The following is a 72,089-nucleotide window of genomic DNA, read 5'->3' as shown; positions in this document are numbered from 1 at the left end:
AGCCTGCTTAGGAGGTCTTAATCTAATTTTTAGAAGAAGACGGACGAGGACAAGGGGGAAGACAAAGAAGGGGGGGAGGAGAAACCGAAGACAGAGGAATCTGTCAAGCGGTCCAAACAGAAGAGGCGGAGGGAGCAGAGTGGTGAAGAGAAGAGTGCAGCGGCTCAGGGGATGAGGAGAGATTGTTTTCCACCGAAATAAAATCAACTCTAAGAAACCTCATGGTTTAATGGAAGGAAGGGAGTCTGCTCTGAGTATTAAGCCGAGTTTTGGGTAGAGAAGCCAGATTCCATATCTAAGCAGCCTATTATTTGAACTGTCTTTCCTTTCAAAATGAAAATCACATAAACATTCTTCAAAACTCATGGCAAGTTATCACATAACTAATTGCAAATTTAAAGTAAAATATAAGTTGTGATACAGATGTTGCCATATTTAGTCATATCACAGCCCTTTTATTTGGTCTGCACATTTTTAACAAGCCTATAACATTGTAGGTAAATTCCTTTGGGACTCTAGTTTGAAGGGAGTTAAACACTGAAGAAATGACAGAACGTTTCATGCTTTAAAAAAAATCTGATCCTCCCCCCTCAAAAAAATTGACTGCAATCAAGATGAACTGAATTTAATCATTTTTTTCACTTACAATAAAATAAACAGAGATCCTTGTAAGTTTCAACCTTGTGTATTTTTCTCTCCATTAACATGTATGGACTGAAAAAAAACAAAGATAGCCTGGCAGAATCGATTCAGATAAAAGAAGTGAATCTGAGTTCAGCTTCATGAAACAAAATCGTTCTACCCATTTTAGTCCCAAACTGGAAACGATCCAAAGTCCATCAGCAATAGAAAAGATAAATAATTGCTTTTTATACAAAGGAATAGTAGAGCAATGAGAATAAATGATTTCAACTGCACACAAATTGGGAGAATCTCACAACATATTATTGGAGTGATGCCAGACATAAAGGCATACATAGCTCATGATTTTATTTATATATAGTTCAAACCAGGCAAAACAAAGCTTTGGTGTTAGAAATCAGAAAGGTGATTGTTGAAAGCAGAGAAAGGCCATGAGGGGGGCTGTTGGAGATGCTGGGAATGGTTCTGTTTCTCATTCTGGGTGCTGTCTACATAGGTGTGTTTACTTTGTGGAAATTTCTTGAGCCGTAAATTATGGTTTATGTACTTTTCCACATTAATATTGTGTTATATGTCAAAAAATCACTTAAGAAACAAAGACTCTCAAGCTATTTTAAGCAAAAGGGGGATTAATAAGAACACAGAAGCTTACAAAATTTTTGGCACAGAGGGATGAAGGGAGGTGCCAGCTCTAATTCACCCCTGCAGAAATTCCCAAAACAACCCTGAAGTAATAGTCTCCCAGAGAGGTTGCCATTGTCTACAATGAAGAAAATAGGAAATCAAAATGCTGCTGCTGAAATCGTTGATTTCAGGGGTCTATTGCCTGAACTGTAGTGCAGATATCTGTAGGCTTCTGCAACAGCAGTGTTCTCTCTAGGAAAGTTGCTCTCAAAATTTAGTATGAAAGCTATCTATCATGACAGAAAGCAAGTCAGCCAGGTCTTAATTTACAAAGGTGAGTGAGAGAAGACAGGGAGAGGCCAATGCCACCAAAGAGAGGTTTGATGTTACTCACAGTTTCCCTAGAAACAGTTCCTCTAGAAACTACTCAGGGCCCCAGGGGGAAGTACCTGGTGTTGGTCAGGAGGCAGAAAAGAGCAAGAGGAAGGCACAAGTTACAGACTTTATTGGGATTTCCATAGGAAAGGCAAGGCAAGTCAGAGTAAACAGTTTAGGATTAGATCATTTTAATAATCCGGGGAGTTTGGGGGCATAGGGCCTGTCCCTAGTTATCTGGTACCTGGCCCTGGGCTTATTTAGGGCAGGAGAAATATTGGCTTGACGTGTGAGAGCTAGATAAATGAGGTGGTAGCAGGAAATGTAAACAACTCTGGTGGTTAATTTGGACCTGTGGTTAATGGGTGACAAATAGACAAATAAACACAGAACAGTCAGAAAGCAACTTACATTTCTAGGCAAGGTGCCAAATGTTGCTGCTGGTGTTGGTGTGGGGACCACACTTTGAGAATTCCATGTTCTGGAGTGTGCCATGCTCCTAGATGTGAATTAGCAAAACAACTGACACCCCTCACCTGTGTTCCTCTGCAGGAAATCCCAATTTTTCCATAACAATGCTTGTTAGCACAAAACAACTGAATTAGAAGGTGCCTTATTTCCACCTTAGAAAACTCCCAGAAAAAGCTTAAATCACACCTAGCTGCAAGGGAGCTAGGAAAATGTAGTGTTAACCTTCTAGCCTCTGTAGTACAGGAAGGTTCTCTTGGGAGAGATGGAAATAGATGATTACGGGCCATCTACTATACCCTGTACAGACACTGAAGCGGAAATGTTCTGTCAAAAATGGAGGTTCTTCCCAGAGAATTAAAAATAATGTGTCAGTATTGTGCTGAGAGGGAGCTGATTGACACTGTCCTTGAAAGAGGACCCCTTCAGTGACCAGCTTATCAGCCATCATTAGAAGAGATACTACCCAGATTCCCACCATCTGATTTATTACCTATTGTCTTTTTTCTTACTGATTTTAAGGAGTTCTGTATACAGTCTAGACATAAATCTTTTGTCAGATGTACTTATTAAAAACATCTCCCACTCTGTGCCTTTTCACATTGTTAATGGTGTCTTTGGATGTACTGAAATTCTTAAGTTTAAAAAAGTATAATTTACCTATCTTTTATGGTTATTGCTTTTTGTGCTTATTATACAGGGAATCCTTGGCAACCCAAAGTTCATGAAGATAGTCTCCTGTTTTCCTCTGTAAATTTTATTACTTTACCTTGCACATTTAGGGTTTTAATTCATCTTGAATTAATTTAGGGAATAGTTTACAGAAGAGGCCAATGTCCACATTGTTTTCCTTTGTATATCCAGTTGACCCAGCACCATCTTTTGAAAAATCTATCATTTTCCCCTTTGAGTTTCAGTGACACTTTGTTATATGTATGTGGTTTTGTATCAGCATATCTATTTTGTTCCAATGATCTCTTTCCTTATCTTTACATCAATAGTATATTTTATTAATCACCATAGCTTTAGAATAAGTCTTGTTATGTGGTAGTAAAATTCCTCCAGATTTGTTCTTCCTTTGCAAGATTTCCTTTACTATTCTAGGTCCTTTCCACCTGCACATATATTTTAGAGAGAGTTTGTCAATTCTATCAGAAGTACTCTTTGAGCATTTTATTTCAAATACATTGAATCTGAGCCTTTCAATCAATGAATATGATGTATCTTTTCATTTATTTAGATATTACTAAAAATTCTCTGCACAGTGATTTGGAGTTTTTAATATAGCACTCTTGCACATTTTTATTACATTTATTATTGTATTTATTATTAGGATATTGGTAGTTTTCTTGCTATTGTAAATGACAAAACAGTTGTCTATTTTTGCCAGTATATATGAATACAATATATATTTGAATATGGGGTTTTGTATCTAGCAAATTTGCTATTTTTACTTATTAATTCTAATAGTTTGTATATCTGGGGGGATTTTCCAAGCACTTAATGATATCATCTGCAAATGATGACAGTCCTATTTCTTCATTTCCAATCTTAATATCTTTTAATTCTTTGTCTTATTTTATTTCATGGCCTAAGACCCCCAATACAATGTTGAATAGCAGTGGCGATAGTGGTCCTGATTGTCGTGGTCCCAGTAACTGGGAGAAAGTGTCAAATATTTACCATAATTAGGATGATAGATGTAGGATTTTGTATATATGCATCACGGGATTAAGAAATCTCCTTTCTATTCGTAGACTGCTGGAAATTTTTAATGATTGGCATTGAATTTTTTCAAATGTTTTTCCTGTATCTACTAATATGATCTTTTGTTTCTTCTCTTACATTTTGTAATAAATTTAAAGTGATTGATTTTTATATACAAAACAAATTTCATATTACTAAAACGAGCATTACCTTTTCACTTTGACTCTTCTCTCTCTATATTACCGGATCTGATGGCTATTATTTTGTTTAATGGTTTTGCATCTAGAATGCTTAACACAAAGTTTGACCTGCACTTTCCTCTCTAGTAACATCCTTGTCAGATTTTAGTATGAAGATTTTGCCGGCCTCATAAAAAGAGTTGGGAATTAAGTTAATTTAAGTTAAAATGAGGCTGTTAAAATGGGCACTAATTTAACCTGGCTAGTATCCTTATAAGAAGAGGAAATTTGGGCACACAAAGAGATGCCAGGGATAAGCAAGCACAGAGGAAAGACCAGGTGAGGATACAGAGAGAAGGTCACTATCTGCAAGCCAAGGGAAGAGGCCTCAGGAGAAACCAAACCTGTGGACACCTTGATCTTGGACTTCCAGCCTCCAGAACTGTGAGAAAATTAATTTCTGTTGCTTAAGCCACTTGATCTGTGGTATTCTGTCATGGCAACCATAGTAAACTAATATAGAAGGTAATTATGATTTTTAAGTTATTTAATGAACTTCAGACTATTTAAACTTTTCATTTCTTCTTGTGTCTGCTTTGGTAAGTTGTGTTTATATAGAAACCTGTAATTTATCTTCTATTGTCAAAGTTATTCCCCAAAACTATTCATTTTATCCTCTGACTCTAATTTGATATCAGTAAGATCTTTAATGTTGCCCTCTTTTTATCCTTGTTATTTTTTCTTTGTTTCTTTAAAAAAAATCAATTTGGGGTAGCAATTTTACTAACAAGCGAATTTTTGCTTTGTTGATTTTGTCTATTTTTCCTTTCTTTTTCAGTGATTACAGCTCTTATTATTTCTTTCCTTCTAACTTTTAGAGTTTAATTTTTTTAAACTCTAAAACCTAGCTATATATTTGAGCTAGGTTCTTGAGATGAAAGCTTAGATCATTAAATTTCAATTTTCCCTCTTTTTAATATATGAATCTGGAGCTAAAAATTCGACTTTAAGCACTGTTTTGGCTTCATGTCACAAGTTGTGATATGTCTTATTTTCATTATCATTCAGTTAAAAATATTTTATAGTTTTAAAAAACTTATTTGACCCATGGGTTTATTTAGCACTGTATTACTTAATATTGCAACATTTAGGAATTTTCTATTTATCTATGCTATTGATATTGATTTTTATTTAGTTGTACTGTGCTGAGAGAACATATTCTGTGTGATCTCAATCTTCTGAAATTTGTTGACACCTGCATTATGCTTACCATTTGGTGATTTTGTTAAATGTTTCATGTATACCTCAAAAACAGAGATATTCTTCAGTTGGGTATAGTATTAATCCTATTGCTTAACATTTTCTGACTAAACTTTTGTCTGTTTGTTGCAGTAGTTATTTCTATAGAAGTGTTAAAATATTCAACTATGATTATGGATTTTTGTATTTCTCCATTTAGCTCTGCCAATCCTTTGTTTTCTATACTTTGAAGCAGTTATTATGTGCATTAAAATTGTTATATCCTTTTACTAAATTGACCCTGGAGGTTGTGAAATAGCCTCATTATTTCTAGTAATGGTACTTTCTCGAGAGTCTACAAATACCACATTATTATCACTAAAATGGTTCTGGTCTGCCTTTTTTGGTTACTTGTTCTGATATGTCTTGTACATTCTTTTACTTTAATCCTTTTTTCAAAAAAACAAATATATTAAACTGTATGCCATATAAAGAACATGTAGTTCGGGGTAAATTTTTTCCAGTATGACAATCTTTGTTTTTTAATTGAAATAGTTAGTCTACTTACATTCAAGATAATATTTATTTAGTTAAATTTAAGTCTACCATCTTGCTCTTCTTTTAATTTTGCCAGTATGTTCTTGTTCTCTAATTTCTGCTTTCTTAACCCTTTTTAGATTGAAAGTATTTATATTATTTTACTTCTTCTCTTTGGATTGATTTTTACTTATATTTTTATTTTATTAAATTTACTTTTATTAGGTTTACTCTTAAACAGTTGTTGTTTTTGATGCTATTGAAATGGAAACTTTAAATTTCCAATTGTTTGTTGTTGGTACGTATTAACACACTTGATATGTCGTATACTGACCATGAAACCAGCTACTATGTTAATTCACCTATTAATTCCAATTTTCAAATCTTTTATTTTTCTTTAACCCAAGAATACCTTTTATTATGTCTTGTAATGCACAGCTGCAAGTGAGGAATTCTCCTTACTTTTGTTTGAGTTAAACCATCTTTACTTTGCTTTAATTTTTCTCATTTTCTAAATTTAGGTGTAATTTGCATACTGAAGACACCATAAATCTTAATTATACAGTTTGATGAATTTTTACTTATGCATATACTTGTGTAATAATCACCATGATCAAGATATAGAATATTTTCTATTCTCTGAAAGCGTTTCTGTAAGATTGATATTATTTATCTCTTATTTGTATAGAAGAATTCACAAGAGATTCTACCTAGGCCTGGAGGTTTATAGGAGTGACTTTTTAAATTATGGATTTAATTTTTTAATAGGCGTAAGACAATTCAGATTTCCTATTGCTTTCTGTGCCCCTTGTGATATACTGTATTTTTCAAAGAATGCATCCATTTTATTAACTGCTTCATGTATATTGACATAAAGATGTTTATGATACCATTCTTGTTTTAAAAATATATCTAAAAAAGTAAACAAATAAAATATATCTAGGATATATATGAATATCAGCTATTTCCTTCCTGTTGTGGTATTTTGTGTTTTAACTTACTCTTTTTTTTATTAGTTATTCTTGTTTGGGATTTATCTATTTCATCAATTTTTTCAAAGAACCAACCTTTTACTTCGTTGATTTTCTCTGATGTATGTCTGCTTTCCATTTACTGATTTCTGCACTTATTTTAATAGTTCCTTCTACTTTCTGCATTTAAGTTCCCAGTTTTTTATAGCTTCTTGAGTTAGATCACTGATTCCCAACCTTTTCCTTGTTCTAATACTTGCAACTAAAGACAAAAATTTCCTTCTAAAAATAGCTTTAGCTACATTAGACAAATTATGATGTGTCATATTTTCATTATCATTCAGCTCAAAGTATTTTAAAACTTCTATTGTGTTTTCTTCATTGATCCATGGATTATATAGACATGTATTGCTTTCTTTCCAAACATTCAGAGTTTTCTGGTAGTCTTTCTGCAATATACAAAGATTGAGCCTTTGTTATGGTCGGTCTATTTAGTTTTTCTTTACTCTGAAGACATAGCCCTTGTTCTTCTTGTTTGGTCCTTACAGCTGGGTTTGTCACTTACTACTTAAGAGGTATGCTTCTGAAGTCTCAAATGACAGCTGATAGTGTTTATCGGGTTCCCTCCAACTGGGAGAGGTATGAACTTAGTTCTCCAGAACTAAGCAGCTGCTGAATCTCTACAGATCATTAGCCTTCCAGCTGCTCTTTCCTACAGAGTTTTGGAACATCTTCCTGTGTGTGTGCAATTTAGGAATTAGCCGATGCTGTAAGGAGAATTTATACATGGAAATTTGAGCTCCTTCTCTGTGGTTCCCTCATCATCTGAATTTTGACCCTAAGGTCCTATGGATTTTGGTAGCCAAACACTCACGAGTGTCTCCTCAGTCCAGGGCAACTGCTTCTTTCCACTTGGAGTCTATTCTAAAATGCTGCAAAATAGAACATGTCCCTCGAGGGCAAGCTTTTGTGCAACTCATATCATGTGTTTCCCTTCTCTCAAGGATGTGGCCCTTCAAGCACTGCCTGTGTTGATTGCTCATCCATGCCCTTATAGTTCTTATCTATGATCAATCATTTTTTCCTCTGTAAAAAATAAAAAAGAATATTTTGTCTATGATGAAAAGAATTAATAGTTAGAGACAAATGAGATTCAATGTTAGTTGAAAAGGAATGGACTTTGATCACTCAACTGTGCAATAGAATTACTGAAGAAATAATCTAGTGTCTGGCAGTGCTGCATAAAAATATTAACTTTTAAATTCGACTAAATTTGATAAAATGTTAAAAATTAATTCTAAATTAAAATTTCAAATTTATTCTTATATTTTGGAAGGATGTTCCTTCATTAAAAAGAAAAGCTGTTTGGCTTTGAACATGGCCCACAAAAATACTGATTTTAAGACTCATCCATTCAGCAATTGGTCCAAAGTATGTATCATGTTTTGCATGAACATCTAATTCTGAACTTATTCATTATTATAAAGGAGCATAGAATAATTTGGATTATGGCCACACCTTCCCATCATACATGTTACTGCTGTTTTGAATTATAGTACCATCTTATTTTCATATCCCCAAATATAGTCATTATTGAACAATACTGTTTTAGGCACGCACTCTCTATTTAGCTCTTCTTATGGTTATGAATTTTCTTGCTCACTGTAGCAGTTTGCATCCCATTCCTTCATCAATTCTAAACTCTTATTCATTAATTTACTTCTTATCTCTTTTATATCTACGGTTCAAATTGCATATCTGTGCTTTTAAATGTCAATGAATATATTTTTCATTTATAGTTTTATTAGTCTTTTTTTCTTTTAACTTTTTATTTTAAAATAATTTAATTTTGAAATAATTTCAGAGTGACAGAAAAGTTACAAGAATACAGAGAATTCCTGGCTATCCCAGTCCCCAAATGTTAGCATATTTAGCATATTACTGCATTTTCTTTTCCTTTTCTCTCTGTCATATACATGAGAGAAAAGTACACACACACATATATATGCTTTTAAAATATATACTTTTAAATGTGTATATATGCATGTATTTTAAAGTACATATGTACACATAATAGTATATATTTACATCACATCAAGATGTAATCTTTACTTGTCACCAAACCGGCTGTATCACTTGGTATTTGTGGAGAGGCCATCCTCTCTTCACGTTACTTCCTGAACCCCAGTCCTTGGTGGTTAACTAGAAGAGAGACAATGGCCAACGTGTAGCGTAATTGAACTATGGTCTCCAGCATGACAGGTAGAGATATACACTACTGCACGAATGTGGAAAACACAGCATGCTACTCTGGAGGAATCTCCATACAGTTGCTCACTGTTGTCTTTATTACGTCACTGTGCAGGCTACGCTTCCTGCTATCAAGTATACATTATGCGATTCAGCGTCCGAGCCGAATCTGTCCAAGTCTAGCCTTGAGTCCACTCCAGTCCGTCCCTCACTTCCCAGAACAGGCAGCACAGAGGGGCGGCCGGCGATGGCGCTATGTGACAACCTTACGGTAAAAGACAAAAAGGAACCAGTGCACCGGTTCCTATCTATACTCACAGCCATGATCTGAATCTACTGAACACGGAGGTAGTTGCTAAACCCTACCAGGGGCATCCGTTGACTCCAGAAATACTTTCAAGTTTCCAAGGAAGGAAGTGCACAGAGGCAAAGGAAAAAGAGGTTGCTTGTAAACCTATATAGTCAGGTAGTAAGCTTCGTATTTCGCTCGCTAAAGCTAACGTAGTCGGCAGGATTCGAACCTGCGCGGGGAAACCCCAATGGATTTCTAGTCCATCGCCTTAACCACTCGGCCACGACTACACGAGTAACAGCGCCTGCTGTTAAATACTTAAATAGAAATTTCACTGGCTGATGTAAGGTAAGGGCAAAAAGGGAAGAAAGGATAAAAATGAGCTGGAGTGCAAGAAAACGCACTCTGCAAATTGGATAGAAACCCTCAGGTGAAGTGCAAGTTTGGCGTGGAGGTCAACCTCGCTGGGCAACTGCGGGAGTCGAGAGCCTTAAAACGGGGTGTCCTCACCGCATCAGCAATAGGTTTTCCAGACAACTTGAGGCCTCTGTAATGTCCTCACCTGGAACCAAACTAACCTCCCAACGAAGTGGAATCAGACTGTCATCCTAGTTTTAGGCCTGATACGTGTAGCTTTTGTTTGAAACTTTCAGGCACTGAAGCTCCTTGAACAGCTAGTGGCTAGTGGCTTTCAGAGAGGAACTTAGTTCGATGACTTGCGTCCTGAGTAAAGGGCGAGGGAAATGATGCAGAAAAGCCTCCTTGCATCCCCTTGCTCTGGTGTCCCCAAGTGCCGAGCCCACATCAATCCTAAGGGAACATCAATCCCATTGTGTTTGCACCGTGCTTTGCATTTCACAGTGTGTTTCCACGCTCTCGTCACGTTAAGAACAAAATTTATAGATGGTTCGTGAGTTCCTGTCGCCCCTGGAACCTGGCTACCTTCTAAAAGGAAGATCCTAGTTTGATTTTTGGCCAAGACAGGAGTTCATGTTCTCGAAATCTAACCAACGCAAATATGTTTCCTTTCCCCCTTCTTACTTTTCCATCTGAGTCAAAACTGCGGGTCACGTGTTTTCCTGAGCCTGTCCAGTGCAAACATTACTGTAATTGGCTTTTGTCTACTTCTTGGTATTATTTACTAATGATTTAAGAAAAGAGGAAGACGATCACAAACAGAGAAACCACGTTGCCTAAACAGAGAAGTGAGGAAGAGGGACGAGAGGGAGAGGGAGAAGGAGAGGTAGAGAAGAGAGTGAGACAAAAACAGACGTACGATGTCCAGTGGTTTTATGGCAGACGACCTGCTCTGACAGGAGAGGCATGAAGCAGTTTTGATAGAAATTATGCTATAAAAGATTGCTGTCCATAATTTATACATATCACTTTATTCGATGTATAGATTTTTATCAAGCATATATATATATATTTTTTCCTGAAGTCATTTGGAACGCTAGTTTTGCCTGAAGTTACATACCAGAGAAAACCTTGTGCTTAAAAAAAAATATATATGCAGGGGCTTCCCTGGTGGTGCAGTGGTTGGGAATCTGCCTGCTAGTGCAGGGGACACGGGTTCGAGCCCTGTTCCGGGCAGATCCCACATGCCGCGGAGGAACTGGGACCATGCGCCACAACTACTGGGCCTGCGCTCTGGAGCCTGTGAGCCACAACTACTGAGCCTGAGTGCCACAACCATTGAAGCCCACGCAGCCTGGAGCCCATGCTCTTCTGCAGCAAGAGAGGCCACCCAATGAGAAGCCCGAGAACCGCAACGAAGAGTGGCCCCTGCTCACCGCAACTAGAGAAAAGCCCGCGCACAGAAACAAAGACTCAAGGCAGCCAAAAATAAAAATAAATAAATAAAATTAAATATATATATATATGCAAAACAGAAAGCAATTAGTGATGCATTTGAACCAAAATTATTTATCAACAGGAGTTTGTTTTAGGGTAACAGGGAACAAGGACTGGACACAGCTGCAACTTTTACTGCACTGAAAAAAAATTTAAACATATCAGAATAGATCTCAGTAAAGGAAGAGCCAGGGTTGAGTTGTAAGAAACACAAAGTAGTCTAGTTATTATTTTAGGCCGAAACTCGAAACAACACAAATGTCCACCTACAGTAGAAAAGACATATTGAGAGGTTTTCCCAATGTAATACCACACCACGAGAGTGAATGAATTACAAGTACACACAACCACATGGATTAAATCTCACTAACTAATATTGAGTGGAAAAAGCCAGACAAAAAACACATATTATAGTGCATTCCAACTTTTGAAAGTTCAAAAACAGGTGAAATTAATGTTCCTTGTACAGTAGAAATCAGGGTAATGATTACCCTTGGTAGGTAGTGACTGGGAGGTCCCACTACCCTTGGAAGGAGTTTCTGGGATTCTGATAATGATTTTGGTTCTCAGATTGGGTGCTGGGTACATGGGTGTGTTTGCTTTGTGTAAATGCATTGAGTGGTTCGCTTTCATATGTTTTTTGTGTGTATCTGTTAAGCTATGGTAAATATTTTTCTTTTAAAAAATTATTCAATATGATGCAATACTTTTGCTGCCATTAAAAGGCATTCAATGCATGAATATTTATTGATGACATACTAAGATATTCATTATGTATTTTTTGAGTAAAAAAATCTGGTTATTACCAAAATTATGGCCATTGTGCAAAAAGATACATTATTAAGGTAGGGTTGTATCTTAAATTATTAACCTATGCGTTTTCTGTGAATTTCCATCCTTTTCTGTTCTCTATTTGGTAACCGGAGTTAATTAAATGAGTTGGTTCAAGTAAAGTACCTAGAGCTAGGAGCCAAGTAAAAACTCAAGAAACTTTGACTTTTATTCACTAGATTATACCTTATATGCAGAGAGTGTTTCTTATTAGTGTTCAGCACATAGTAGGTACTCAATATTTTGCATATAGATACACTCAGGGAGTATCTATATGCTGCTTGCTATGGTTGCTTACTTTTTTTATGTGTACACCCAGTTGCTAAAACTACAAAGAGAAGTCACTGAGGACAGAAAATTTACATATATATATGTTTTTTCAATACATATGTATTTCAATTTGTATCGAAAGTCTCGTTTGTATAAGGTGTAGCTGAAAATTTTCCAAACGATAAAAAAATGGCTCCTTTTGCCTAACAGTTCCTTTCTCAATTTGTCTCTCTCCTCACATATTTTGCTATAAATAGCAAACAGAAACCAGGATGCACTTTCCACTCTTTGCTTGGAAATCTCCTCAGCTAAATATTCAAGTTCATTGCTTACCAGTTGTTTTTCACCCAACTGTAGAACACAATTCAGCCAAGTTCTGCCACTTTACAACAAGAATCAGTTTTCTTCCAGTTTCTAACTACACATCCCTCATTTCCTGCTGAGACCTTAAGAGAAGCACCTTTAACATTTACATATTTTTAAAATTAATAGACTTTTTTAAAAGTTTTAGGTTTACAGAAAAACTCCATATGCTCTCACCACTGCCCCTCCCCCTAGTTTTCCCTATTAACATTCTTGCATTAGTACGGTGCATTTGTTACAACTGATGAGCAAATATTGATAAATTATTATTGACTAAAGACCATAGTTTATATTAGGGGTTCACTCTGTGTGTCTGACATTCTATGGGGTTTGACAAATGTATAATGACATACAGCCACCATTACAATATCATACAAAATAATTTCACTGCCCTAAAAATCCCCTGTGCTACAACCATTCATCCCTCCTTCCCTTCCCCAAACCCCTAGCAACCACTGATCTTTGCTGTCTCCATAGTTTTGACTTTTCCAGAATGTTATATCGTTCGAATTGTACAGTATGTAGCCTTTTCACATTAGCTTCTTTCACTCAGCAATTTGCATTTAATGTTCCTTTGTGGAGTTTTTTGGTAGCTTGATTGTTCATTTCTTTTCATTGCTGAATAATATTACATTGTATGGATGTACCGCAGTTTAGCCATTCGCCTATTGAAGAACATCTTGGTTGCTTCCAAGTTTCGGCAATTAGGTTTTCGTGTGCGCATAAGTTTTCAACTCATTTAGGTAAATACCAAGGAGTACAATTGCTGGACCATATTGTAGGAGTGTGCTTAGTTTCGAAACTAAGGACTGTCCTGCCAAACTGTCCTCTAAACTAGGACATCTTGCACTCCCACTAGCAGTGAATGAGAGATGCATTCTTTCTTAAACTTAGGAAATTGTTCATCTCTTTACTAGGGATTCTAGTGTTAAAGATTAAAAGTGGGAGCTTGGGACCAAAGTACTACATTCAAGTCTTAGCTTCCCCATTTATTGGTTATGTCACCTTGGGCAGGTTACTCAACTCATCTGTGCCTTAGTTTCCTTTGTAGTAAAGAAAGAATAATAATGAACAACTTCATTAGATTGTTTTAAGAATTAAATAAGTCAGGTGTAAAGCACTTAGAACACTGTCTGGCACATAGAAAGTGTTAAATGATAGCTGATGTCATGTGGTCTCTCCTTCCTGATGGGCAATCATCCACATGTTGGCTTTCCATCCTCTGTCCTTTATATCTATCACTTTCTTCTATTTCATTCACCTTTTTCTTTTGAACCATGCAGCTTTAAAAGAATATCCTATACATAACTGATTCACTTTTCCATAGCATCAATTCAGTTCTTCTCCAGTACGATTCTAGTTATGTTCCTGCATTTTAAATATGCTTGCACGTGTTTTAATCCCTTTTCATATAGTGTTTTTATTTCAGACTGTTCTCTCACAGCTTTCATTCCTGTTTCACTCAGGCCATGTCTTCCTGATTTCCAAGTTTAGTGTTTTGTCAGTCAACAGGCTGAGTGACTTGACCTTAGCCCCACTATACAAATATGGAGATGCACTGAAGCACAGTAAAGTGCTTGGGCCACACATTTAAAAATACAGAAACCTACCTACTTCTGTTGGATTCTTTTCTCCCAAGAACACACCGACAGACTGGCGTTGGGCTCCATTTGAGAGTCGTGGTTGAGCGTCAATATAATGGGTCACGGCTAGAATTTTTTAAACAAAGGGATAGAACACTAAATACAATGCAGGACAGGTAATAAAGGCAAGTTATGCATTGTGAAATGTTTGTTTGCGTTTTTAAATTATATATGTGTGTAAATGTGTATTCTTAAAATCAGTCCGGAGACACACGCTTGAGAGTCACTGCTCTAACGCATACTTTTACCTGAGACGTGTACGAACAAACGACTAGTGGGTACAACACTCGTCCCCGCTCCACTGGATTTCATACGTTGGCTTTCTTCTGGGAAATGGAGTTTAGCGTCGTGGAGCACTCTGGGAATCGTAGTCCTATGTGTCCGCGGGGCGCGGTTTAACGCTAGCGAGCGGGTGGGGGGTGGGTGTTCTCTTCTCCCACCAGCGGAAGTGGCCGTTGAAGCCGGCTGTAGGCGTGAAAAGAGCTTGGCGAGGGGGAAAGTCCAGCTGCTTCGGCTCACTTCACTAGGTTTGGTGATTGTCCCAGAGCTTCTGGACCCGGGATCAGAGTGCGAAAATCGCTCTAGCGGGAGGGAAGCCCAGGTATCACTATGGCAACCGCCAGCCCCTCTGGCCGCGTGACGTCACCCCTCTCTCTCTCCGCTTGAAGCGGCCTCTGCGAGAGGGAGCTGGGGAGTCCTCGAAGGGGGCTCCCCTCTCCTCCTTTAGTGTGGAACTATTCCGCCCCGATCCCTGGGAGGGCTTTGTTCTTTTGTTCCGGCCTAGGAGGAAGGACGCGAGCCGAGCCCCGCCCTGTTTGTCCACCTTCCAGCTTTTCCGCTCCGCAACAGGTGTGTCTTCTTGAGCCCGCGGGGGTGTGAACCCACAAGTGTGCACCGAGGTAACCGTCCGAGTAGGTGGGCGCCTCTGCCCAGATTCTAGGGTAGGCGCCAGGGGTCTTTTGGAATCTGGGGCCGAACCTGCGTACTCGATCTCCATTCTGTTTTTGTTCAGCGGGAGTGCCACATGCCTCTTTACTGTTCTCTCCGGGCACTTCTCTTTTCCAAGGACCTCTTGGCCACTGTGCAAAACTCTTGAGGTGTGATTTTGTGACGGTTGCCGCTGACCCCATCTTGTGTCTTTTAGGGCAGCCAGCTTCACTGTGTGTAAGGGCACAGACTCGTGCCGGACATCTGGGCTCCAGAGAGAGGACCCCACTGGAGGGACGCTGCTTGGGAAACCCTGGTGTCCAGATTTCAAGAGGAACGGGATGAGCACCTGAGATGGAAGGTAGTGGGGACGACTTGGGAGAGAGTGGGATAAAGGGGGCAAAAGAACAGCCATGACATGAAGATTGAATACTTGACAGAGCTGGAAGAAGTGGAAGGAGGGAACCTTATATGACGATCGAGAAAAGAAACAATTACATCATAGGGAGAGATTCTTATTTACATTATAGGGAGAGACTTGGAGGAAGAGTTAATTCTGCTTGGCTTTGGGATTGGGGAATGAAAAGGAGTAATGATTCAGAATGTCTGTGACCCTCACATGATTTCTATTTATTAAAAATTAGAATGATAATCTTACAGTCAGAAAAAATCTTGGTAATCATCTCTTCAATGTAAGAATCAGTTCTGAAATATCCTTGGCGGATGACCATCTGTTAAGCCTATGCCTGAACAATTGTGGCATTAAGCTCCATTTTGGGTGCAGACTATTCCCTTGTTGGTGTTTTCTTTTTTTAGTTCCTTATATGAGGCAGAAGTGCCTTTCCCTGTAACTTCTGTGTTGATCTTAGTTCTTAGTCCCCAAAAGCAAGAGACTGCTCTCTCTTTAACATTGCTGCCCTTCAGATATGTGAATTCAGTGTTACAACTCCTACTCACAGATTCTTTTTCTCAAAGCAAAATAGCCTCAGTTCCTTTGATGGGTCTCCATGCGATATATCTAGACCTCTTCTCTAAAAACTCTACTGCATGATAGCATGCTTCTTAAAATGCATTGCCTAAAACTAAACAGTCATTTAGATGTACTTTGAAAAATACCTTAAAGTGTGACATACTATTTCTTTTGATTTGGATATTTCTGCTGTTTAGTATCAGATTGTATTTGCTTTTTAAAAAATCAGCGATATTATGCTGTTAGTCCTAGATCTTTTTTACATAAACTGCTGTGAACTAGATTTATGTCATCCTTGTATAATAGACTTGTTTTTTATCCTTAATGTCAGGACTTCACATTTATTATGATTGTTCACATTTTTTGGCCAAGTGTTCCAGCTTGTCAGAATAATTAATAATTAATATTAACTTGGTTATTCAGTGTTTTAACTGTTCTTTCCAATTTTATGTCACTAGCATATTTAATGAATATTCCTTCTCTTTCTTCCTATATGTCATTCAACAGGTCAGGGTAAGGACAGAGCCCTGTGATATGTCACTGTAGACTTCTTTCTGCATTGTCATTGTCTTTACATTCTGTAGGTATGGCTATGCAGTCAGGTTTGGTTTAACCTAGCTGCTATCATACAGTCCTTTTTCTCGGATTTGTTTAATATCATTAGAAATCTTAACATTATTTAGGTTTGAGCTATACCTTATATTTGTTCTCAGCTCTTTTTTTCTAAAGATACAAAGAATCTCTGTTTTATTTCTCACAACTGCATGTGTATCTACAATTATCTCAAAACAAAAAGTTTGATGAAAAAATCAACTGTTTCATTCTATCACCAATGAGCAATTGGAAATTGTAATAAAAATAATAATTCCATTTATAATAGCATCCAAAATATGAAACAAGAATATAAACCAACAAAAATATGCAAGATCTCTACACTGAAAGCTACAAAATTTTGCTGAGAAGTTTTTTCCAGCTTTATTGAGATATAATTGACCCTGACATTGTGTAAGTTTAAGTTGTCCAGTGTTATGATTTGACCCACCTATATATTGCAAAATGATTACCACAATAAGGTTAGTTAACCACATTGGTCACCACACATATTTGGTGGGGTGTGTGTGTGATGAGAATGTTTAAGATTTATTCTCTTAGCAACTTGCAAGTGTATAATACTGTATTGTTAACAATAATTACCATACTGTACGTTAGATCTCCAGAACTTATTTGTAACTTAAAGTTTGTACCCTTTATCCAAAATCTCCCCATTTCCCTCACCCTCCAGCCCCTGAAAACCCTCATTCTGCTCTTTGTTTCTGTGTTCGGACCTTTTAGATTCCACATATGAGATCATGCAGTATTTGTCTTCCTCTTATTTCACTTAGCATAATGCCTTCAGAGTCCATCCATGTTATCCCAAATGACAGGATTTCCTTCCGTTTTATGACTGAATAATATTGCATTATATATGTGTATGTGTATGTACATTCCCACTGTTTGTGGGAATGTAAATTGGTTTACCCACTATAAAAAACAATATGGAGATTCCTTAAGAAATCAAAACTAGAACTACCATATGATTCAGCAATCCCACTTCTGGGTATGTATCCAAAGGAAATGAAATCACTATCTCAGATATCTGCACCTCCATGTTCATTGCAGCATTATTTGTAAGAGCCAAGACATGAAAGCAACCTAAGTGTCCATCAGTGGATGAATGGATAAAGAAAATGTGGTATATATTTATATTTCCATAGTGGCTATATCAATTTACATTCCCACCAACAGTGGACAAAGTTTCCTTTTTCTCCACATGCTCACCAACACTTATCTCTTGTCTTTTTGATAATATTCATTCTAACAGGTCTGAGGTGATATCTCATTGTGGTTTTGATTTGCATGTCCCTGATGATTAGTGATATCAAGGACCTTTTCATATACACTGGCCATTTGTATGTCTTCCTTGGAAAAATATCTATTCAGGTTCTCTGCCCACTTTTAAACTGGATTATTTGTTTTTATGCCGTTGAGTTGTATGAGTTCCTTATACACTTTGGATATTAACCTCTTATCAGATATATGATTTGCAAATATTTTCTCCCATTCCATAGCTTATCTTTTCATTCTGTTGATGCTTTCTTTAGCTGTGAAGAAGGTTTTTCGTTTGATGTAGTCCCATTTGTTGCTTTTTCCTTTTGTTGCTTGTGTTTTTTTGGTGTCATATTGAAAAGATCATTGCCAAGACTGATGTCAAGTAGCTTTTTCCTCCTGTTTTCTAGGAGTTTTACAGTTTTAGGTCTTGTTTAAATCTTTAATCCATTTCAAGTTAATTTTCATGATTGGTGTAAGATAGGGATTCTGTTTCCTTCTTTTGTATGTGATTATCCAGTTTTCCCACCACCATTTGTTGAAGAGACTGTCCTTTCCCCATTAAGTATTTTTGGTCCCTTGTCAAATATTAGTTGATCATATATAGGAGACTTTATTTCTGGGCTCTCAATTCTGTTCCATTGGTATCTGTGTCTATTTTATGACAGTACCATATTGTTTTGATTGCTGTAGCTTTATAATATAGTTTGATGCCTCCAGCTTTGTTTTTCTTTGTCAGGATTGCTTTGGCTTTTAGGGGTCTTTTTTGATTCCATATAAATTTTAGAATTTTTTTTCTATTTCTGTGAAAAATGCCATTGGAATTTTGATAGGGATTACATTTAATCTACAGATGACTTTGAGTAGTATGGACAGTTTAACAATAGAAATTCTTCTCATCCATGAACACAGGATGTCTTTCCATTTATTTGTGCCTTCTTCAAATTCTTTCATCGATGACTTATAGTTTTCATTCCACAGATTTTTCATCTCCTTGGTGAAAGTTATTTCTAAGTCTTTTATTGTTTTTGATGCTGTTCTAAATGGGATTATTTTCTTTATTTCTTTTGCAGATATTTCCTTTTTAGTGTATAGAAACACCACTGATGAAATCACCTCCTCCTGTCTTTACTGATTGGCTTTGGGAGAGAAATATCCTCCATCAGCAATTCTGTTAGGGATTCTGAGGCTTTCTCAGATCTTCTATGCATATATCTGCTCCATGCTTTTTGTTCCCTCTTGAGGGGGATTCTTAAGATTGTATGCCATCTCTTAATCCTGCAAAGCCAGGCTGGGTGCTAACAGCTTCACCTTTGCTTTTCCTTGGTGGTGCTAATGCTCAGGTGCTTTTGGTAGCTTTCTCCAAATCATGCAGAGTCAGGCTGGCTTTCTGTGTGTGTTCATAGCTATATAAAAGCTCCTCTTGCCACCATTAGGGTGTGCACAGAGAGCTGGCCATAGGTTGTGGGGAGGGTGTATAGGAGAGGTGCATGGAGCATTGCAGTTGGGAGGATCCACAAGTGAAGCATCCCCAGTGGCTCTTTGTCAGGCTTCCTGATTGAGTCTGTGAAGTGGTTAGTAGGATCCATGTTCCTTTGATATACCCTCCAAGTGCCACGGCTGCTGTTCTCCCAGCTGCTCTCTTCCCCTCATTCTCTTAGGACACCTCAGTATTCTGGATGAGGTGAGAAAGAAGTGGATATCTTTGGTGGTGTCCCATACTGCTGGGGAACCTGGGCACTCACATGCTTTCACTTTTTTCCGTGAGAGAAATCACAGGCCAAGAAGGCCGCCTTGGCACTGAGCTGTACCTCCTTGAGGGTGATGCTGGTAAAATGAAACTGTTCCTCTTACCCTCTTCAATGCATCCATGTTGGATTTTTTGTTGTTGTTGTTCCAGTGGTGTGCTGGAACTTCTGTGCTAGACTCCTGGACTTCCACAAAGACACTCTCAACCATGGATGATTGTCTAAATCAGTGTTTTTTGTGGGGAAGGTGGTAGAAAATTCTTATTCCACCATGTTGATGACATCCCTTCTCCCCTTCTCAGCTCTTTGCCTCTTATATCTTTCATAAATATTCTTTTTAATTCTAACTTCCTCAGAATTAAATCAGCCCAAATGGTTTCATTTTAAGGCTTTGCCTTTTTTTTCTTTTTGGGATTTTTCACGATTGTATAGTTAGGATTAACTTTCATGAGCCTCTGTCCCTTATAGTCATGGTAATATTTGTAACACTTACTGAGCATTTACTATTGCCAGGCACTTAGTTGGTTTCTATAGCTGTTACTGTTGTTGGTTTTGTTGGTTTCTGTTACTTGGAATCAAAATCATCTTACCTAAGACATTTCTCTTTATTCTATTTTCCTAAAGTCTTGGGTACATATCTGCCTATGTACAACATTTCCTCAACTTTCCTCCAACTAACATCTTCATTTTCTTCTCAAGATTTCTTTTACAAGATAGTTTTCCATTACTGGTCAAATTAAGTCTGGAATAATAGTTCCTTTTATTACTTCCTCTACTTTCTGAGAATCGGACTTTCCCGTCAACCATTACTCTGAATAGACTTCCCCAAGAGCAAAGTTTGTTTCTGTTTTGTTTATTGATGTGTAAGTTACTACATTAAGTGCACAGATCTTAAGCGTACCAGTTGATTAATTTTTATATATTATATGCCAGTGTAACCACTACCCACACTAAGATATGAAATGTTTCTAATGCCCCAGAGGTCTCTCTTGTGTGCCTGCTCAGTCAGTAACCCTCCAGAGGTAACCACTAGTCTAAGTTTTTGTACTTAATATACAGGCACACCTCAGAGATATTGTGGGTTCAGTTCCAACCACTGCAGTAAATCAGATATTGAAATAAACTGAATCTCATGAATTTCTTGGTTTCCCAGCGCATATAAAAGTTATGTTTACACTATACTGTAGTCTATTAATTGTGCAATAGTACTATGTGTAAAAAAAAAGTATATACCTTAATCTAAAACTATATGTTATTGCTAAAAAATGCTAAACATCTTCTGAGCCTTCAGCAATTTATAGTAGTAGCATCAAAAATTACTGATCATAGATCACCATTACAAATATAGTAATAATAAAACGTTTGAAATATTGCGAGAATTACTGAAATGTGACACAGAGACATGAAGTGAGCAAATGCTGTTGGAAAAATGGTGCTGATAGCCTTGCTCGACATAGGGTTGCCACAAGCCTTCAATTTGTAAAAACAAACATGGTATCTGTGAAGTGCAAATAAAGTGAAGCACAATAAAACGAGGTATGCCTGTAAATGTCCTCATACGGTATGCATTCTTTTCTTAAAAATTTTATTTATTTATTTATTTTTGGCTCGTTGGGTCTTCATCACTGTTGCATGGGCTTTCTTTAGTTGTGGCGAGCAGAGGCTACTCTTCGTTGAGGTGCGCGGGCTTCTCATTGCGGTGGCTTCTCTTGTTGCGGCGCATGGGCATCAGTAGTTGTGGCGTGTGGGCTCTAGAACACAGGCTCAGTAGTTGTAGCCCACGGGCTTAGTTGCTCGGCGGCATGTAGGATCTTCCAGGACCAGGGCTCGAACCCGTCTCCCCTGCATTGGCAGGCGGATTCTTAACCACTGCGCCACCAGGGAAGTCCCAGTATGCATTCTTTTGTGTTTGGCTTATTTTGCTCAGTATTGTTTATGAGATACATCCGTGTTGTTAGGTAAAGCAAGAGCTCATTCTTTTACACTGTGGGATAATATTGTATTGTATGACTATATCACAGTTTATCCATTCTGCTGAAAGACATTTGGATTGTTTCTAATCTGGGCATATTATAAATAAACCTGCTGTGAACAGTCTTGTACAAGTCTTTTGGTGGACATAACCCCTCATTTCTCTGGATATATGCGCAGGAGTGGGATTGCTGAGTCATAGGGCAGGTGTACGTATAGCTTTGGTATATACTGCCAAACAGTTTTTCTAAATGATTGGTAAATGTTTACTTCCACAGCAATGTACAAAAGTTCTAATCTCTCTGTATTCTTGCCAGTAGTTAGTATTGACCATGTGTATTTAAGTTTAGACACTGTGGTAGGTAGGTAATATAGATAAGTATATGTCGGTGTGATATGTAGTTTATACTAATAGCAACGTTTCAAAGGGCATGGGAAGACTTTTGGAAAGTAATCTGATTATTAATTCATATTTTATATGTAGCAGAGAAGGCAGCAGAAATATTTTGCCTCACTTAATGAGGAATGTAGATTGAGTTGTATGATCCATGTGACTGTAAGTATCTAGGGGCAAAATTGTGAATCTTAAAGTAATGCTTTAATTCCTAAGCCTACCCATGAGAGTACGAGGGTCCTAGTCAGCAGTTACGTTTTTTTTTTTTTTTTTGGATTTTGAGAAGGAAATGGCTTCTCAAATGGCAGAAATAGTTCCTGCTGTTTTCATATAGAAAAATAAGTGGATTTTGTGGATTGCTGGGAACAGCTAACTTGGACAGGATTCATTGTGGTTTCTTTTTCCTCCCCTAGATCTGTCTTCTCCAGAGTCTGCCCTTCTCCAAGGGGGACATACTTCACTCCCATCAGCTAGTTTTCAGGTAAGTTGGGATTTCCTCAAATGTCATTTCAGTCGTTAGAGTGGGATTGTGTATTCTTTTGCTGTGGGTTATGTTTAGCTGAAAACCAATGTTGGCAGTTCATTCTGGGCTCCCATCTGCCAACCACTTTTTTCTTAGCTCTGCCTCTCCAGCTTAACTAATATATTCACCACTTAACTTCTTGCTTACGTTTTGCCATGTGCCACTGATGAGAGAGCAGAAGAAGTACAAAACTTGATACTTTACCTGAATAGACCAAATAACTGCTAAATATTAAAAAGGTGAAATGAGTACCATGGAAAACAGAGACTCAACAAAAATGTATGTGGTCTGGAGGAGTTAGGAGAGTTTCTGCAGTTCTTGCTTTTTTCCTCTGTAGCTCTCTTCCCTACAGTACTCTGTGTGAACTCTAGTCGCCTTGACTTCCCCAAACTCTCAGCATTACCTCTTCAGTTCAAGGAGTCTGCTGGTTCGCTCCTGGGTTCCCCTTCCCTGCACCCCTGCCTGGACACTCTCAAGGTAGTAAGCTGGAGCAGTTGTAGGGCTCACTTCATTTGTTTACTGATTCTTGGGGATCACTATTCTTTGTTATCTGAGATTCAGTGCCTTGGAAACTGTTGTTTCATATGTTTTGTATGGAATTTGTTGGTTATTTTAATGAAGGAGGGTAAATTCAGTCCTGTTAATCCCATCTTGGCCACAGCTTGATCCTTTTGAGGTTTGGTTTTGAACTGTAAGCTTTGTTAGGGCTGACCTAGTGTAGCCTTATTCTAGGACTGTGTTTCATGGGGTCTGTGACTACACTTTAGTTCAGTGATATGCTAGGATGACCCACCCAACCCAGCAGCATAACTCAGGGATAGGGATCATTACAACAAAGGATACAAAACGCATCAGAAGGACAAAGATATTTATAAGAATCCAAAGAAATCAGGTGCAGGCTTCCAAGTCCTCCTTGTGTGATGATCACACAGATGTACTTTCTCTAGAGCTGTTGTCCATAGAGACAGAGAAATGTCTCTACCCAGGGAAGTCTTCTTGAGTCTCACAGTCCAGAGTTCTTAAAGGGAGCTGATCACATACATCAGCGTGTACTTGCTGTTGACCAGCCATGGTGCAGACCTCAAACTAGGCACCACATGTGCATCGTAAATCTTCATGTATACTTTAAACAATGCTGACAGTCTGGTACATCCTGTCCCAGTGCTCCAGGCACACAATAACATCGTCAATCGGTGACTATATAAACATTAGTTTTCAGAGCTTGTTTAAGGTTCAGAAACATGGATCCAAGTGTCCCTGGAGATTAGCAAGGATTGGGCAAGCCGGACTTGCTGCTTTAACTCTTTCCTCACAGGCTAAACTTGTGCTGCTCCTAAAGCGCGCTGGAACTGTTTGTGGGAACTGATTGTGCGTATGTCTTCTTAACTCTGGGTTCAGTTATGTCACATTGGTAACTTGATATGGCCTGTGGAGATAGTATTTACACCAGAGTTTTGGAGCTCCTCCTCTTTGTATCTCCCTTCTCTCTAGTATCTACCCTGCAAATTCCCTGCCTCTGTAGTCCTGAGCTGCCACCTTTGTTTCCTTAGTTCAGTGAGACCACTGTGTCTTGCTCAGTTTCTGCCTCCAGGCAGGAAACTGAAGGGTCTGTGGGGCTCATGTGATTGTCTCCCTTCTCTCAGGGATCACAGTTCTGTTCTGTCTGCTGTTCAAAAATACGAAAGCACTTGTTTCAGTTTGAGTTTTACAGTTGTTTACTCTTGGAGAGCTAGTCCAGTAGCTCTGTCGTGGTTAGAAGTAGAAGTCCCAATAATTTATTTATCTATTTTGAAACAAAATTAACTCACTTGCCCAGTTTCAAATATATAATAAATAAAGAAAAAGTAGGAAGTTCCCCTGCATTGCCTCAAGAGTCCCACTAAACAGTCGCACTGATAATATTCGGTAGTGTATTCTTTTAGCTTTTTCTCTGCATTTACATACAAACTTTCCTATTCATAAAAATAAAAATGGGATAATACCATGTATGCTATTTTTAATATGATATATATTTCCTAATCAGTACATATAGAGACACTTTATTTTTAAAATGTCTACATAAGCTGCTTTAGTATGGATGTACCATGAATTCTTTAACCACTATCCTATTAATAGACATTTAAGTTTGCTTTTTTTTTCCCCTCACAATGTTGCAAGGAAATTTTTACATATGTCTTTGCACCCTGAGGTGTTTCTAAAGAATAAATTCCTACAAGCTATAAATCTGGATTGAATGATATATGTATTTAAAGTTTTGATAGATCCTGGCAGAGTGCCCCCTGATAGATTGCATTAGGGCCCTGTTCCCACCGTAATACACATGAGCACTTTAAGCAGTGTTCACTAATCTGGTATCTCATTGTTTTATTATGTTTTTCTTGGAGTGGAGCATCTTTTCATGGTTTGTTAACAATGGTTTGGGTGAATTGCCTGTTTGGGTTGTCGGCCTTTGTTGGTTATTGTTGTAGGTTGTTCATTTTTTCTGCTAATTAGTTGTAGCAACTCAGAATATTGCATTTTATTTATGGTTTTCTACAGAAGTTTTACATTTTTATGTGGTTTTATGTGTCAGTCTCTCTGTCTTATAATTTTTGCCTTCCACATATCAAGCTTATAAAACTATTTTTCTGTCTTTTATTCTATTTTATTTTTGCTTTTTCTTTAAAATTCAGTCTCTAATCCAGCAGATATTTTTGTGTATGCTGTGAAGTAGGGAACTCACCTTAGTTTCTTTTCTCAAATAGACAGCATTTGTTATGACACCATTTAGTGAATAATCCAGCTTTTTAAAACTAATTTGAAAGTTGCTTAATCCCATTTAGTTCTTATAAACATGGCTATATTTTGGGTTTCTCTGTTTTTCATTGAGTTTTATTCCATACTAGACCACTCTGTTCTAATTTATCTTTTCTTTCGGTATATTTTGGTATGTTACTTAGTATATTTTGAAATGTGGTAGGGTAAGTCTCCTCCTCAAATTCTTTCAAAAACGTTTTTGTTTTTGCACTTACAGGTAGTAAAACATATTATTGATGTTAATAGGTATATTCTTAATACTTGATATATCTTGGAACACAGAGATCATGATGATGATGATTATGAAGATCAATAACAACAATAACAGTGGCCAACATTGACTGAGCACTTGTTATATTCTAGACCTTAAATTAAGCATTTAATATTGAACATTGCTTATTTAATTCTTGAAATAGTCCTATGAGTCAGGTTTTGTTTTTATATTCATTTTACGAAGGAGAAAATATCAAAATCATTTTTCAGATAGCCCAGAGCTTGCCTTACTTCTGTCAGTATTGCTAACTTTACCCCTTTCTGAGGTAAATCCTTTATGGCTAAGCAGAAATATGTTTGGTATTTCAGGAATCAGTGACCTTCAAGGATGTGATAGTGGACTTTACCCAGGAAGAATGGAAACAGCTGGATCCTGTACAGAGAGATTTATTCAGGGATGTGACATTGGAAAATTATACACATCTGGTCTCTATAGGTAAGGATGACTTCTCTGCGTTACTATCTGGGGGTGTGTAGGAGGAGGGTGCTCTTGTGCTTAGGTGAGTTTTGCCATTAAGGAACCAAAGATTCCTAAACTTTGAAAGGTTTTGAAAAGGTTGCTACTCTCTAGCAGCTAGAAGGACAAACTAATAATTTTTCTGAACCCAGATCAGTTCCCAAGTTATACCACATCTGGGAATGTATAACATGGAAGCTATATGTGCTTTATATGCTTTACTCCATCTGATTTGTCCATGTATCCTTTCCTCTAAAGACAAAGTGATGAGACTGAACTCTGATACAGCACTTTTCTCTCAGTGCAGACAGGTAACTTTTTTTACCCCTATGAGCAGGACTCCAAGTTTCCAAACCTGATGTGATTTCCCAGTTAGAGCAAGGGACAGAGCCATGGATTGTGGAGCCCAGCATTCCAGTAGGTGCCCTTGGAGGTAAGTAATGGATACCCGGCAGATGAGTGTTATTGACACTAACCACCAGCCTGATGAGAGGATTTTACGTCTGAAATGTAGATGTACTTCTCTTTAAAGTGGCTCCTGTGGAGAATGGGAAGGCATCTGGACTCTCTTTTTTTTTTTTGCGGTACGCGGGCCTCTCACTGTTGTGGCCTCTCCCGTTGTGGAGCACAGGTTCCGGACGCGCAGGCCCAGCAGCCATGGCTCACGGGCCCAGCCGCTCCGCGGCATGTGGGATCTCCCGGACCGGGACACGAACCCGTGTCCCCTGCATCGGCAGGGGGACTCTCAACCACTGCACCACCAGGGAAGCCCTGGACTCTCTTATGCTTTGTCAAAACAGTAAATGTCTCAACATGTATTCTAATTTTGTACTCCTTTCAAAGGAGTTATTATCCTTCTTGCTTTTTTCTAAAGGCAACTTCTTGACATGGAATCTGGATTCCTCCTTTCCCAGCCTCCTTTGGGGCCCTGGTCTCATAATTATTACCCCACTTTTCACCCTTACAGTTTTCTTTTTGGATCTACAGCCTCCACCCCCAGTACCTTCAAACAGAAATAGGTAACCTAAATTCCAAATACTTTCACTCAACACTGTTAATCTTTCTGGCTACCATCCAGTCTGCCTTCTTGCTTTCCCAACCAAACTGTGCAAAAGTGAGTTCCATACCTGTAGCCGTCATTTCTTCATCACCTGTTCCTGTCTTAATCTCATTGTGTAGCTTCTGACCCTATCACTTATTGGACTGCCCTTGAAATTTTGAATAACTTTCTTGTAAACCATCAATTCCCAAACTGCACAGAGAGACTTCTTCAAAGATCTGACCCTGAAAAAATGTACAAACTTAGTCACTCTAGGTAAGGAATGTATCTCCAGATTTAATGAGGTAGGAGTAGGGGGTCCTTTTTACGGGGAGAAACAATGCATGCCATGTTCAAATTTAGCAAGTACTGGATTAGCTAAAATTTAGCAGGTTTCTTACTGGAGGACCACTCAGAATTTTTTTTTTAATTTGTAGTTGGGAATTATGAATTTCCAACAGAGTGCATAGAATGTAACATTTCTCTCCCCCGTCCTCCTAACGGTGATTCCGTTTTTTTTTTTAATATTGCACCTTTAAAATCTTTCTTTTAAAAGATGGTTTCATGGGACTGCCCTTGCAGTCCAGTGGTTAAAACTACTCCCTTCCAATGCAGGGGGGCATGGATTTGATCCCTGGTCAGGGAACTAAGATCCCATGTGCTGTGCAGTGTGTCCAAAAAAAAAAAAAAAAAAAGATGGTTTCATGGAACACAATTTAGAAAACTAATTTTTTAAAAATAAGAACTTTATTAACTTGTGCTTATAGTTTGTTAACTTTTGGAAAGTTACACTGAGGTGGCCACTGGCCCTGGGCCTTGTCTGCGTCATTTTCCTATCCTCTTCTTTAGGCTGTCTTGGTGACTTGGCCCCTGCAGAATTGTGATTGTATTCTGATATATATTCTGTCTTACTGGTCTATGTTGTTCTTTTACAACCTGGATGTCAGCACCTTCTATTATCTCTCCATGCACATGGGTGTCTGAATATTGTGGTCAGTGCCCTTCGACTTTGCATATAGTAAAGTGAGAATTGCTTCCTGCAGTAGGAATGGTGCTGTTCAGTCTGGCTTTCTGGAATTTTCTCCAATCCTTCATTCATTACCCCACCTCTGATATTCTGGTAACTCTTTTGGTTAGTACGTGGACAATATGACAATATGTATGATATTGGTCACAGTCTGTTGCATGTTTATTGCTTTCAACTGGAACTCCAACTTGAGCTAGAGATCAGTCACTCCCACACTCTTTTTGCCTTTAACAGCATCCGACTCCATGGTCTCCATATCCTTTTCCCTGTGAAGTACTTCCCAGGAGCTGTTTTTTATGGCTATCTGCTGTACACGTATATCCTTAGTGTCATTTTTGTTGATGAAAACATATCCATTTATTATACTGATTGGCTGTTCCCCAAAACTTGTGTTACATTAATTGTCTTGTCCCTGCTGGAGAAGCACTGCTGTTGTGAGGCTGCCTGCACTTCTGCATGCTGATGCATGCTGTACCATTTCCCATGGTACCAGGTATGGAGAGGATGGTAGGCAGCTCTAGGTCCCTGCCTTGCTTCTTATGTTTGCAGTGATAATGGTGGTGACAATGACTGGGCTGGCAGCACAGGAGATTCAGGGTTCTCTGGGGGTCTGCTGTACCTTCCCGTTACCAGTGGAACCAAAGAAATGCTGTTTTATTTTATTTTATTTTAAATTAATTGATTTATTAAGTTGGCTGCGTTGGGTCTCCACTGCTGCACGCGGGCTTTCCTCTAGTTGCGGCGAGTGGGTGCTACTCTTCGTTGTGGTACACAGGCTTCTCATTGCGATGGCTTCTCTTGTTGTGGAGCACAGGCTCTAGGCACGTGGGCTTCAGTAGTTGTGGCACACGGGCTCAGTAGTTGTGGCTCATGGGCTCTAGAGCACAGGCTCAGTAGTTGTGGCACATGGGCTCAGTAGTTGTGGTTCATGGGCTTAGTTGCTTCACGGCATGTGGGATCTTCCCAGATCAGGGCTAGAACCCGTGTCCCCTGCATTGGCAGGCGGATTCTTAACCACTGCGCCACCAGGGAAGTCCAAGAAATGCTGTTTTAAACACAGCCTTTTTTTCTTTACTGAATCTGCCAGCATTGACTACCCTGTCATCTTTCTTGTCTTGGCAAAAAACAAACTATCCCAGAGTAGACAGTAGAGTACTGTAACTCTATGTCCTGATTATGTACTTTTCTGGTTCTCATTTTCTTTTTAACAACTTTGGTTCTGTGTTTCTTATATTCTTTTGTTTGCTTGCTGAAAAACTGCTTTCTTTCGTTAGTATATTTTATTCGTCCCATTACCCTAAACATCCTCAAGGATCTTCCTCCATTGCTGCTTTTTTTTCACATACATTCTTATGGCTTTAGCTATTCTTTTCCTTCTTCTTTTGAGCTGATATTTTCTGTCCTATATTTGAACATTTTAGTTATCCTGCTACTTTTGGCATCTTCCACCCCCACAAACACCATTATAGTCTAGTCTTCCATTTCTCTTCCTAATTCTCAAAATGCCTAGTGTTGAACTCGGTATCTTCCTCCACCTAAATTACTTCCTTTACTATTTACAACTTTCTCATTTCTAGCAGTGATATGACTATTTTGTCCGTTTTCTAGGCTAAAAATCATGGAGCCATAGTCATGTCTTGTGTTTATCCTGTCTTGAAATCATGGTTCTTAGACTTTTTGTTGCTGTTCACTGGCAAGGAATCCCAGTTCAGACTGCCTCCTTTAGATTCAGTCCATCTCTGTCTCCTCTTATCTATCTCTGTGGTCACTTTCTAAATTTACTATCAACTTAAATGGAGTTCCCTTACTGGTTCTTAGAGATTATCTGTGAAGTTGAATTAGACATTCTCTTGTTACTCTCATATTTTATTTCTCGTTCTCCTTAGCTCTTTCCAAATTTCTCCCTAAATAATAGGGCTGTGTTTGAAAATCCTCAGAATTTGCTGAGGGCTTTATTTTTAGTTTCATTAGGTCATTCCCACAATAACACTTTTGTTGTTGTGTTTGTTTATTTTCCCTCAATTCAGAGAATACTGACATTTTCTCTTTCAGACTGGGAGACAAGACCAGAAAATAGCATATCAGTCTCAGAGCTGGACGTTTCTGAAGAAGAGCCATTTCCAGAGGCAATAGTAGAAAAGCACAAAAGGGATGATCCTTGGGGTTCCAATGTCTTAGAAACTGGGGAATCTGAAGGCAGTCCAGAAAGGCAACAGGCAAATGAACAGGCCCTGCCAAGGGAAATAAAAATAACTGACAAGACAGTACCTACTTTGAAGAGAGACCATGTAAATAATGACTTTGAAAAAAGCATCAATGTGAGTTCAGACCTTTTAACACAAAAAGAAGTATCTCCAGAAGAGACCTCTACCAAAACAAGTGTCAAACAGAATTTAAAGCCGGTTAAAAAAGAGAAATCTTGTAAGTGCAATGAATGTGGGAAAGCTTTTAGTTACTGTTCAGCTCTTATTCGCCATCAGAGAACACATACTGGAGAGAAACCCTACAAATGTAATGAATGTGAAAAAGCCTTCAGCCGGAGTGAAAACCTTATAAACCATCAAAGAATTCATACTGGAGATAAACCATATAAATGTGATCAGTGTGGAAAAGGCTTCATTGAGGGTCCTTCTCTTACTCAACATCAAAGAATTCACACTGGAGAGAAACCCTATAAGTGTGATGAATGTGGGAAAGCCTTTAGTCAGAGGACCCATCTTGTTCAGCATCAGAGAATTCACACTGGTGAGAAACCATATACTTGTAATGAGTGTGGAAAAGCCTTTAGCCAGAGAGGCCACTTTATGGAACATCAGAAAATTCATACAGGAGAAAAACCTTTTAAATGTGACGAATGTGATAAAACCTTTACCAGGAGCACACACCTTACTCAACATCAAAAAATTCATACTGGAGAGAAAACCTATAAATGTAATGAATGTGGGAAGGCTTTCAATGGACCCTCAACATTTATACGTCATCATATGATTCATACTGGTGAAAAACCATATGAATGCAATGAATGTGGGAAAGCCTTCAGTCAGCACTCAAACCTCACTCAACATCAGAAAACACATACTGGGGAGAAACCTTATGATTGTGCTGAATGTGGGAAATCCTTTAGTTACTGGTCATCCCTTGCTCAACATCTAAAAATTCATACTGGAGAAAAACCTTACAAATGCAATGAATGTGGAAAGGCCTTCAGTTATTGCTCATCCCTTACTCAGCATCGGAGAATTCACACCAGAGAAAAGCCCTTTGAATGCAATGAGTGTGGAAAGGCTTTCAGTTATCTCTCAAACCTTAATCAACATCAGAAGACTCATACCCAAGAGAAAGCTTATGAATGTAAGGAATGTGGGAAAGCCTTTATTCGGAGTTCATCTCTTGCTAAACATGAAAGAATTCATACTGGTGAGAAACCCTATCAGTGTCACGAATGTGGGAAAACCTTCAGTTATGGCTCATCCCTTATTCAGCATAGGAAAATACATACTGGAGAAAGACCTTACAAGTGTAATGAATGTGGGCGAGCCTTCAACCAGAACATCCACCTTACGCAACATAAGAGAATTCACACAGGAGCAAAGCCTTATGAGTGTGCCAAGTGTGGCAAAGCCTTTCGACATTGTTCATCTCTGGCTCAACATCAAAAAACTCACACAGAAGAAAAACCCTACCAGTGTAATAAGTGTGAAAAGGCCTTTAGCCAGAGCTCCCATCTGGCTCAGCATCAACGAATTCACACTGGAGAAAAACCCTATAAATGCAATGAATGTGACAAATCCTTTAGCCGGAGCACTCATCTGACTGAACATCAGAATACTCATACTGGAGAGAAGCCTTACAACTGTAATGAATGCAGGAAGACTTTCAGCCAGAGCACTTACCTCATTCAGCATCAGAGAATTCATTCAGGAGAGAAGCCCTTTGGATGTAATGATTGTGGAAAAGCCTTCAAATATCGTTCTGCTCTCAACAAACATCAGAGACTGCACCCTGGCATATGACTCTTCTAGGAACATCATAAACACAGGGGATGCATTTACTCTAGTTTGTCCTTTTAAGTACAGAAGAATCAGGGTGGATTGAGAAACTGCCGAAAATATTTTTATTTTTCACCGTCATGCTGTGGAATGGAAAGTACATTGGGCTGAAGTAAGCCAATTATGTTGTTAAGCAACTTTGTGACATTGGCAAATTCAGCCATTTTAAGCTTCAGTTTCCTCTGTGAAATGAGGGATTTGGAGTAGGTCATTTCAAAGGTCGTTTGGAGTTTTATATTCGGTTTTGTATATTCACAATATATTCTTGAATAGGATTATTGTACATCAACATTTTGCTATGTTGCATCTAGAATGTATGTATTTATGCATGTTTTGCCAATAGAAAACATTTATGTTTCAGTAACTAGACTGGAGATCTATCATGCTCCTGTTCTAACACATTTAAGTTCTTTAAGTAACCGGTTCCTAATAAAAAGAATTGTAAAGTACCCTCAAATTAATAATTCAGTAATATATAATGGCTTAAGTCAGTACAAGTGTTAAACCTTCCTACTATTTTCTCTCCTAGTATGTTTTAACATTCTAGAAGTTTATCACAACTACATAGATCCTCTACTACAGCTTAAACCTGTGTTATTTAACCCCAGTTACATAGTGGAATCACTTAAGGAACTTTATAAAATTCTGTTGCCAAGACCCCACCCCCAGTGACTGGCCTAGGGAGTGGGATCCTGGCCTCAGTTCTTTTTTTAAACTCCTAATGTGTACCCTGGAAAGAACAACTGGATTAGATTTCAGTACTCATTTCCTTCGTAGCTTCTTGTGGCTCCTCCTAGAAGCTCACAGATTAGCTCTTCAGTACACATAATGTACTGAAGGGGATGTACACATAATGTAATTTTGACTGTTACCTTGTTTTGTAAATTGGTTTCTCATGAACTTTGAGAGGTAAGGTCAAATTTGTTTCCTTACCAAAGTACAGAAATTAAACGGCTGTATAAAATAATGGTCATTTTACTTGCTTTTCCTTGGCCACCTGTTATCACAAGCAGATGACAGTGTGAGTGACACTTCTGAAGATGGGCAGCCCACCGCCTGCATGGCCATTTGTGGCAACCCTGGTCAAGATAACATTTGAGCCAGAAATAAATATGGGTCTAGCCATAAAGAAATGGGCCCTTATATTTTCTCTAGATACAGTCTAATTATCAGGTCTTTTAAGAGTAACTGACAATTTCCTAGCCTGGCCTTGAGAATAGGAGCTCTGAGAACAGGAGGTAGCACAGAAGTTGATCATTATTTATATAAAAGGAGTTCAAGACCCTTCCCACAAAGGAGGTTTGGGGGAGTGCGTGCTGCAGCTTTCTTCAAGTGAAAAAAAAATTCAGTCATTTTTGCTTATATAAATGCCAGTGACCTGCATCAGAATTTTGTCACCTCCTTAAAGAAGATGCCAGACAGTGAAGAACAGAGTTCAGGAGATAAAGTAGCCATTTAAATCTCAGGACTTTTTTCTGTCGTAGTTTTGAAATATCTATGAAGAAATGTCATCTTGGTATTTTTTAATTTCTCAAGGCTTCCATTATGTAGGAATTTTATTGATCCCATAGCAGAGAGGTGGACACTAGCAGAGAGGAATGGATCTCAGGTTATAGGATATGCTTTGGTTGGAATCTGAGCCACTCCCACAGTATAAGGAAAAGAAGTTTGTATATCCAGGTGAAGGGTCCTCCTGTTTCAAAGGAGATCCCAAAATAGAGAACACCAGAGTCTGCCTGAAAAGGACAAAAAGACTCTTGTCCTTTTGCCACTATGATTCCTATATGAGGGAACAGAATTTATTTGGGAATTTGTCATTAACCATGGAAGATCCTACTTTGTTCCATTCATTTGATCTATTCATAGATACCGTCAGATCAAATGCAGAGCACCGAGAATGTGTGATCACTATCTGGAGGTTGCTTGTTAGTTCCGAGTTCCTTACCAGGACCTCCTGTTTTAAGATAACTGATGCAAGTGGTTACTATAGGGCCTGGCCAGCACGAGCTGTTTCGGTCAGTGGTTCCCCTAACAATATGACAAGAGGAAAGTCAAAGGAGTTTACCTCTCTCTGGATTTGTTTACATCTCAAGAGGATGGTGTGGAGAGGGGAGGGAAAGGGGGACTGATATGAATGACCTCACAGTGTGATGGAACCTGTATTCTAGACCCTGTCTTGGACACACCTCTGCCTCAGATGGGCTCAGACAGGTGCCTGGGCCATGGATGAACTCACCCTTGCACAGGGGCATTCATCTCGATCTTGGACTACTGAGAAAGCATGAAGGCTCAAGGTCCAGGTCCAAAATATGTATCATTACTGAGGCCTCTGAGCAATGTAGTTCTGAGCAGATTACTTTGGGGCCAGGAAAATCTGGAACCACAGTTCTGGGAGGCTAATGGCCCAGCATTGCCCAAGAAGACCAGGAAACAAGGAGTGGGTCTATTGGTGAAGGAGAGTATTTTCAGGGGCCACTTTTTATTTGGTCCATATTTTTCTTCACTCCACCTCTAGGCAGAGTCCCAGGCAGAAACTAAGGGCCATACTCAAGCAGTTTAATTGAAGAAAATTTAGCCAAGAGGGAACCAGCAAAGGACAGTGGAACACTAGCGTCTAACAATTGCAGGAAAACATTACCACCCCTGAGCCTGAAAGAGCAAGAGCAAAAGAAGAATGTATTCATTTCCTATGGCTGCTATAATGAATTACCACAAACTTGGTGCCTTAAAACAACAGACTTCTTTTCACAGTTCTGGAGTCCAGAAGTTTGAAATCAGTTTCACTAGGCCAAACTCAAGGTATTGGCTGGTTCACACTCCTTCTGGAAGTTCTAGGGGAGAATTAGCTTGGTGGCTAAAGCAGTATGTGAATTTAATGAGGATGTTTTTAAATAGGAGAGACATACTAGACTTGTTTAAAGTGATAATGAAATGAGTCACTAGAAAAGGAGAGATTGAAAAGTGGAAAGAGTGTGAGAGCAAAGTTCTAAAGGAGGCAGAAAGAAATGGTGTCTCTGACAATGTTGGGATGGATAGAAGCTAAGTGGTGGGCGTGGAAAGTGTGAAGGACAGAAGGTTGTGCGTGGGGAGCAGATGGCAGGCACCTTGTAAAAGCAGAGGCGGAGGAGGACTTCTGGAACAGGAATTAAAAAGGGAAGGATAAGATTCACCGGTGGGAGAGGAAAAGCACGGGCAGCAGATGCTGCATTACCCACAAGCGCGGGGATTCCTGCCTGCCAAGACCCCAGGGTTCCAGATAAAAGGCAGAATGTTTGCTGGATGATTCATCCACGTGGACATTAATTGATTCAACAAATGTTTACTGAGCAGTTACTCTGTCATGATGTCACTCAGAATGAAATGAGACGTGAAATACAGCAGAAAACTATAAGCCAGATGCCAAAGTCATGTACATAGGAGATCAGGAGGAGACTAAGATGCAGGAGATCATGAAGGTAAAAGGAGTGTTCTGTAAAGAGTTGAGACTTACTTTAGTTTCAGATGTACTGTGAAAAAAGTAGTCAGAAGATGGGTCCCAGGAAAAGGAATCAGTCAGCATCACAGAGATGACAATGGAAGTGAAAATTCTTCATTTGGGCAGTGGTCATATGATGACTTGAACATGAGGTTGGAAGGAATTAGCTGGCCACACTGCTCCAAGAGGAATGCTGGTATACATTAAAAAAAAAAAATTATTACAGAAAATTTCAAATAGACACAAAATAGAAAAGTGAACTTCAGTGTATTCTTCACCCAGATTAAACAATAATCAACATTTGCCAGTCTTGTTTAGCAATCCCTCCCTGACTCCCCTTTTATTTATTCCTGGAATATTTTAAAGTTAGACCCAGACATCATTTGTCTCGTCAGTATGTACTTTTAGCCAGTAGGACTTTTTCTTCCTTTTAAACATAACCATAATATCATTCTCACAACTAATAAAATTAACAGTAATTTTTAAAGTTGTTTTGACAACAGCAGACTGAAGCATTTGTTAGGGGTTCTAAATAAAATCACTGGTGTTTAGGAAGCCTGAAAAGAAATGCTTATACAGGGACAGGATTAGTTCTTTGACAGTACCATTAAAAATTATTTTGGAAAATATTAACATGGGGAAAGTTCAAGATGAATGTATATAGTAAATCCTTTGTTACGTATAAACTATAACTTTTTGTTATGTATAAACGTGTATACACAATCCATCTCCATATCTAGCATATGCAGATACACAGATATAAGAAGAAAAAAAGTCTGAAAGAACATTTACTAATATGTCCAGGGATTATCTGAGTGATGGGACCAGTGTTTATTTTTTGCTTTTCATCCCTTTATGCTTTTCAGCGTGTGTGCCTGTGTGTGTGTGTGTGTGTGTCAGGGTGAGGGGTTGGGCGGCAGGGAGAATGTTGAGGAAGGATCGTGGCCTCTTTAACGGAGCTGAATTAATATTTAGCGAAGAAAGTGACTCATCTTCAATCTCACAGTCCACAAATCAGAAAAGCGGATTAATACATAGTAGGCACGGAAAACACATGGTAAATGAATAAAATCTAACGGAAAAGGGTGGAAGCTTCACTCTGATTTATCAATTTTTTAGAAAAAGAAGTGACAGAGATTCAGGCTAGAAGACCATCCAGAAACGAGGCCCAGTGGTATCGCCACATCACGTTGCGTGGCACCGCCCACCCCGCCAGCCTTTAGAATCTTCAGCAGAAAGTCGATGACGTCACATAAGGTTTTCAGTGAGGATGGGAATTGGTCCTAAGACTTCTGGGAAATGGAGTCTGGGCGCTGTGATGACTGCGAGTCTCCGAGGTTTCTGGGAATTGTAGTTCTCAGATGTAGGATCAGCTCTTTGGCCGATCTTGCTTCAGAGTGCCCCCGGGGAAGCGGGAAGATGGCGTCTGGGGTGGTCGCGGGACCCCATCCGGTGGTTCTAGGAGTGGCCATTGCAGCCTTGATGAGGGGAACTGGAGCACACAACGGTCACCATAAAATTCCGGGAGCACAGCCACAGCGCAGAGCTCTGAGGCTCTTACCCCCGCGGTGGTCTTCGCACTCACGCGCCTCCTTCCCTACCCGGGTTCCCGAGGAATGGCCTAGGCTTCCGGACGTGCGAGGACAGGGACGGCAGCTGGCATCCGCGGGAGCCACCTGCAGGGCTCACAGAAGAGGGCCCACGCTGAGCGCCTAGATGTGGGCTCCGTGCAAGGACGGAGATTATTTTGAAGACATTGTTCAGTGTGAGCCGAGTCACAGTGCTTTTGGCTGCATTGGAAAACCCTCTGTTTCTCCTTAGAATAAAGCTCCCCACTCCAGATCGCTCTTATCTTCTGACCCGATTTCCCCACCAGAAATCCCAAAAGTTTTTGGTTCCAAATCGACTTTAAAGATGCAAGTTAATCATATCAGGCGTTCAGCTTTTTAATGTTTTGTATTCATGGCTAACTGCTGAGTGTGTATCAGAAATTCCTCCCTCCATACCCTAGGTAGCTTACAGGAAAGTTAACAACAGCAATTAAGGAAGTGCTGGTCTCTCTTCTTCCTTGCCCGTATCTAGTCACCAGTTTCATAGGATCCTTACTTTATACTGTCTCCTCATCTGACCACTGCTCTGTTCCACAATACCACTATTCTAATACTTCAGCTTCTCACCTAGTTTCTGCGTGCTGTCTCTCTCATTTCCAAACCACCTTGTCTCCTCTACCAAATTAATCTTCTCCCCGAAACCAAATTTTTATTACCATGATCAAAAACCTCCTGTAATTCCCTCATTGCCTAAATGATTAAATCCACACACAAGCTAGTACTCAGGGCAGCCACTGTCTAGTTATCCAATTCCAAATAAACTTTCTTATTTTTATTTCACTGAACTCCCTGCCATAGACAGTCCAGTTCATCTATTGGAACAAACAGAGCATTTTCCTACCTCTATACCTTTACTTACACAGTTCTTTCTTTCCCAGATCTTGCCAGGGCCCAGCTTAAGAGATCCAGTAGTGGGGTCAAATCCTGATCCTCGGGTAAGCTATTTAACATGTGTAAATTTCAGTTTCTTCATCCCATAATGTGGTAAGTTAAGAGACTCAAAAAGAGCTTTTCTTCTGGCACCCAGTAATTACTTGATTATCTCTACCCTCTGCTCCTTCTAACCCCACTCCACCCCAAGAAGAATCTTTCTATTTGCCTTTCTGAGACTTCTACTATGAACTAAATATTTATTTATTGGAAAACATACTATATGCTAGGTGTTGTAGAGAACACATAATTTAATTTTAATTTTTTGTTATCAAGCACATTGTATAATTACATGAAGGCCAGTGGAGAAATTCATCTTAACTCTATTAGGCTTTCCTTGAAGAATGGACATTTTCTCCCCTTCCAAATACAATGTAAGCAAATGACCATCTCACTTTCATACCTGAATAACTATCTGGCATACCATAATTTGTCATGATCTTGATCTTCTAGGCATTTTCTTCTTTAATACTGATTTGTATTTTTTCAGTTTTGTATTTTATCGTATCTTGTAAGCCGCCTTGAGTCATTTTTGACACACAATAGAGTTATAATAAAATAGATGACAATTGTCTGTGATGGCAGAAGAAATATCTTCTTACTTATTTGACTGTGATCCTAGTTTTCCATTCTGTGGAGTTACAGACCCTTTAGGGATGAAATGAAAGACTACAGGCAGATATGAAGGAATAGAATCATAACAATTAGCATTTATTGAACACTTACTATATGTCAGGCACTGTTTTCATCACTTTATATGAATAAACCCACATACTCCTTAAAACAGTCTCATGAAGTGGAAAGCCAAGAGGCCAGCATCCCAGGAGCTCTGAAGGAGAGTCAGTCCCAAGGCTTAATGTATATAATTCAAGGTAGGACAAAAAGGACAAAAATATTTATGAGGTAATCTCACCATTCAAAAGAGTAAAGTGACTGCATTATTAAATTAAACCCTCCTGATTTAGATTAAAACTACAATCCAGGCCTGCATTGTACTATGTATTAGATGGGGCTTCTAAGAGATTTAAGACAATTTCTAACTTCAAAAAAGTTCATGGAAAAAAGCACCTGACAGAACCAGAGAACAGAATAAGAAAGTATGTAATACAGGAGAATAAGGGAAACCATCACTGTAAAGGACTTCTAAGGGGGGTGGTGGTGCTGAAATTATCACAGAGGAGGCAGGACCTGACCAGGGCCTTTTATAAAGTATGGATAGATTTCTGGAGATACAGGGAGGAAAGCAGGGTATGTAAAAGAGTGCCACGGAATAGTTTGAAGCGGAGCCAAGTGTGAAGAGAAAGGGTGTCGTAGAGACAAAGGACAGGGCTGCCCAGTTGTACTGGGGAGTAATGGAAAATAAGTAAATAGATCCAACTGTGCAAGGTCTTCAAGTTAAAGTACTTTGAACTTTTTCCTTGGGACAATGGGAAACTGTGGATTCTTTCTGAACCAAGTGGTAGTTTAGTCAGGCAGCTATATAAAGACAGGGAGACAAGAGCAGCAACAATGTGTTTACTCTGGTAATCTAGGCCCAAACTACTGAGGACTTGGCAGCAGCAGTAGGAATAGAGAGAAAGAAATCAACCATCAAGACATTTCAAATAAATCCTAGCAGACTGATTACCCAGGATAGATAAAGAGGAATCAGTAAGCAATAATTTGGGGACATTTAGTGACTGCTCAGCACTGTGTGATGTTTTATAGGGATCTAAAACAAGATTTCTGTTTTCAAGAAGCTTATAATCTAATTGAATAACATGAAGTACTATAAGCCAATAAAATGAAATTATTCTGGTCCAACTCTTGCCCAAGTCACAGAGCTGATCATTGTTAATCAGAGAAGTGCTGGGAGGTAGGAAAAGTGTGGATCAGCACAGAACCATGGATCCCAGAAGCTCACGTTTTAAGACATAGGAGTGGCCAAAATTACCAATTCTGCAAATGTCAAGTAGGAAGAGGACTGAGAAAAAGGCACTGAGTTTGTCTTTGACAGATCAACTTAACAAGGCTGGTGAGTGTCAGAACCAGATGGTATATGTTTCATGAAGTCTGTAAACAAAAGAAAAGTTTTTAAAATAGGACAGCAATTTTTAAAAAGATAATGGAGGAACTAAGATTTTTAGGACCTTCTTGGTAAGGATAAGATAAAATAACACTGGGATTAGTTAGGCACATTAGAACTATGGGCTATACTTTGAGGAAACTATGCTATAGCAAAAAAAGGTAAGGGAGGAAGGAAGAGAAAAATTTGTCCATATAATTCGAGACTGAATTTTTTATCCCCAAACTGGTGGGAATTTTTTATCCTAATCTGAAGCCAGCTCCTTCTCTTCTGCCACTGGAGCCAGCAAGCATGAAAATACACACACATGGTATTTCCTCTTTTAAGTGAAGGAGCTGATGTGGTTGGGAAAGAGAGGGTTCACTAGTTGTTCAGGGATCCAAGCTCCATGGAATAGATAAGGTGAGGAACTGCAAGGTGTTAGGTAGCTGTATATTCTAAGATTGGAGCCCTCCAGAATATTAGAGTGAATGTTAGGTTTTAAAATTCATCCCCTTGTTGGATTGATCACTCATTTGAGCATTTAGTTTGCAAAAAGGAAGGAAGGCTAGCTTGAAACTGGCTTAGAGTTAGCTAGTAGGAAGGAAAATTCAAACAAGTATATATGTTTCTTTTCAGCTGTGGGAGGTTATGCTGTGTGCTCTTGTGCTAACATTAAGGAAAGCACAGATATTACTCTTTAGTGTGAAGTTGCTGATGTCTGATGAGAGATGAACTCTGACTGAAGGCTTTTCCACAGTTATTACACTTGTAAGGCTTCTCTCCGGTATGAGTTCTCTGGTGAATAATAAGGGAGGAGCTCCGACTGAAACCCTTTCCACACTCTCTACACTCGTGGGGCTTTTCTCCAGTGTGTATTCTCTCATGTTCAACAAGGGATGAACTCCGACTGAATACCTTCCCACAGTCACTGCACTCATAGGGGTTCTCCCCAGTGTGTGTTCTCTGATGTTCAATAAGAGATGAGATCCAACTGAAAGCTTTTCCACATTCACTGCATTCATAGGGATTCTCTCCAGTGTGTATTCGTTGATGCTGAATTATGGTTGAATGGTCACTGAAGGCTTTCCCACATTCATTACATTTGTAAGGTTTTTCTTGAGTATGAGTTCGCTGATGCTGACTAAGGTTAGTGCTTCGGCTAAAGGCTTTTCCACATTCACTACATTCATATGGTTTTTCTCCAGTATGGATCCTCTGATGTAGACTAAGGTGTGTACTCCGGCTAAAAGCTTTTCCACATTCACTGCATTCATAAGGTTTCTCTCCGGTGTGAGTTCTTTGATGTTCAATAAGGTGTGTACTTCGGCTAAAAGTTTTACCACATTCATTGCATACAAAAGGCTTTTCTCCACCATGAATTCTACTGTGGACAATAAGGTCTGATTGGTAACTAAAGGCTTTACCACATTCATTGCATTTACAAGGTTTCCTTTGCGGAAAAAGTTTTTGGTGTTTAATTAAGCCTGAATTATCTTTGGAGTTTTTCCTAGATATGGGGGACATAGCTCCCTTTGGAATTTTCTGCCGTGTATTAAGCTTTGAGCTTAGACTAAATTCACTGGATTCAGGGCCTCTCTCCCTAGTGAAAATTTCCTTGAGGGTCATTGACACTTTTCTGATTGCTGTTTTCTCAAAAGAAGATTTCTTCTGTGGAGGACATTTTGTCTGCCTTGATAACTGGCCCTCACTTTTACAGGCTTCTTCATTCATAGGACGTTGGGCAGTATTCCTTCGGAGACTTTCCATTGCTGACCCTGGAAACTCTAGTTCTTCAGAAATAGCCTGATTGGTGTTGATGCTTTGGTTCAGTTCAAATATCCCTATCTGAAAGACATTTAAAGTGCAAATGTCACCTGTGTCTAGTGTGGAGAGCAAGGAAAATAAACCAACAGGAAAAAAAGACAACTAATTTGCAATTCATGCACACTAGCAACTTTATATGGGCAGAAACTTAAAAGGGACAATGAAAGAGAAGTGAACAAGGCCAGAAGTGATAACAGAGTTTTCACAGTGGATGCACAGAGACATCAAGAAATACAGGTAGGGGCTTGGTTAAATGCTGAGCCCCCAAAATGGACATGAGCAGATATACCAATTGATGAGCAGAGAACAGGGGATTAGAAAGTAAAATGAGCTATTAGCTATTGTAGCCAATTAGTTATGGTAAATGAGAGACAGGAAAGGGATGAGAAAAGTAAAGACTCTCAAATGTAGAAAACATAACCACCACCACCCTGCCAAAATGCAAAAAGTGAGGAAGACTCTATCAAGCTTGTATGCAACCATTTTCTTGGCAAAGAGAGAAAACAGAATTTCAGAAATGCTAACTATTACCCTGCTATCCCCATTTGATCTCCCTTTGATCACCCAACCCTTCTTCCAGCTAGTTTAGGTACTCTTCTAAACAAGTCTACAACCACAGACTTCAGAGGATTAACAGAGCTCATCATAACAGATCTTAACTTAGAGTTCATCAAGGCCAACTTGCTTATTTGACAGATAGAAAACAGAGTAACTTAAGTCACCCAGCAAATTGCAAGAGCTTAGACTAGAACTCACGTCTCCGAAATTTCAAGTTAGTGGCCTTTTCATGATAATACTCACCTAGACAGATATTTTTGGTCACTCCCCTCTTCAGCTCCCTGAAGATCCAGTGTCTACAATTGTTCTTTCTCCAACTGGGTGATCATGTCCAATTCACATGCTGGGATCCCTGCTGATTGTAAATGATTTAACACAAGGCTATTGGTGCTGGAGACACAGGGCTATTGAGAGCTCAACATTAATGCTTTGATCTATAGAAAAGATAGTGTGTGGGAATTCCCTGGCGGTCTAGTGGTTAGGACTCTGCGCTTTCACTGCCAAGGGCCTAGGTTCAATCCCTGGTCGGGGAACTAAGATGCCACAAGCTACACGGTACGGCCAAAAAAAAAAAACTCCAAACAAACAAAAACCATAGTGTGCATTTTTAGAGGCTGTGGCAGGAGGGGCTGGAGAAAATGGGTATCTGAAAGTTCTGGGCTAAAACTGGTTCCAAAAGAAAGGTTATACACATACCCATCAGAATCACTTATGGAACTTGTTACTCTAGATACTGGGCATTACTTCAGACCTAGTTAAGTACAATGAGGCCCAGGCATTTGCATTTATTAAGTTCATATGACTCGACAAGTTGAATTGTCCAAAATGAACCTTAGAAACACTCTCTAGGTTGCCTGAAAAATGTGTTCACTGGGACCAGCCTTTCTACCAAACATTCTTCTCACAGCCAGAGGGTCTAAAACATAAACTCAGCTTCCCTTAGGACAGGTGACTTCTTCCTTCTGCTGGAAGGGCCAACACTTCCCAAGGATCTCAAGGTTTCCAGGTATTAGGCAGCTAGCTTTCCCAGACGATTCCTTTAAAAAGCTAGCACCCCACATTCAGACTGTACCAAGCAGTCTGTTTATCTCCCCACTCACAAGGTTGTTCTAACACTTGCCTTATAATAAGGAAGAGCAGCAAGGCCCTCTCCTAGAATACTGACCTAAACTCGTGTATAGCAGAGCATCCTGGCTCTGGCAACCTTTCTGTTGGTAAAATGGGGAGGATATGGGAATCTGTGCCTACTCTTCCAGCCCTTCTCTGGACTCTATGTTTCCCCACTGAAGTTTTTTCTTTAACCCATTTTCTTGTAAATTCACTCAGAGCCCTTGGGCATGACAGTAGGCAACAAATTGTATAATAGTTCCTCTAATGTTTCTGCTCACAGCACAATTTAAGATCCACTAGGTTAAGAGTTGATCTGGTTTCACAAGTCTTGCCTTTCTCAGAGACTGGGAACCTCCCAAATGTGGAAATGAATCCTGGAGGATTTCACGAAGAAGCCATCCATGGAGAACCTCAAGAGCAACATGACAATGCTGTCTGTGTCCAGCTTTGCCAAGAACATGCCTTTCAACTGAAAGCAGGGAATGCAAAACTCTACCACTAGGTTGACTGAGAAGTCAGAATTTCTAATTTATTTAGAACCTTGCAATAAAATCCAGTTGCATACTTTTTGGCGCTAACATTCCTTAGTAGGCATTTGTCTTACTGCTTAGGTTGGCTGGCCTACATTCTTGCAGCCCAGATCCTTAAGCTACTCCATCATTATTCTGTTGGCAGTTCACTGTTACTTCTCTCCTCTATTACAGTAATCCTCAAGGCAGCAATATCACCTCCTAGGGAGAGTTTTGGGAATTTGTGAGGGTTTGTGTGTGTGGTTTTTTTGTTTTGGTTTGGTTTGGTTTTGGTTTTGGTTGTCATGTTGATTGGATGGGGCTATTAGAATTTAGTGAGGGCCAGGGATTCCTGTAAAACAAAGAATGTCCCTTATCCTGCCAGACTTTCAAAAGAGTTGTTAATGGTTACCTGAGACTGGAACTACTTTACAAATAAATACAAAGTATTTTGCACAACTTTGCTATGTATTGGAAAATCAAGGAAATATACTTCTTTTTCTTTGAATGATATTCGGAATTGTTTGCCATTTTAGGAAAATCAAGCCACTCATGATATTAGATTCACAAATACGACATTCACATATCCGTCTGCATTTGTAGCTGTTGTATTCACATGATTCTATGAATAGGTACAAGTGTCTATTTCATCCAATCATTTACATGCTGAAAAACTATTATTCTATTATAAATTACTTTCCTTTTCTTTCTCCTTTATATTACAGTTAAGGTAACGTAGTGATATTCTGGAAATTATATCTATAGGTAGTTAATATTATCTATAAATTTTATTTCAAGATAGTAAAGGGGATGGTAGGTTTGAAAGGTAGAAAATTACTTCTCTAGTGCAATAGAACTAAAGTATTAACAGTTACACAATAGATAAATAGTGACTGTCTCAGGCGGTAAATTGCAAAGCCTCTAAAGCCTTAAAGCAAAAGTCCTTGTCCCCAACAGAAGTCCTTGAAGATCTGAGAACACCCAGACTGCCATAAAGGTGACATAGGAGCAGTGGGAATTTTGTACATAGTGGCATATTATTACATTATTACATATTACATTCCATCTTGGAGAAGAGATATTGTTGAGAAGAGATTTTGTTCAGGCTTTTGGAGACAAAGGGAAACCAGGAAGATCTGAAATGTGAAGATCTTTATAAACTGACTCACTAGAACCATTAAAACATAGGACATCTAAAAGTAGGCAGGATCTCCTGAACAGAGAGAACTAGGACAGAGTTCAAAGGAGAGAGCCAATTTGAAGTTGAGGGTTTACTCTCATGCTTATTAATACCTTGATGATTGGTAAAATATACCAATTTGATATAAGATAATTATAATTTAATGTGTATATAGTGTGCAGTACAAGAGTCCCAAGATGTAGTTGTTTTTGCATTTCAAATAAGCTCATGACATGTGTAACTGTATTATGCATTATGTGTTTGTATATGTGACACCTATGACAGACACACAGAAACCACATTGGGGAAAGTTTCTACATTAAAAAAAAAAAAGAACCCAACTGTGAAAGGAACGTGAGTTGGAGGTGCAGCCTCTGGAAAGGCCCGTTTTTGGTCTTTTCTCTTGGGTCTGCCTATTCTAAGCATTTTATGAATACGGACTCATTTTTGTCTCACAACAATGAGAGGGTTACTATTATTATTTCCACAATACAAATGAAGAATTTGAGTTACAGAAAGGATAAGTAATTTGGCCCAAGGCCAAGTGATAAATCCTGGACTCAAACTCACTACACTACATCATACTTACTGCTTCTCAACAAGCAGGGAAAAAACACTTGAGTCATGCTTTCCATTCATATGGCCTCTAAAGGGCCAAGAAACTAAACCACTGATCCCAGGACACCAGCATGACCTTGACACAAGAGTGACTACCTCTGAGAGATGACTACTGAGAGGCTGCAATAAGTCCCAACTACACTAAACGCCCTATCTGGGTAAACTAAGGATTAAATTTCCTGGCTTCCACTAAAGTGCCACCACAAAGCAAGTGGTATCCTTGGCATAAATCAGTGAAACACCAGATAGAGGCCCCGTGGTATAAATAATTACTTGGTATTACATTTACCAAGTAATCTGGATTTTGATCATAGCTCTGTTGGTAGCTAAATAAAAACCAAGGAAAAATAACCAGTCTGGTTTTATGTATCCTCATCTGTAAAAGGAAGATGTTGGACTTGATTAGTCCAGAGCTGTCTGATTCCTGGAATTTAATTTTAGATTCCAAACTCTGAGGCACAGACCCATCTGCCTAGACTAAGGGGATAAGACTAGAACGAACAGACTCTTTTTCAAATCCCCAGAGACATGTGAGAGCCTAAGGTCCATGTTTCAGAGGAAACTGTTTGAGAAAGAGGCCAATTGCCTAATGCTGAAATAGAGCAAGGGGGTGCTGAGGAAGACATCAAAAGCAGTCAGCAGGCAACCAGGGACTAATCCCATACTGGGCAAAATTTGCCACACTCACCTAAGAAGGGACATTCTCTGAAAAGAGAAATACATGTGTCTCCATTTGGCGAGATGGCACAAACTTCCAGAAAAGAAGGAAGAATCCTTAACATACATGGTATACGATCTTATAGTGAGATAGAAAGTTGCCTTTCCCTCTTCCACCTCCTCTTCGTTTTCTTTCTGGTCAAGGGCAAACCTGGGGGAATAACACGGGCTTCCCTGGTGGTGCAGTGGTTGAGAGTCCGCCTGCCGATGCAGGGGACACGGGTTCGTGCCCCAGTCCGGGAAGATCCCACATGCCGCGGAGCGGCTAGGCCCGTGAGCCATGGCCGTTGAGCCTGCGCATCTGGAGCCTGTGTTCTGCAACGGGAGAGGCCACAACAGTGAGAGGCCCACATACTGCAAAAAAAAAAAAAAAAAAAAAAAAAAATCTGGGGATAACAGGTCTTATCCTAAGGAATCCAGAGTCACTGGTCTAGTAATGTCCACACTGGGCCAGGTGAATGCAACCCTAGGTATTAAGAGGTAAAACAAATTTCCCAAAGTAACCCCACCTCCTCCCAGACACAAAGAAAATGACAGTAGCCATTTATGTCTGGGTTTAAGTCCCTAGTTCTTTAATGAGAAAAGGTAAAGGGAATTGGTCTGGGCTGAGTCCAAACTCTCTCTAAACTCTCTAGGTGTTCCGAGGCATATAATCCAGTCTGCTTATCGATTTCCTCACATGGGATGTGAGTTCAAAGGGAGTAGGCAATAGTCCCTTACTTCTTCCTGAGAGTCAAAACAGAAGACAGATGATACTGCTCCACCACAGGGCTGTGCATCTCTGGGCAAGCCACTCACCTTTTTGAAAGGCTGGACCCACACTATAAAATGGCATTACTAGTACTCGCTTGTCTTTTCTCACAAAGCTTCTATGAATGCTACACGTTATAAATGGCAAAGCTTACTATAAAGAATATCATCTATGACATAAGGAGATATTACTGCTGTGCTTACCTCAAATGAATTAGTTTTTAAATTGTGATAGTATACATTTAGGGAAAGATGCTCTCAGAGGATTTGTGCTGCTGTTCTAGAGTGTAGACAGATGCATTCTTTTTCCTGGCTTTGGAGGATGCACATGAAATGGGGTAGGCAGAGCTGGTGGATATGACAAAGTTCTCAGGAGGAGCCCCCAGATATATTTCAGAGAGGCTAGGAGGTCTCTGTCTCCACAAGGTTAGGACAATACCCTTATCCAGGTTTCATACAAGGGGTTCCTCCACCGTGATGTGGAATGTTGCCTCTCCTTTTCTCTTTTTCTCCTTTCTTCCTCATACTTTAGTTTTATCTGGATCACCTTACTGGTCTATAGATATTGTAACCTTACCAAATCATTATTCTCGAAAGTACAGTGGTCACAAAGTGCTGCAGCACCAGCAAAACCCATTCTCCTCTTTATATGACTAACTTTCCAGCCCGCACAGCCCTGACCCCCTCCTGTTACCCTAACCATCTGAAATTCTTTTGACCATGCCACTTTCTCTTATAATCAATTGCTGATCTTGGAATAATTTTCCCTTGTATATACTCCCTTGAATATTAAGAAATTATCTCATTCAGAAGGAAGCAGGTTCTGAAGGTTCTGAAATAGCTCTTCTTCTGGTGCTTTGCTTTCTGGTATCGGGCTGACTACTTCCTGGAGCCTTTGTGAATACACAAGAGTCAGCAGGAGGGCCTAGGCAGCCTCTGTTCAACTCTAAAACAGAGACAGTCAAGTCTCCAGGCCTACCAAAAGATGGTCTTCAGACAATAGTGTCCTTGAAGATTGGTTCAAAGTCACAACAAATTCAGAGAATTTGATATACAGCATTTGTCAATACCCCTAACAACATCTACTATACTGAAGTACAACCGTCATCATCAGAACCATAAGATAAATACTACTACTCTCAAGCTCTGTAACTTTAAGTAAGGTACTTCATCTCTGTGTGCCTCAATTTTAAAATCTGTAACATGAGGATAATAATCGTACATCTCATGGGGTTAACGCGAGGATTAAATGAGTTGACGCAGGTAAAAACTCTTAGAACAGTGCCTGGTACACGGTAAGCATCTGGGAAACACCCCGAGTACAGAAGCCCTTCCTCGCCCAGCTAGAGCGGAGCGGAATGAAACTCCGAGCTTTTCCATCTCCCAGGGGTTCACCGGAGAACACCACCTGCTGTCACTGCAGCTGAGGAACTAGGTTGTGCCCACCCGGAAGGCGAGCGCTGGGCGCCGCGCAGAGACACCGTGCCGCGTCCCAGCCGCGGAGGCACCTCTCGGCCGGATCTGAGGCCAGACCACCCTTGGACCTCTCGCCGGTCTCCCCGCCCGAGAGAGTTGAGTGTTTCCGCACGACCAATTCCTAGAGCCTCCAGGCCCACCCGTCCAGGCCCCGGGACCCGGAGCCCTACGTGCCCCACTCACCGGCCGCCTCCGGGCGAACGCCGGGACACACCCTGGGCCGGACCCACGCTTAGACGGAACCTTAGTACGCGGGGCTTGAGGAAGCCGGAAGGATTAACGGGAAACCCTTGCGTCGACCCACTGCTCCCGCGCTCACCAAGGTTCCCGAGGTCACAGACACTCTTCCACTCAGACCCTTGGTCGTGTCCTTGTCAGTATGTGGGGCCAGTCATTGCCTGATCAACGGCCGTGACCTAATTCTCCTGGAGCAGATGATCTGTTAGAGAACAGAGACGATGAGGAGAATGGGCAGCACACCAGGGGCCGTGGCTCTGCGCCTGCGCTGCAGAGTCCGGGACCGCCAGGTTGTTTCCCGGAGATTTTTGCAAAGCACTTTCCCTGGTGTGTGTGACGCCGAGATTGAGAAGTTGATGCTAGAGGCCTGAGAAAGTTGATGCTGGAGACCCTAGAAAGGTCCTGAAGATCTTAATACATTCTATGCAGTATAGTCCAAACCAGTGGTTTAGTTTTAAACAGCATACCCGCAGAGCTGGTTAAAATGCAGATTCCCAGGCTTCGCACTCGTTGGTCAGAGGAAAGTCCCAGAAACACTGCATTTTCAGGGGGCATCCCAGGTAATTCTTATGCAGGTGGTCCTCAGACCATCTCTGGGGAAACAGGCTTTTTTGCACAGTCTAGATGCTTAGATGCAATTAAATGCAGGACACTTCCCAAATTCCATCAAGAGAAGTAAAGGTAAATAAAATCAGGATCCTATTCTGGTCATGAAGATTTTTACCTATGTTTTATCCTAAGAGTTTTTATAGTTTTACTCTTAAATTTAGATCTTTGAATTATTTTTTTGTATTTGGTGTAAAGTAAGGGTACAACTTCATTATTTTGCATGTGGATATCCAGTTTTCCCAGTACCATTTGTTGGAAAAGACTGTTACTTCCCAATTATGTGGTCTTAGCACTGGTTGAAAATCAGTTGATATATATGTGGAATTTGTTTTTTCTGGGCTTTCTTTACTATTCCATTGGTCTAGACGTATATCCCTATTCCGGCACCACACTGTTGAGATTACCACTGTGTAGCTTTGTGGTAAGTTTTGAAATTAGGAAGTATGAATCTTCCAACTTGTTCCTTTTCAAAATTTGGTTTGGTTTTGAGGGTCCCTTGAGATTCCATATGAATTTTAGGATGGGTTTTTCTATTTCTGTAAAAAACATGGTTGGTATTTTGACAGGGAGTACATCAAATCTGCTTTGAGTAGTATTGCCATCTTAATATTGTCTTTCAATTCATAAACATGGTATGTCTTTCCATTTACTTAGGTCTTCTTTAATTTCTTTCAGCAATGTTTTGTACTTTTTGAAGTACAAATCTTTTTCCTCCTTGGCTAAATTTCTTCTTAGGTATTTTATTATTTTTGATGCTATTGCAGATGGAATTCTTTAATGAATAGAGCAACCAGATTAGTTTTAAAAAATAGAGGATTTGAGCAACAATATAAACCAGTTAGACCTAACAAAATATACATATAGAACATTTCACCCAACAACAGCAGAACACACATTCTTCTCAAGTGAACATGACACATTCTCCAGGATAGAGCATATGTTAAACCACAATAAAAGCATTAATAATTTTTAAAAGATTAATATCATACAAAGAATATTTTCTGATCAAAATGGAATGAAACTAGAAATCAATAACAGAAGGAAAATTAGAAGATTCATAACTGTGGAAATTAAATAACATAGACTTAAACAAAAAAGAACATAAAAGAAATCACAAAGGAAATTAGAAAATAACTTGAGAAGAATGAAAACAAAAGCACAACACACCAAAGCTTATGGGGTGAAGCACTGTTTTTTAAAATCCCCTAGGGGTTGGGAAGCCATTTCAGCTCTTTGGAGTTAAAACTATGGCTGGACTCTGTACTGGCTCCTCAGCAATCAAAAGCAGTGATAAGCAATCAAAACATTAAACCCCAATGTTTAGACTGCAAGGTCTTTATTGCCTACCACAGCACCAGAAAGCTACACCAGGAGCAAGGCCCATAGTTCCCACTGGCTGCCTGCCACAGTGCTAGGAGATGGGGGATGGTAGCCATTGCATGAAACAGTGAGATTCACCAAAATTTATCAATCTCTTCATCAGTCTGTCTTCTGGACTCTGCAAGTGTTTGACTAGACCCCAGATTTCCAAAAGAGTTGCTTCATACAGTCCTGTGAGCTCAATAGTTGTTTCTATGGAGGGACTGATTCCTGGACATTCCTACTCATCCCTCTTCCATGACATAACTGTCATTTCCTTTCACAAATCATGGAATGAAGAGTGAAATGACACAGACAGATACAAGGCTAGAATTAAATCTTGTGTTCTTTAAGGGGGAAAGGGTCTCCTGAATATAAGGAGTTTAAGCAATATAAGGAGAGAAATTGGTTGGAAGAAGAGGGACAAGAAAAAAATTTTAATCTTAAAAACAGAAGAAATGCTGAGCATACTTAACTTACACCTTTCTATGTGACTTCTTGGACTTCGTGTCTTTACAATTTTTGTACTGCAGAGAAATTTAAAATTCATTTGTAAACAATTGCTGTGAATTTTGAAATGGAACTTTTATGAACTTCTACCAAACTTACCTTTAAGATTTTCCCAATTTGTATATCTGTTGCTTCATGTGAAAGAAACTTCTTAAAATGAATTTAATAAAATAAAGCATTCTTCCTACCATACGACCCAGCAATCCCACTACTGGGCATATACCCTGAGAAAGCCGTAATTCAAAAAGCGTCATGTACCACAATGCTCATTGCAGCACAATTTACAATAGCCAGGACATGGAAGCAACCTAAGTGTCCATCGACAGATGAATGGATAAAGAAGATGTGGCACATATATACAATGGAATATTACTCAGCCATAAAAAGAAACAAAATTGAGTTATTTGTAGTGAGGTGGATGCACCTAGAGTCTGTCATACAGAGTGAAGTAAGTCAGAAAGAGAAAAACAAATACCGTATGCTAACATATATATATATATGGAATCTAAAAAAAAAAAAGGTTATGAAGAACCTAGGGGCAGGACAGGAATAAAGACGCAGACGTAGAGAATGGACTTGAGGACATGGGGAGGGGGAAGGGTAAGCTGGGACAAAGTGAGAGAGTGACATGGACTTATATATACTACCAAATGTAAAATAGATAGCTAGTGGGAAGCAGCCACATAACACAGGGAGATCAGCTCAGTGCTTTGTGATCACCTAGAGGGGTGGGATAGGGAGGGTGGGAGGGAGATTCAAGAGGGAGGAGATATGGGGATATATGTATATGTATAGCTGATTCACTTTCTTATAAAGCAGAAACTAACACACCATTGTAAAGCAATTATACGCCAATAAAGACGTTAAAAAAATAAAGCGTTCTTCAATCAGCTACAAGGGATGATAAGTTGAAAAATCTGGCTATACTGTCTATTGAAGGTGACTATACAAACAGGATAAATTTTGTCAGTCATTGAGAAATTTGCAGAAGACTCAAAAACAGAAACTATGAAGTTATTATTCATTACTGCAACACACTAATATGTAGGTGAGTTTTTTTCATCTTTTCCCAGAAATACATTCATGTAATTAAAAATACCAATCCATTATTTAAAAAATTTGGCCTATATTAAAAACTTTTTTAAAACTTTCATAATTATATGTGAAGTGAAATAAAGACTATTTCACTGGACATTATTATTATTCATTCCATTTCAGGATTATTACTGACAATAATTTTTCTTGTACAGAGGAGAGAAGTGTTAAAAAAAATTATCTGCTCTTGATGTTAAATAAGCCTTGGTAAGGGTACCCAGATTATATTCCTAAAGAACATAAATGGAACCTGAGACTCTGGTTTTACGCAGGCATTATTCTCTGCCAAGAAGACGAAGACATGGGAGGATAAACAAAACTGGATTGCTAGCAGGAAGACAGGCGGACTTAGAGTGCTAAGCTTGACCCTTGGTTCCTAGGTTCAGATCAAACACCGCTGCCTTGAACGCTGGGACCAATCTGGCTGTTTCCATAGAGACGGCGGGAGCGGCTGGTTGCACAGGATTCCCGGCGCCTCTGTTGCGTCATTTCCCACCGCTGGCCCTTGGCTCCGTCGCCCCAGCCCGCGTTAATTGGGAGGGTGAGTGTCTGTTGGGAGCCTGAATAGTGTGTTCCGGAGTATTGGCTGACAGTACGCTTTGCCCTTTCGGAAAAGCTTTCTATGGAGATGCCCCACTGTCAGTTGTGAGGCTGCGGCACCACAACGCTCCGGACAGAGTCGTGGGAGTGTCTGGATGGATAGCTACGTATCCTGGCAACCGCCTGTCCTCCAGGTGAAGTCTCGAGTTTTATCGCCAATGCTGGGGTTTTTTCCAGGCAAGTGTGCACATCAAGGCCTTTCTTTAGCACTTGTCTGCCTTTTCCGTTCTGTTTTTCCTCGTAGGTTTCCCCATTGTGGGATCTGTGTTGCTCCCTGTTCAAGAGATCGGTTGGGACACACTCAGGATGACTGTTTCTGCCAGAGTGATTTTGGGGACTCATGCTTTTTCTTTAATAACAACGTCATGCACCTACTTTACATCCTTAAAATGGGCTTTATAAAAATCATTTGGCCATTCTTGTTACCTCCCGGAGTAAGTAGGACTTGAGGATGAAGGCTGCAGTATTCTTTCTCGAGCTGCAGAGTGAGGGTTCTCTCCACAGAGATTCATTTTTTTGTGTTGGACACTTCTCATTGTTTCTTTTAATCTCCAGGTCCCAGAGCCATAGAAATAAAGTGCTTCTTCAGAGTGAAAGCATTTTTTTACCCAAATGGAATAGAAAGTATCAGAGAGCAACACATATAGAAAGGGCAAGTATTTGTTTCGTGAAGCTTTTGTGTATTCAAGTGTGTGTAATGGGTTATAAAACGTATTACTGTGTAGTCAAAAGTAGACACTGACTTACAACGAACTATATGCCATATAGGAGGACAGAGGAGACACGTGAGACACAGAGAACTCCCTTTGTCAGGAGATAACCTTTGACTCGAGATTTTCAGATGGACAAAGTCCTCTGGTGCTAAGGAATGCTCTGAACAGACTGCTGGGAAAGATTAGCATTTAGATGGTGGCACAGTATCTGAGGATCAGAGAAGCTGTAGTCACTAGTGTTTTTCAAACTTTGGGACCATTGTGAGTTATGAAATCGATCCAGTGGCTTGCAAACAGCGTTTTAAAAAAGAAAGAAAGAAATAGAATAGCAAATATGTATACCAGAGTAGCTTATACACACAATAAGAGTAACAGCAAACATGTATAGTAGGAATAATTGTTGTTTTGTGAAATTTTGGCTCAGACACACACCATACACACATAGAGGCAAGTTTGTAGTAGTTGCAAAGTAAAATGTATTTCTGAATGGAAAGAAAGTACTTCGCTAGTAGATGATTAAACTGAAATGCTTGAGGGTTATAGATGAGAATAAAGGGGAAGATGCTGGTATTCTCAGAATGAGTAAAACACAGCCATTTCAAGGATTGTGGTAGAAGTGAGGGACTCTGAAACTGAGATTCAAGGAAAGAAAAGTAACTCTATCCTTAGGGATTGAAGATAGATACTGTTGGCTTGTGCCGGTAAGAGTGTATCATACTTTATTTCTTTTTCAACTCTTCTGTGTCGGTCACCCAGCCACTAAACCAGGAAAGGGAAAAAAACTTAGAAGAATGTTAGAGATAATCATATATAATTTTTAGGGTTATTTTCCTTCTTTCTCCCCCCTCCCTTCTTTCTCTTTTTGCCCCCTTTTGTAGTATGTCTTAGGAGAAGGAAATTATCCTCCTTATTAACCTTATATTTTTTAAAAATTATGGAAAGATCCAACCACACAAAAGTACAGAACTTTGCACAATTAACCCCTTAATTTAAGTTGGTATGATGACTTTGGAAATAAGTTTGGTATTAACTAAATTGAAGATATATATATTATGAGCCCATAATTCCCTTCCCAGGTAAATTCTCAACAGTGATACATATACAAGTGTCCTAAATCATGTACATGAATGTTCATAGCTGAATAATTTATAGTAGCAAAAACTGAAAATAACTCAAATATCCAAAAAAAGTACAATGGATAAATAAATCGTGGTATTGAATACTACATCCACCTTTTTGTGTTTTTTAACATGGACATTTTTAAAGAGTGAAGGTCAGTTGCTTTGTAGAATGTTCACAGTTAAGATTTGGCTAGTTATTTTCTTATGATTAGATTATGATTAAGCATTGTTGGCATGAGTATCACATATGTATCTCCCATTGCATCACATCAGAAGGTACTTTATGTCACTTTGTCCCACTGTTGGTTAAGTTTGATCACTTAGGTTAAGGCGGTATCTGCATAATGTTAAGGTACATTTCTCCCCTCTTATCAATATTTTTATGTCCTCAAGCATTCTTTTAAAAATTCAGCATGTTATATGCATTACTGTCATCATTCTTTTGATTCTCAAATTATCCAAAATTTTGCTAATGGGAAGACCTTTAAGTCAGCTTCTGTGTCTTTTTGCTGTATTTTCAGAGACCTTCCTTGTTTCCTGGCATAACTGCCTTTCTGCTCACTATGTATTCCCCACCTGAGACTTGGATCAACTACTTCTTCAGGGAGGCCCCTCCACTTTTTTTCAGTTTGTTTGTTTGAATTAGTCCCAAATGAGGTGCACACATTGTGTTTAAGTCTTTCTCTTTTTAAAAGATAAACTTTTAATTCTAAATATTTTTAGATCTATTTAAATTTAAATCTACAGAAAAGTTGTAAAGATAGTATAGAGAGTTCCTGAATACGCCTGACCTAGTTTCCCTTATTGTTAACATCTTATACCACTATGGTATGTTTATCGCAATTAAGAAACCAACACTGGTACATTATTATTAACTAAACACTACACTTTATTAGGAGTTCACTGTTTTCCCCTCATGTTCTTTTTCTGTTCCAAGACTCTTTCCAGGATACCATGTAACATTTACATGTCATGTTTCCCTAGTCTCCTTTGATCTATGCATTTTCCTCAGGCTTTCCTTGTTTTTGATGACCTTGATCTGGTCAGGTATTTTGTGGAATGCCCCTCAATTGGGATTTTTCTAATTTTTTTTCTCATGATTAGACTGGGGTTATAGGTTTGGGTACGAAAGACCACAGAAGAGAAGTCCCAATCTCATCACATCAAGGATACATCTCATATCAAGGATACATGCTATTAACATGACTTATCACTGATGATATTATTCTTGATCACCTGACTGAGGTATTATTTACCAGGTTTCCCCACTGTAAAGTTACCTCTTCTTCCATATTCTATTCTTTGAAGCAAGTCAATAAGCATAGCCCATAGAAGGAGTGGGAGGAGAGGAAATTTACCTCCCCATCCTGCAGGGGAGAGTAGCTATATAAATTATTTGGAATGCTCTGTAAGGGAGATTAGTTTTTTAATCCCCTATTTATTTATTCAATTATTTATATCAATATGGATCCATTGATATTTATTTTATACTTTGTGTTATAATACAATAGCACACTATTTTATTGCTCAAATTATTTCAGCTTTGGCCATTGGGTGCTCTTAGGTTTGGTCCTATGTCCCTTTGACATTCCCCCTACCCATTTCCCCATTATTTTTTTAAGCATTTTCTTACTTTCTGTCAATACAAGATGCTCCAGGTTCATCTTGTATTTTCTCTGTCCCAGTCCTGGAGTCAGCAATATAGGGTGTGTTCATTGTCACTGAGGTGTCACTGCTTCTGGACTCTCTCAGCTGCCAGTGTTAGACTATACTATATATGTATACTAACCAATATATCCATACATATCTATAATTATTTCTATATCCATCCATATCTATATTAAGCTAGAGGTGAATACATGCTGATGTCTCTGACTCTAATCCAATACCACGTGTATCATTTTAACCTTCCCTCTAGCTTATTTGTAACTTCCCTGCCCAATAGTGAGAAACCTGGCACTCACAGTCAACCATCCATTTACTTATCTGTTCAACTCCAGTGTACATGTACAGCTGTTGCAGAATTTGTTTCTCATATTCCCAAGAGAAACAAATATACCAACTAGAGTGCTGTGTGAAGTTAATTCCTTTTGTCTGAGTCTTACAGTTTCCAGTCATTTCCAAAGATACTTAAATCATTCCCTTTATTCTCCATCCTCCTTAGTGAGGTCATATCATACATTTGTAACACAATTAGAATCTTTTTTCACATCTTACAATCTATCCTAAGATCCCCCAATCTCCTGGTTGGGTTTTTAAACATTTTAATTTATTAAAGTTCATTCTTTACGTTGTAAAGTTGTTGGTTTAAAAAACTGCATAGTTTTGTATATCCAAACTACAATATGATACAGGTTAGTTCCATCACCCTAAAAAATCTTCTGTGCTTCCCCTAGTCAAATACCTTCCTCTCCCCAAACTACTGGCAACCACTGATCTGTTTTCCATCCCTCTAGTTTTGCCTTTCTAATAGAACGTCATGAATGGAATCATGTAGTATGTAGCCTTTTCAGTTTGCTTCTTTCACTTAGCAAAAAGGATTTAAGATTCATCGATATTGTGTGAATTAATCTCTCATTCCTTTTTATTGTTGGATAGTATTGGATCCACAGTAGTTGGGCGTACACCATTTGTTTATTCATTTACCTGTTGAAGGACATCGTGATTGCTTTGAATTTTTGAAGATTATGCATAAAGCATTTATAAACATTTGCATGCAAGTTTTTGTGTGGGTTATGCCTCTCGTTTTATTGGGGTAAAATTCATATAACATAAAATTTAACCATTTAAGTGTATAATTCATTAGTTTTTAGTATATTCACAATGTTATGCAACCATCATAGCTATCTAATTCCAGGACATTTTCATCACCCCAAAAGAAGCTTTGTACACACTGAGCAGTCACTCATTCCACCCTTTCCCCAGCCCCTGACAAATACTGTTCTCTTTTGTCTATGAATTTGCCTATTCTGAGCATTTCACATAAATAGAGTCATACAATATGTGGCTGTTTGTGTTTGGCTTCTTTCACTTTCAAGGTTCACACATGTAACATTTATTAGCACTTCATTTGTTTTTAAGGCTGAATAATATTCCATTGTGTGTATATACCACATTTTGTTTATCCATTAATCTGTTGATGGGCATTTGAATTTTTCCCACTTTTTCCTATTATGAATAATGCTGCTATGGAAATTCATGTATAAAACTTTGTGTGAATGTGTTTTTGTTTGTTTATTTGTTTGCTTTTCTGTTTTTCAGTTTTCTTGGGTTTATGCCTAGGAGTAGAACTGCTGGATCATATGGTACCTCTATATTTAAATTTTCAAGGAAATGGCAAACTTTTCCACAGCAGCTGCACCATTTTACATTTCCACCAGCAATGTATAAGGGTTCCATTTCTCAACATCCTTATCAATATTTGTTGAAAATCAAATTGTTTTGAGTATAGTTGTCCTAGTGGGTGTGAAATGGTATCTTGTGGGTTTTATTCACATTTGCCTAATGACTAATGGTATTGAGCATTATTTTATATGCTTATTGGCTATCTGCATGTCTTCCTTGGCAATATGACTATTCAGATCCATTACCTGTTTTAAAAATTGGATTGTGTTTTTGTTGCTGGGTTATAAGAGTTCTTTGTGTATTCTATATACTAGACCCTTGTCAGATATATTATTTGCAGATATTTTCACCCATTATATGGGTAGTTTCATGCTTTTCATAGTGGCCTTTGATCCACAAATTTTTAAATTTGATGAAGTCCAACTTATCTATTTTTTTTCTTTTGTTACTTGTGCTTTTGGTGCCATATTTAAGATAATTGCCTGATCCAGTGTCCCAAAGGTTTATAGTTACATTTCCTTTTAAGAGTTTTAGTTCTTACATTTAGGTCTTTGATCAATTTTGAGTTAACTTTTGAATATGTGGGCATAGGGGTCCAAATTCATTCTTTTGGATGTGAATTTGTTGAAAAAGTGATTCCACAAAGTGACTCCCCATTGAATGGTCTTGAAGCCCTTGTCGAAAATCAATTGACCATAGTCACATGGGTTTATTGACTCTAACTTCTGTTCCACTGACTTTTGCTCATACCACACTATTTTGATTAATGTAGCTGTGTAGTAAGTTTTGAAATCAGGAAATGTCAGTCTTATTTTGTTCTTTTCAAGATTGCTTTCCCTATTTGGTGTCCCTTGCAATTCCATATGAATTTTAGGATCAGCTTGTCCATATCTGCAAAGAAGGCAGCTAAGATTTTGAATCACTGAGTCTGTAGATCATTCAGGGAATATTGCCTTTAAAACAATATTAAGTGTTCCAGTGCATAAGCACCAGATATTTTCCCATTTACTTTGATCTTTTTTTTTTCTTTTCTTTCTTTATTTTTGGTCGCATTGGGTCTTCGTTGCTGTGCAGGGGCTTTTCTCTAGTTGCGGCAAGCAGGGGCTACTCTTCATTGAGGTGCGCGGTCTTCTCCTTGCAGTGACTTCTCTTGTTGCAGAACACAGGCTCTAGGCACACAAGCTTCAGTGCACACAGGCTTCAGTAGTTGTGGCATGCAGGCTCAGTAGTTGTGGCTCGCGGGCTCTAGAGTGCAGTCTCAGTAGTTGCGGCACACGGGCTTTGTTGCTCCACAGCATGTGTGATCTTCCCTGACTAGGGCTCGAACCAGTGTCTCCTGCATTGGCAGGGGATTCTTAACCACTGCGCCACCAGGGAAGCCCTACTTTGATCTTCTTTAATTTCTTTCAATAGTGTTTTATAACTTTCATTGTAAAATTTGTGCACTTCTCTGGTTAAATTTATTCCTAAGTATTTTTTCTTTTTCATACTATTATAAATAGAATTGTTTTCTCAATATTATTTTTGGATTATTCCTTGTTAGTATGTAGAAATACAACAGAGTTTTGCAAATTGATCTTTCAATTTTATCTTATCCTGCAATTTTGTTGAACTCGTTTGTTGGAATAGTTTTTATGTGTGTGTGTGTGTTGTGTGTGTGTGTATTCTTTAGGGTTTTAGATATAAGATTGTGTCATCTGTGAATAGAGATAGTTTTACTTGCTCCTTTCCAATCTGGATGCTTTTTTTGTTTTTGTTTTTTTCCTTTCTTTCTGAATTGCCTTAGCTAGAGCTTCCAGTACAGTGTTGAATAGAAGTGGCAAGAATGGACATCCTTGTCTTGTTCCTGATCTTAGGGGGAAAGCTTTCAGTCTTTTACTATTAAGCATGATGTTAGTTGTGGTTTTTTTTCATAGATGCCCTTAATTGGCTGAGGAAGTTCCCTTCTTTCCCTAGTTTGTTGTGTGAGATATATATTATATAATATATATAATATATATATATTATATATATTTATTCATGAAAGGGTGTTGGATTTTTGTCAAATGCTTTTTCTACATCTATTAAGATGAACTAGTGGTTTTCCCCCTTCATTCTGTTAATAAGGTATATTACACTGATTTTTTATGTTGAATCATCCTGCATTCCTGGGATAAATTTCACTTGGCTGTGGTATATAATATTTTAAATATGCTACTGAATTCAAGTTACTAGTATTTTGTTGAAGATTTTGACATCTGGATTCATAAGGGATATTGTTAGGTAGTTTTGATTTTTTTTGTGATGTCTTTTTCTGTCTTTAGTATTACGGTAATATTGGTCTCATACAATGAATTAGTAAGTGTTCAGTCTTCTTATATTTTCTTTGAGTCATTCCTCCATGAACCCACTTGACAGGTAAAAACAAAAAAACCACAATTCTTTGTGGATGAGGTCTATTCCATTCCCTCTGGTACTAGTACCCGTGCTGAAAATGAGGGCTATTATCTTCAAGGCTACAGCCAAACTAGGGAGTGTAGAATGGGACCAGTTAAAATGCCATAAAGCTCACTGTTCTTACTAAGATTCAGATGATTTTCCTTGATTATTAAGCATTCCAATGGCTGCTGAAAGTTTTGGTTAATTTCTAGAATTTTAAAACAGTTGATTCTGACAGTTTTTTTTCCAGAATTGCAATTGTTGCTTTTGTGGAGGGATAGACTTTTGGATTTCTTTACTCTGCCATTTTCTCACAATCTCCTTTCTTTTTTTCCCCATGCCATTTTTGTTGTTGTTGAAGAAACAGGGTCATTCATCATGTAGAATTTCCTACATTTTGGATTTGGATAATTACATATTAGTGGTGTCAATTAACAGTTCTTTTTTAAACAATTCTGTCTTCTGTAATCTCTACAAGCTGACGGTTATATCTAAAGACTATATTTAGATTTAGATTCAAGTTCCTGACAAGAATACTGATACCTGTGGCTTTGTCCTTCTTTTTGCAGGAGGCATATGATGGCTTGATGTCCCACTGTTCTGCTTGTCCATCTGATTTATATATAATAAAGGTTCCTGTCAACCTTCCCCCTAATAGTTTAACATCTTTTAAAAGTTTGGAATCCTGGTGTCCTCTACAGAGTACTGTTCAGTAAATGTTTGCAGTTGTGTTTCTGCCCACAGATTTTCTGGATAGAGGCCTCAGCTTGGAACTTCAGAGGTTGAAAGTACAGCTCAAATGCCTGAGATGGAGGTGAGCCTCCAAAGAAATTGCGTCTTGGAAGAGGATTTGCAGTCTGAAGAGAAGCTTTAGCTTCCAGCTCCTTTCAGACATCTTCTGAACCCTTGTGTGGAGGAAAAGCTAGTTGTGCAGGGTCAATCAACAGACAAATTGACCCAGAGGTCTTTAGAGCATTGGCACTGGCAAGATCAAAGAAATGGTGAAATTACTTGTGCTGAAACAGTTTCAGATCCTCCTGAACAAGGAGTTTAAATTTTGTCTCAAAACTCTGAAAATAATGAAGATTGTGTCTCTGGAGTATTTAACCCAAATGAGGAAGAAATAAGTATGGCTTATAGAAAAAATGTACTAATGGAATAAGCTTAGAAGAAGGCAGTCTGCAAAGTAAAAGTAGGAAACATAAGTTTTCCTTACCCTTCTTTAGGCACAGAGTCAATCCTAGGTAATTTTATTTTCTATTACTGCACAAACTTTCCAACAAGAGTGAAAAGGGCAAAAATCAACCAGAATCTTATAACACATCAAGTGTATTTTCCATGTTTCTTTCCACTCCCTGCCTAGATAAATGCATACTTTTTACTCAATTTTAATTGTAGAATAGTCACAATAATTGTTTAAGACATTTTCATTCTATCACAAGTATTTTGTATGTTGGCTGTGTAGTTTTCATAATTATTTTGATAGATGTGGGCTGTTCCCTCAAGATGCCGTTTTAATACTTTGTAAATTTTGTTTCTTTTTATGACATATTTAGAGTGTTTGGAATTTTTGATATTTTAATGCTTTCTGCAGGGATCATCTTTTAACCTGCGATTTGTTTTTGTTTTTAAAAGATTCTGTTTTGTAAAAACTGATTCTCTTATAACTACTTGTTAAGAGTACTATCAACAAAATGCTGCATGATTCTGTGGTATGAGGGGTCAAATTACTCTCCAAAAAGGATATAACACTTTATACTACATGAACACCTTACTGAGGTTAAGTTTCTCCTTAATATTTTCATCTTCCTTTTTTGTATCTGATTGTCACCTCCTAGTGTTCCCTGCCCAGGCATCCTATGTCCTCATGCTTCCCTCTCTGTTCCTGCCCCCGATAGCACCCAGATAACTGTTACCTGCAACCCACTCTAATAACAGAGATAAGAATTCCTTTCTCTGAAACTTAGGAATTGGGAGTTATATCTGTCCTTTTGCTTCCTTTGATAGCTTTCTTTGGAGAGAAGGTAGGGGCCACATCTCTTGTTCTGAGGGACTTGCTGGTCAGTAGTTTGTCTTCAGGAGTCCATGTTCTTTTGACATCCCTGTCTTCCCAGGATTCTTCCTTCCCTCAAAATGGAGCCCAAAGGAGAGAGGCTGGCTACCATGCATCTAACTGCAGGACACCAGGTAAATATGAGTTTATTCCCATCAGAAATGCCATTCCAGTGTTCAGAGCATTAACACATTTTATCCTCTCACCTTAAAATTTATGTTCCCATATATACACTTCTGAAATCAAATTAAAGTTATTTGACTTATTGTAGTAAATGGTAGGTTCTGTGGAAAAAGCTCCTTCTCAACAGTACCATTCTCTAGTAATCACCTCTTCAAGTCATTGATTTACTTATCCATCCATTAAACATTTTGTTAGGTTCCTGTTGCTGCATAACAAATTACCACACATTTGGCAGCTGAAAACAACACCCATTTATTATCTCACATTTTTGTAGGTCAGAATTCAGAACAGGGCTCAACTGGGTTCTCTGTTCAGGGCTTAATACAGGCTGAAATCAGGATGTCAGCTGGAACCACAGTCTCATCTGAGGCTTGAGATCCTCTTCTAAGCTCATTTAGTTTGTTAGCAGAATTCAGTTCCTTATGTGTAGGACCCATTTTCTTGTTGGCTGTTGGCTGGGCATTGTTCTTAGCAACTAGAGGCTGTCCTTTGGTGCTAGCCACATGGCCCTATCACAGTGAGGCAGCTGGCTTCTTCACAGCCAGAAGGACAATCTGTCCAGTCTGCTACCATAGAGTCTTATATAATGTAACCTAATCAAGGAAATGACTACCCCACCATAGTCACAGGAGCTATGCACACTCAAAGGGAGGAGATTATACAGAGTTAGTACCACCGGAGTGGGAATCTTGGAGCTATCTTAGAATTCTACTCAATGGAATATGTGCAGAAGTGTCAGGTGGCAGCTTCTGGGAAACTTTCTGAAGAAATGGCTGATCTTTGCCCTTCTTTATCCCTTCTGTTCTCCTTATAATCTTGGAGTATGAGGTCAAGTTTATACATGATGGACAAACAAGATAGAAGAGCCTGGGTCCCTGACACTTTGGAATGCCATGATTGCCCTCACCATCTACCTAGACTCTTGTGTGGTCCATGGTTATAAAACCCCACTGTGTGCAAAACAGTGTCACCTTGAAATTGTAGAGAACAGATTGGGAGAACGTAGATGGCTGCGAAGAGGAGAGACTGCCAGCCATGAAATTAGTCAGGAGACACATAATTTAGGCACGAAGACCTAGATTTTAAGTTCAGATACCTTCCCACAGTTATTATACATATGCATGTTTCAAATGGGCTAGGGATTGGGGGAAAGAGAGCCTCTTTACCAAATAAAAAGAAACCCTGAAAATTTCTAAACTAATTAGCCAACTGTCTTCAAGCTTGAAACTTAGGTGGTCCTACAGAGCAGGAACAGATGCAACATATCTCACTGTGGCTCACCACATTCCCCAGAATCCCCCAACAAAAGCCAGGTACCTGAAGATGACATTGTTTTGCACATGGTGTACCACATAATTTTATAGTAGGGGCATTTGTCACTATTCAGGAAGCCTGCTACTTTCATTTAAAGAAATGTTTACTCAGGGGGCTTCCCTGGTGGCACAGTGGTTGAGAGTCCGCCTGCCGAGGCAGGGGACACGGGTTCGTGCCCCAGTCCGGGAAGACCCCACATGCCGTGGAGCGGCGGGGCCCATGAGCCATAGCTGCTGAGCCTGCGCGTCCGGAGCCTGTGTTCGCAACGGGAGAGGCCACAACAGTGAGAGGCCCGCGTACCGCAAAAAAAAAAAAAAAAAAGAAAAGAAATGTTTACTCAGATTGGGCTTTCCTGATTCTGGTATTGAAAACACCAGCAGGAGGTGATATTCTCACTCGACTGTAAAAAGTGAAATAAGTGCCCAAACATCTCTGAGTAATTGCTTTGCCTCCAGCTTTCCAGTATTCTCTCCCCCACCCCACTACCCCCAACCCCAGTCATTTCCCTGCAAATGGCATGACCATTTTCCTTTTTTCTGGTCCATCTGTCTAACTTCTGATGATGCTTCCCACTAGATCACCTCCCTTCCTTCTCTCACATTTTGAATTATGTATATAGATTGATGTGGCCCCCTTTCATACCATTCTTGTCCTATGTATATCTTCCTTCCTCATCCCTCTGTGATGTTAAATGCAAAGACATATTTCAGAGGGTAAGAACCATATATATCTGTGGACATGTTTTCATGATATCACTTCACCTTCACCAGTGCTGTTACTTCACTTGTGCTGTCACTCAGCACAAGACACGTGCATTAAAAAATTTTTCTTTCAGGCTGAGAAAATAATCTTGGAGACCAAAAAGTCTATTGAAAATCAGGATGTTTCTGAATAAGACCGCCTTGGGAGCAATGAAAAGACTGACCAAAGATGGTCCCTGAAACCTAAACTTGAGAGAAGATGGGGAATGTAAAGAATAGGTTGGAGAGCCAAGAGAGGGAGACCAGCAGAGTATAGGATCAAATGTCAGTTGCCAGCAAAAAAATACTCAACAAAGAGAGGGGCCAGGCAAAAAGAAAATTTGCAAGAATATATCCTATTATACAACAAAAATTCCTATAGGAAAGAGAGCATATAAGTGTGATGTGACTGAAGGTATTTTCAAACAGAATACAGAACTAATGAAACATAAAATGTGCAGTGTAGAGAAACAATACAATTGTAAGGAATGTGGGAAAATTTTCAGTTACTATTCTTTTCTTAATAATCATCCAAAGAGTCACCCTTTATCTTCTCATTTTGGAGAGAAATCTTCTGAATGTAATAGTTGGAAAATCTTCAGTGAGAATGTAACCTTTACTCAGCATGAGAAAATCCACTGTGGAGAGAAACCCTTCAAATTCAATGACTGTGTGAAAACTTTCAGCAGGAGTTCTCTTATTAAACATCAGACAGTGGCTCCTCTGGTGGGCCAGTGGTAAAGAATCTGCCTTACAATGCAGGGGATGCAGGTTCCATCCCTGGTCAGGGAACTAAGATCCCACATGTCCCGGGGCAACTAAGCCTGTGTGCCACAACTACTGAGCTCTGGCGCCTCAACTAGGTCCCACATGCCACAAACTACTGAGCCCATGTGCCCTGGAGCCTGCGTGCCACAACTAAAGAAGAGAAAACCCACACACCACAACTAGGGAGAAGCCCACGCACTGCAACGAAAGATCCCGCATGCCTCAGTGAAGATCCCGCGTGCCACAACCAAGACCCAACACAGCCAAAAATAAATAATAAATAAATAAACCTTTTTTAAAATACACACACACACATCAGAGAACTCACACTGGTGAGAAACCCTATGGACATAATGAGTGTGGGAAGTCCTTCAGCCAGAGCTCATCACTTATTAAACATAAAAGAATACACACTGGAGAGAAACCCTCTGAGTGCAAAGTTATAATGTAAAAAAGCCTTCTGAAATTGGTCAGCTCTTATTCAGCATCACAAATACACACTGGAGAGAAAATATATGAATGTAATGAGTGTGGGAAAGGCTTTGGCCAAAGATCATCCCTGACTCATTATCAGAGGACTCATAATGGAGAAAACGTCTTTAAATGTGTTGATTGTGGGAAGGCTTGCAGAGACCACTCTGCTCTCAGAAGTCACTAGAGAACTCACACTGGAGAGAACCCATACAGGTGTAATGCATGTGAGAGAGCCTTCAGCCAGAGTTCACACCTTACCATACATCAAGTAATCCACACCAGAGAGAAGCCTTATAAATGTGGGAAAGCCTTTAGCCAGAGTGCAAATCTTTCCAAACATCAGAAAACACACTGGAGAGAGACTCTGTAAATGTAGCCAGTGTGGAAAAGCCTTCAGCCAGAGTTCACACCTTACCACACATCAGACAATACATACTGGAGAGAAACCCTATGAATGTGGTAAATGTGGTAGTCTTTAGCCAGAATGCAAGTCTCACCAAACACCAAAAGAATGCTCACTGGAGAAAGACCCTGTGAATGTAGTGAGTGTGAAAAGCCTTCAGCCATAGTTCAGTTCTTTTAAGCATCTGCCAACTCACACGCCTAGAAATTTCATGAATGTGATGAGTACTAATGACTTCTGGTAAATATCAGTCATCACCAGATATCAAAGATTTTAACATAAGGAAAGTTTACGTAAGATTTGACATTTCATGAAAGGTCAGCAAGTTAATATTCTGAGCAAGAGAGCACTAAATAAATTTTGTGAGATACTATACTTGAGGACAGGTATTGTGTGGTTCTGATATTCCTTAGCAGCTTTTTCTTAGGGCTTTGTACAGTGACTCTGTAGTAAATGCTTGTATCGTTAATAGATTTTTGGTCAGATTTGTTGTACTCCCATCCTCAGAAACTTTTTTAGGCTTTTAAAAATAGGAATGCCCCAACTGGAAATAGAATCACCCAAATAAAATTGAGAAACTGCTTTTAATTAGGAAGAGCATCTCAAATTCTGTATCTACAATTTCTATTCAGAGAAGCCAGGAATCCAGGTATCTATAACATGGGTCTTCTCCACCATAACAGAGACAATAACAGAGGACCTGCAAGAGCAAGAGGATACCTTTTAAATAACTGATCCCTTTAACAGAGCAATTCCATCACTATGCTTCTCTTTACCTTCTCATCCCCAACACCACGAGGTTTTATCTAAGGAAAGACACATGGACAGAGAGTGATTTTCAAGATTTATTTCACAAAAATACATTCTACAGGATGTAAGCATGTACTCTTTGAAGTCTATCTTCTCCCCTTTGAACATACCAGTGAGCAAGTAGAAGATTGGGAAAAACAAAGATACTAAATCTCCAAGCCTATTTCTTATTACTTTGTACTTGGTTTACAAAGCACATCATTTTAAGAGATTCGGCCTTAGGTAGAAAGGTAAGATGATAATAAATCAGATTTCCCCTGAAATACCCACAACATAGAAGAATAAAACCAGAAATCACCTAAACATGATGGAACTGGGGGACTTGGTTTACTCCTTCTGTTCCTTCTCAGAACTGCTCTGCTTCCTCCTTAAACTTTATTTCTATTTAGTTTTAGTTGACTGTTAATCAGTGTAAGTTCAAATACAACTTAAAATATACTCTAGATTGTATGGCACTGCAACAATTACAATACAGCCTAACATTGGCAACAGAAAAGCTTAAATATATTGTACAAAAATTATTTCTCTAAATCTTTAGGTCAATATTTAGTGATAATAAATGGAAAATACAGTTAAATTTCAACTAACTTCAATTTAAGCTATCCATTGATGGGTTAATGACATTGTGGTTATTTTGGTACAGTTCTAACAACCGGTATTTTGGACAGTTTGAGTATGTAAAAGTCAATAATGCTGATTTTCATTTGCAAAATCATTTAGTTAACAAATCCAAGAGACATAACTTCAAATAAAGTACTATATAAAATTTTCATTATAGAATCTATGATTCAACTGTATTTTTAATTTTAAAAATTCTGATTTCATATATTTAATGGGAAATTGTTAAAATGTTATATACAGGGATACTGACTGCAAAAGGGTCTCTAGGAAACTTTCTGTAGAGAGAGGTGGGGGTGGTGGTTACTGAAGTGTATACATTTGTCAAGTCATTTACCTGTATACTTAAAAATTATACATCAACAAATATTTGAAATTTTTTTATTTTAATAGCCCATTCAATAATTTCTGTTGTTTCTCTTTCAGGTAATATATTTTTTCTTTAAGATCTGTAACATTCTTAAAAAGTTTGTAAAACTGGGTCTTTATTCAAATTTGAAAATCTACAGGATCCAGATTCAAATTCAGCAGCATTCATTTCTCTTTTTCTCTCTATACACGTATCACATGCACACATATATGTATATACATATTTCCATCTCTTGCTGCATCATTGAATATCATAAAATTTAATCATGCCTATTTTATTTTGACAATGATTTTCTAGTTTTCAATTTTCCCAGATAGTATTCCTTGTACTTTTCTTATTTTGCTTTATTTGAATGTCCATGGCAGTTTTTATTGAGGTCCTAGATACTTAATTATGAGTTCCATTTGACTCTCTCTTAACTGTTCCCAATTTCCTTGTGATGCTCCTGTGTCATTTGCCAGGCTGTGGTCTCAGCAACATTACATTACTAACTCGTTTAATCTTCACAACCGCCTTAGGAACCACTAAGGAACAATCTTCAAAATGTACTACGGGAGAACGCCACACCTTGTGAGGCTCTCAAATTCTGTCCATTCTTAATCGAAAGATATGAGAGACTTGCTTAGATATAAGAATCTAGAAATGTAGAGAACCAATCCCCTAAATCCACTGATGGTGGTTTTCCCAGGCTTGTCCATTTAGGAAGGAACTGAAGACATTTTAAGTGATGCTGACAAAACAACACTTATTCAGCACCAGGCACTGTGCTTTTCTGTGCATTACTGATTTCTCACAATAACCGATATGCTTCTCAGTGTGAGGCCCCTTAACATTCATCACTGCTAGAATGAACAACAAAAAACATCAAGGCCATACCTTACCAAGGGATGGCACCTAATTTATTTTCCATTTTAAATATGAAGGTATTGGATCTCAGAGATATTGTCATGCATGGATAAATAGTATACAGAAGTCTATACAAAATCAGGCAGATGAGCTAGATTGTACACACAAACATACATATCCAGAAAGTACAGTGACGTAGAGTAGGAAAAGAACTGGACTGGGATTAGATAAGGACTCTAATTGTAGTTTTGCCATTTGCTATTTGTGAAACGTTAAGCAAGTAACATCTTGGGGCTGTTTCTTTGCATTTGGAAAGTAGTTGGGCTCAAAACACAGCAATTAAGAATATGAGTTCTTGTAGCCAAACCATATGGGTGACTTTGGGTGAGTTACTTAGCCTCTCTGAATCTGTTTCCTCATCTGTAATCTGTAAAATGAGGAAACAGATTACATAAATCATTAATTATTTGATTACAATGTGGCAGTCTCTGAGCTTATGTTTTGAAGTAAAATGTGTTAACACACATCTGATAAGGACTACCAGAGATAAACTTATAGTCCAACAAAATTAGATTTATTCACTTGCTACCACAAGGTCACCAGCAGAACCATGGAGCATCTCACAAAGGATGAACCAGGGTTATTGTAGCATTTTAACAGGCTCATTGCAAAGCAGGTTTGGGTTAAAAAATGGACTCCAGGTCCTCTCTCTTTAGAAATCTCAAAGTTATGGTAAATGTGATATGTTGTGTCTGAAAATGCTGTATCTGAAGCTCTGCACCTGGCTTGGAAATTGAGATTGTTTTTCTTTCAAAGAGGGCTCTGATCTTCCAGGCAAGAGTGAGACGTTCATTTTTCCTGATAGGATGTCAAATAGTTTGACAGTCTGTGATTTTAGCAAGCAACATTTCTCAGGATTTTTTTTGAAGTGGGAGTAGCAAAGCAAAGATGGGGATGTCGCATTGGTAAGAAAGCAGTATTTAAAGAGGACCATTATGACACTTTACAGCTGCAGTATGATTTTGGGGAAAGATTGTTTGCTATTAACTTTGCAGCAGGCTTTATCAGTGTCATCTGAGTCTGGTTAATGGCAGGGCTGATTTTTGCTTTTTCAGATGAGATAATACATCTAAAGTGTAAGAGTGCCTGGCACACAGTATGTGCTTAATAATCACTGGCTATTTTTATTATAAAGTAAAGGAGACTGCTTTTCCTATGACACTAATTTTTAATTAGTGGTTTAATGTAAGTCGTAAAAAGTTAATAGGAATCTGCCTTTGTCCTTTGCTTACTAGAGAACAGTGAATGCTGTAATTTGGAAGAACTTTGTTTCATGCAAATTATTCACGTAAATCCCAGTCATCGTGGAGGTGTCACATAAATCAGGACCATACTGGGAAAACTCCAGGAAAGCGACGCTCTCCAGTGGCCACGCCTAGTTCTGCCCAATTAGGATTACAGGGGTCGAATCTAGACACGCCCCTGCCCCTGAATCAGAGCAGCCGCAGACTTGCTGGGAAATGTACTCGTTGGAGTGAGAACGGGTTCAAGGGACGGCTAGAGGCGCGCAAGCGTAGTTCTGGGACGGGGTAACACTGTCAGTGCTTCCCGCTGCGAGCTGTCTGGGGTTCCCCTAGCTCGGGACAAGTGGGTCAAGCCTCGCAGAGTCTGAAGCTTCGCTGAGGGTAGGCCTTGCTCTTTCAGAAGTGGGGGCGGAGGTTCACCTTTTTATCTGTGGCTGTCGCTAACCCTTGAAGGGCCCCGGGGGAAACCAGGACGCTCCCTCTTGGCCATCGGACTTGCGGTGTGTCTCCGCGGAAACTCGAGCCAGCTCGGGGGCCGTGCAAGATCGGGGTTTCAGGAACCCCGGGATTGCGACGGCTTCTGGGCGTTGGAGCCTGGCGCTAAGGGGACCATCCAGAGAGTGACAGCAGCTGGCGGGCGCTGGTGATAAAACACTAGGCCCTGCCTGGCCTCCAGATGTCAGAAAGAGGTAGGTGCGCGAGAGGGAGGGGCAGAGGCGAATTCTCTAAGAGCCTCAAACTGGATAAGAGAAAGCCCCCTAGCCCGGACCAGGGGCTCACCTGGTGGAGGCCCAGCGTCACTAAGGAAACAGAACCAACGATAATACAGAGAACAGAGCCTTCGTGATGTCACAGCAGCCAGAGCACTGCAAGGTGGAGGCGACGACTCTGCATTAAGAGAGAGGTAAGAAATCGATGAGATCCAGTGCGAGAGTGATCTGGAGACTGAATTTGAGGAAAGGTAGCTTTCCTTTTCCTCACCTTGATGGGTTAGAGGAGAACACAGGGGCAGGAGCTTTGTGTGAGAAGGTGGGAAGAAAACTTCCGGGCCTGCGTGGTGGGGTCTGTATGAGAGGGGATGCTTGAAGCCTCGACCAAAATAAAATCACT

The 72,089-nt window shown here is 39.1% G+C and overlaps 1 protein-coding gene and 1 long non-coding RNA gene across 3 annotated transcripts; one reads left to right on the top strand and one right to left on the bottom strand.

Annotated features, from left to right (window-relative positions):
• Positions 1-15,049: 15,049 nt before the first annotated feature.
• Positions 15,050-33,145, top strand: ZNF184 (zinc finger protein 184). 2 transcript variants are annotated; one of them, XM_082663561.1, is made up of 6 exons: positions 15,050-15,094; positions 15,390-15,533; positions 22,535-22,602; positions 26,023-26,149; positions 26,508-26,603; positions 30,289-33,145. In XM_082663561.1, exons 2-6 carry the CDS (start codon positions 15,527-15,529, stop codon positions 32,247-32,249), a joined length of 2,259 nt encoding a protein of 752 aa, XP_082519687.1. In that variant the 5' UTR covers positions 15,050-15,094; positions 15,390-15,526; the 3' UTR covers positions 32,250-33,145. The 2 variants fall into 2 exon arrangements, with proteins under 2 accessions (XP_082519687.1, XP_082519686.1); XM_082663560.1 differs by lacking the exon at positions 15,050-15,094 and adding an exon at positions 15,104-15,144.
• Positions 33,146-35,893: 2,748 nt separating this feature from the next.
• On the bottom strand, positions 35,894-46,898 carry LOC309828349. The gene is made up of 3 exons (XR_014297306.1): positions 46,835-46,898; positions 42,973-43,081; positions 35,894-35,953 (listed from the first exon to the last, which is right to left on the bottom strand). It is a non-coding gene; the product is annotated as an uncharacterized lncRNA (long non-coding RNA).
• Between the last annotated feature and the right edge of the window lie 25,191 nt (positions 46,899-72,089).

This window comes from Grampus griseus, assembly GCF_964374135.1.
Source record: "Grampus griseus genome assembly, chromosome: 10".
NCBI classification, from domain to species: domain Eukaryota; kingdom Metazoa; phylum Chordata; class Mammalia; order Artiodactyla; family Delphinidae; genus Grampus; species Grampus griseus.
The sequence above is the reverse complement of the archived record's forward strand: the minus strand, read 5'-3'. Positions and strand labels throughout refer to the sequence as shown.

What these genes read in the sequence shown, in the direction of transcription:
- ZNF184 (XM_082663561.1), top strand. An exon ending in TCCCATCAGCTAGTTTTCAG is followed by an intron (nt 22,603 to 26,022) that starts GTAAGTTGGGAT and finishes TTGGTATTTCAG; the next exon opens with GAATCAGTGACCTTCAAGGA. An exon ending in TACACATCTGGTCTCTATAG is followed by an intron (nt 26,150 to 26,507) that starts GTAAGGATGACT and finishes CCCTATGAGCAG; the next exon opens with GACTCCAAGTTTCCAAACCT.